The 72,089-nt window shown below is 36.5% G+C and overlaps 2 protein-coding genes across 13 annotated transcripts; one reads left to right on the forward strand and one right to left on the reverse strand.

Moving 5' to 3' along the window:
• Positions 1 to 16,755: 16,755 nt before the first annotated feature.
• On the forward strand, positions 16,756 to 33,252 carry LOC129578040 (mucin-2). Of its 8 annotated transcripts, none has more exons than XR_008689069.1 (19): positions 16,756 to 17,251; positions 20,933 to 21,075; positions 21,166 to 21,342; positions 21,460 to 21,592; positions 21,687 to 21,877; positions 22,024 to 22,216; positions 22,714 to 22,830; positions 22,985 to 23,553; positions 23,705 to 23,878; positions 24,020 to 24,210; positions 24,351 to 24,627; positions 24,739 to 25,317; positions 25,470 to 26,384; positions 26,548 to 28,625; positions 28,760 to 28,858; positions 28,925 to 29,072; positions 29,177 to 30,477; positions 30,620 to 32,228; positions 32,298 to 33,252. XR_008689069.1 is itself a non-coding variant. In XM_055466088.1 (18 exons), the coding sequence occupies exons 1-18, from the start codon at positions 17,221 to 17,223 to the stop codon at positions 31,437 to 31,439; spliced, it is 8,139 nt and encodes a 2,712-aa protein (XP_055322063.1). In that variant the 5' UTR covers positions 16,798 to 17,220; the 3' UTR covers positions 31,440 to 33,252. The 8 variants fall into 8 exon arrangements, 1 of the variants encoding a protein (XP_055322063.1); XR_008689068.1 differs by having other exon boundaries at positions 16,768 to 17,251; positions 22,711 to 22,830; XR_008689067.1 differs by having other exon boundaries at positions 16,798 to 17,251; positions 22,711 to 22,830; positions 32,281 to 33,252.
• Positions 33,253 to 35,054: 1,802 nt separating this feature from the next.
• On the reverse strand, positions 35,055 to 40,223 carry LOC129578043 (endoplasmic reticulum mannosyl-oligosaccharide 1,2-alpha-mannosidase). 5 transcript variants are annotated; one of them, XM_055466104.1, is made up of 10 exons: positions 39,742 to 40,223; positions 39,351 to 39,600; positions 39,101 to 39,248; positions 38,852 to 38,994; positions 37,603 to 38,188; positions 37,341 to 37,489; positions 37,130 to 37,242; positions 36,980 to 37,058; positions 36,696 to 36,883; positions 35,055 to 36,621 (listed from the first exon to the last, which is right to left on the reverse strand). In XM_055466104.1, exons 4-10 carry the CDS (start codon positions 38,933 to 38,935, stop codon positions 35,973 to 35,975), a joined length of 1,848 nt encoding a protein of 615 aa, XP_055322079.1. In that variant the 5' UTR covers positions 38,936 to 38,994; positions 39,101 to 39,248; positions 39,351 to 39,600; positions 39,742 to 40,223; the 3' UTR covers positions 35,055 to 35,972. The 5 variants fall into 5 exon arrangements, with proteins under 5 accessions (XP_055322079.1, XP_055322076.1, XP_055322077.1 ...); XM_055466101.1 differs by having other exon boundaries at positions 39,359 to 39,600; positions 39,742 to 40,191; XM_055466102.1 differs by having other exon boundaries at positions 39,341 to 39,600; positions 39,742 to 40,191.
• Positions 40,224 to 72,089: the final 31,866 nt, after the last annotated feature.

Here is a 72,089-nt window from a genome sequence, read left to right on the forward strand (position 1 = left end):
TGCTCTCCATAAATTTGTGTGTGTGCAGTGTGTAGTGTGCAGACGCGAGCATGTTGCGAGGCGACCAAAATTACTTGGGTAATCACTGAAAGAATTTTGCACTCATTATTTGAATTAGAAAAACGCTTCCTTCTTCACTTTGTTCGCCAGACTTTGGGATCGTGTGGCACTTGCAAAGCGATCGTACACACACCACAGTGAAGTTCTCAACAAAAGCGTCCAAATAACACTTACTGGTGCGGAATCTCGTCCATGCTGTACCATCGTGTAATCATAATGCATGTTTGCTGCTCATTTCCCCTATTGCTATCGACGCCAATCGCCTGTTGCATGTTCTCTTACCCAGTATATATTCTTTATTCAACTCTCTTCACTATCGGTGTGTTTGCTCATTGAACTCGGCTGATTATCATTTTATTATTTTGATATCGTACGACAACAACAAAAATTATGGGAGAAACACGACGAAAACCGCATAAATGAAATGCATCATTGCTAGTTTTGTTGTGGTCATGTTACACGAAAAATAAAAAACAAAAAATAACATCTGAATCCATATCGACGACGAAGCATATGAACTTTAGCTAGTTCGCTGGAAAATCGCGCAGCATATACGAAAATGAAAATGAATTACCGTCATTGTAGCCAGAGCATAAGATCGAACGCGATGAATGACAAAGGGATCATGCTCATATAATAGAGTGAGTGAGAGAGCCACACACATAAACACGACCACAAACACACACAAACATAATATACACAAAATAGCCACAAAGTAAACGAATCGAAATGTTCCTACGTGACCGCTGGGGATATATCTTGTTACCTATAGCGATTGAATCCGTTCGATCCATTTGCTCACTTCACATAATTATTTTCGTTCTTTTCTTGTCGCTGCTGCTTATTCCACCCATAAAGAGTTTTGTCTTGTTTTTTTTTTCGAACTTTTCAGCATCATCTCTTGCTCTGTCCTTTGCTTCAGCGCATTCAAACCGTCCTTTGATCCAATGGCAATGATTCAACTCCATCTGATTTGTTTGCTTTGTTGTCGATTGTCCATATTTGCTTCATTTTCCCACTTTTTCTATCCATGTGTGCGTTGTTCGCAATATAAATTTTTTGCTTACTCTCTCTCTCTCTCTCTCTCTCTCTCTGAACTTCTCGACGACGACTATTTTTTCCCCGGCGAGTTGTATTGTTGATACGTCCTTTGCGCCCATTCAAAGGACAGACTCCATCGAAATCTATTGTGTTTGCATTATCAGCTGCTGTGCTTTAACATTTCTGCGCGTCATACTTGCGTTTAAATTGCTCCTTGATAATTGAATTATTACGGAATTCACGAAGATTTGTTGTTTGTTTACATATACGCTTTCTTTTTGAACACATTTCATTTTTTTTCTCCCTTCTCCTTTATTGGCCGTTATTGTGATCGTAGCTGTTGGTTGGCCGGCCACAGCATCCTCGAGCTCATGCAATTCTTCGTTTTTGCAACCTCTCACTCTCTTCCCAACATAGATAGATATCTATGAATGTTCTATTATTCTGTAGCTTGCTAGCATAAAAAATCATGAATAAAAAAATCGTTAACGTGTAAACAATCCGCAGTTGTACATCCGAGAGGATGGCCGGGTAATCAACAGAACACTGAATAAATGTATTGATGTGTGTGCGAATGCATGTGAGAAAACAAAACGATTCACAATCAAATTGCGACGGTGGCTGCAATTTGGAATGGCTTTCACATAAAAATGCTCACACTTTTGAAGTGTCTTGCATAACAAACACATTACCGATTACCGCAAAATTGTGTGAGTAACTTAACGATCATGAAAAATAAATTGCGATGAATAAATAAAAACGGCGAAAATATTTTGACTGCTGCATATACCACTTGTTTCATTTAACCTCGGTAAAGATCAATATTCAAAACAATGTCTGATCACTCACATAATTGTTAAAAAGAAAACGGAACACGTTTGCTTCTCAGAAGAGCCAATTTTATTTTGGATTAGCTTCATTTTAAGACTTCTCAGACTTCTTTTGTGTTCTCGAACAGTTTTGAATCCTCAATAAAAGATGCTTTTCGATAAAACACTAGTTATCAATGACGGCAAAAAAATCGGAAATATGGATGATCGAATATGTGGCTTTGCTTAGCATTTTAATCTAATATTTGCCTTGTGAAGGAACAAAAAACAAAATTGGACTTCAATTTCAGAGTAATGACAAAAAAAAAAAATGAACATGCTAAATTGAATGTTGCATAGCTTTTTGACATATCACAATATTGTTGTTATGTATGGAATCTCAAATGGGACTGTTCGAATGTTTATTGTTGTTGTGGTTCTTACCCAGAGGCAACCGATATAAATGTGTGTAGGCATTGCCGTATGAATCGCATTGGATCGGTAGCAATAAGATGTTGAGAGAATTGTGATAGTAAGTGAATTCATCTGGTCGATTCAATTCCGAACATCAACCATAAAATATTACCGGTGATTGCGGCCGCAACATAAGCAATAACAGCACGGTTGCACATCACAGTTGTAGTTCATTTCTTCTATCCTTGGCCATAACAATAGCAATAAATCGAAGGATTTGCAATATGTGTTTTTTTTCTTCTTCTTCTTCTTTTTCTTGTTTCTATTCGGCGACCATTGAGGAATAAATTAAAAAGTCAACGGCAAGCATATCTGAAAATTATTCAGGCAATCGCCTCGAAACGGCTCTCGCTCATAAAATCATAGATCGCAAACGCATGCACGAATCAGTCGATTCGCCTATAATACTAATTAGTTGCTTACTAATAGATAATGCATGTTACGATTATCATCATGCCATTCTCTCTCTCTCTCTCTCTCTCTCTCTCTCTCTCTCTCTCTCTGAATATGGTTCATCGCGAACGATGTGCGCGTATTGCGCTGCGCTGCGCCGTTGTATCTGTGTTGCATTTCGACGAGATGCTCTGACTTTGTTTCGGGATAGGGTTTCATGTCTCTTCTGAGCTGCATAGTTTTTTTTTTCATTTTCGTTAAATTTACAGTTGCACCTCGTATTACGAAAAACACCTTTTTCTGTAAAATTGTGTGCGCGCGCGCGTTGCATAATTTTTTTTTCCATTCACTATTCACTTCCTTCTAAATGCTCTCCGTTGCTGATTTTGTGTGTCGCAAAGTGTGTTTTATTTCGCATTCAATACCACCGAACATTTGTAAATTGAACTGGAAAAGATTAACAAAGCGACAAAGTCGCGAGAGTGAAGCAAACTGAAAATGGAGATGGAACATGGGCTACAATAGCTACCGCCGGGGCAAATATCAACTCAAATCGATAGCTTTATATGGCAAAATGACACAACAGCTAATGGTAGATTCATGCTATTGTAAAGTACTGTTTTTGCTACTGATCTCAACTCACCAGCAACCGGCAGCAACAGCAGCGGCGGCAGCAGCAGCCACAGAATGCAAATCGATGTGCATGCGCGTGTGCGCAAGCGCGCGTTTCACTTGGTGTTATCCGCTATATTTTCGATGGTATTTGTACCAAGCGATTCAACGGTTCCAAGATCAGTTCAGCATTACTCTCGCTATTTGCTTTTCTCTCTCATTTCATTTTTTATGTATTCAATTTCACATATATATACAAATATATGCATTTTTTCCCTATATTCATTTCATTTATCGCATTTCGCACGTGTATACCTTGTACGCCATAGATTATGTTCTCTTCAATATGTATATTTTTTTCGGTGTGTGATTCCACTGATTCTAGAAGTACTTTTAAATTCTTAGTTTTTTTTTTCTTCTTCATCCGTTGTTATTATTCCATCAATGCGTTGAGGATTCGCCTTTGTCGCAAAAGATACTGCTTATGTGTGTTTAGTGTTGGCCGTTAAGTTTTTTTTTCGTCGTTGCTTTCTGCTGAACGTTTTTGTGCATTCTCACGGGGCGGCAATTGTTTGCGAAAAGTTTTTTTTTTCCCTCTGATTTCGGTTTTACAAAGCTATATGAACTATCAGTGCTACGTTTTCAGTTCCACAGATATAATAACTCTCAAATTGAAATGATCATCGTCTTGGTTTGTGCTCACAAATACAATCGAAAGTACAGTGTCGTAAACGAAACGGTTCTGCTTTGGCCGAGTGTTTCATCATTAAAAGGGGATTTTGGCCCATTATGTGAAATGTTATCGTTCATATAATAAATTTATGGCATTTTATCGTTGCTTTTTATTATGGGCGATAGCATGTATTTTTCAACAACAGCAACAGTAACAACAGCAGAAGAACAAAAACCGTTGCATAACAATTTGTTTACAACTTCCACTTAACTTGAAATTCCACTTGCTTGAAATCGAAAATGAGATGAATCAAGTGTTCTGTAGCAGGCATATTCAATTTTTATTTGATTAAAATCTTTTCCGCACCGTTTTTTTTTCGCTTCATGTACAATTCAAATCACGTTCAATCATCATATTGATCGGTGTAACATGTTGTGTGTTGATGTGATGGAGTGTGCGTGTACGTGAAAGATTGAATAACATTTTTCCGGCCCAAATCCCGTTGTTCCATCGGCCAGCGTTATCATTATACTTTCAGTTTACAGTAATTGAATTTAGAACACAAACAACAAAATCTAATCAACATGTGTCGATTCCAACGCATTTTCTGACGGCCTTCATTATTTGTATTCGATAACAGTTCGGGTCGGGCCGAGCAACATCACAGCCAATTACATTTGAATAATTCGGATGAAAGTTTAGCATGTTGCTTTTTCGTCAATTCTTAGATATAACGGTGGTTTTGTGTATTTGCTCAAAATTTATCAATGAAGAATATGTCACCAAAAACTTTCGTATTTCGGTTTTTTTTCTTCTTCGCACAAAATTAGCGCAAATATATTGGTCATCTCTTTTGATGATGATATCATCAGAATATAAAAAAAATTCCCCCGTTTTAATCATTCTGTTTTCGGTGAAACCGAACACTTTAGAATACAAAAAGAATAATCTTTCTCCTTCTTGAGCAATAACAATCGAGAGAAGAAGAAAAAAAAATTGGCAACACAAAAATGATTCTAGATACGTTAAGCCATAGAATTTCAAAACAATTTCGGATTGAATAAATTAGATTCTTTAAAAGAAAGTTATTCCTCGTTTGTTCTGGACGGTTTTTCTTTCTCTCTTATTCTTCTCTGGTCTTCAATAGATTTCGAATAAATGAATTAGTCAACTGGTGGACACGAGCAAAATGAAATTTTCATAATTTGCCTGATTCGCGCAACAGCGCACGCACACATTGTTCGATAGAATGAAATTTAAACGAGCCGTAGTAATGTAGTAACTGTAAGATGGTTATCGCTATAACATTGGAATGAATCTTACTTTGGCTTTTATCATAAACAAACGAACAAAATTCGAAATCTTCAAATCGCAAAGAAACAACAAGAATAAAAGATTTAGTAGCACGAATTGGGAGTATGTGTGCGTGTGTGTGTATGTGTATGTGTGAAAAAACACGCGCGTAGAAATTGTGTCGCGCACACTGAACAATATTGATAAATTGATCCGATTCTACAGTTTCATTCTTTATTTGGCATTCTCTTCATTTGACTTTATTAGATTAAAATTATTGTATTCCACAGAGATTAGAGAGCGAGAGAGGGAGAAAAATGTGTACGCTTGCTTTCGCCGACGTGCAATTCGAAATGGATGAGTATTTGGTCACTCGAGTTGGACGGGAGGTTTATGAGTTTCTTTCATATTTGCGCGATTACTCTTTCGTCTCTCGTTTCGATTTGTTTTTGAACATATGTTTTATTGTCTTCTTCACGGTCACTATAAATTAATCATTTTCATCGCATGTTCAGACAGTTCAAGCACACACACACACACACACACACCCAGAGCGAGCGAACGACTGAATCGAAGAACGCATTAAACTTGCCGTACTTTTGGTTAAAATGAATAAACGAAAAAAAAACAATAAACATAATAATCACATTCGTGAATGGGATTTGATATTAACGGATAAACGCATCGGAAATCATCTGTATTGACACAGTTTCGGAGTTTTTCTGTTCTTATTGTTGTTGTTGTTTTTTTTTTCTGCGTTTCGCTGATGCGAAATGATGATGAGAGTGGATGAAGTTTAACGATCATGTGTCTCTTTTTCTTTTTCTCCTACTTCTTCTACATACTTTTTTCGGTTGCCTCTTTCTCCTTCCGAATTCGGAAGAGACTTCTATTGAATTTACGGTTCTAATTATTTGTGCGAGTTTGCCATTCATTTGAGTACAGTAAACATTGTTTTTATTATGATCGTTTTGTTTTCACATTAATGCGCAAAAAAAGTGGAATCTGTACAGTTTTTTTGATTTGATTTTGAACAGTCGAGACGTTTTCGCTAAAGTATCGATTAATTCCTTCCTTTCTTCGTGGTGTATCATGCGTGAGCCAACGAACAAAAAAAAAACAATAATATGGAATATCATTTGAACGAATTGTGGATATTAAGCGCAACGCTTTGAAGAAGACAACATGAATGGGGGAAAAAATGCCAATTCCAATAATGCGATTACAAGCGCTTATGATGAACACTTTTTTAATGTGTTTCAGGTGGTCGAATGAAAAAGAAGACGAAAAAAAATAAATAAATAGAAATGATTCGGTGAGAAGAAACGAGCGGTGCCTGCGTGTGTATATATCGAAAAAATAGACAGATTTTGCTCTTGGTCGATGCGAATTGAATGTGATAAACAGTGTCGACGATTATCCCAGCCACGCATAGTGAAAAAAAAAACAATCTAATACGCATCTTGGGAATAATATGTTGAAAAATTACCATACGAAATGATTCGTATGTGGAAAAACAAAAGAGGCGCCCAAACGAGAAAAAATGTACCGTGGTGAAAATATAATAATATTGACGCCAAATTAAAGAGAAAAAGTTCGCATTCGCAGCGCGGCCGAAAACCAAATTTTCTGCGTTGTAATCGAATCCATTTAAATGTTGTGTTTTTTCGCTTGTCTTCCATTCGATTCTTCTCCCGGTCACTCTCTCTCTCTCTCTCACTCTTTGATGTGCGCTCGAGAGAGTTAAAGTTTCCGAAGAAAATTAGCCACGACAAAATGTGAACTCTCTTTCACTAAAACGGAAAACAAATAGAACCATTATTCAGGCATCAATATAATGATGTTAAGCATCAGCACCAGCTGCGCGAATCCATTATTAGAAACGTGAGACTGAACGCCATCATTTTCGAGATATGGATAGAATAATATATATAATAAACTCATACATTTTCGGTCGGCCATCTCACGCACTCGCAGCCAGACAATCAGGTCTCTCCGGCACAAACACACGAACCAGTCAGATGTAGAGAGATAGAGTACACATTTCATGATGCCACGACATTGGACACCGCAGATTACAGCAATAGAAATGATTTAGAGAAGAAGAAACAAGAAGAATGAAACGGTTTGGCTAAAACAATAGTTCATACGCGCCTAGGGCAATCTCGCACAAATTACACTACAGTTATTAGCAAACAGAACAATTATTAATGTCCAATTAATAAATGTGAACGAACAAAAAACACCAATATTTTCATCACGAAATGTTTCCGTTTTGTCGAATCGAAAACGGGCCAAGTGAGAAGCTGAAGAAAAGCGAACGAACATCGAAATAGCAATCATGGAATCGAATGCCATGCGAACGGGCATTCATGTGTAAGCTAAATTAGCACCGTCCAATCGAATATCTGTCAAATGAAATCAAATTATATGTCCGTTAAGTAGGCCACTGCGCGTTTTGTTTTGAGTATATTTGCATTTTGCTTGCATTAACAAATTTAATTTGCAAATTGTAACATTACAAACATTGAGAACAAGCAGTCGTGATGCATTTTGTCAACATTTCAAGCACATCTCATTTATGGGTTACTTAAAAGATGTACTATTTAGCAAAAGGAAAAAAAACCCAGCTATACAAAGTCGCGACGATGTGTTTTTTTCTCTTCATTTCACATTTTAGCAGAAACTGCAACGGAGCGAAAAAAAAATCGATTTCCACGAATTCAAAAAGTCTAGATTAATGAAGTCATGAGCACGTCAGACGTGATGAGGCATGGATTGTCAACAACTCATTAGTGGTACAAGGCATAAATCAATCAAGAGCCAGCAAACGGCTTTGTTTTGTGTGGTTTGAATTCAAATGAAATAATTATCTACTAGTTTTAATTGTATTTTATTCAAGCTGAAGCGAACCGTCTCCGTGAAGAAAAAAAAGAAGAAGAAGAAGACGACGACGACGACGACGACGACGACGACGACGACGAAAAAAAGTATAAATCATATGGGAACCTGATAGCAATAAAAGTGTGCATACGTGAGCCTCGGGGCCTCAATACAACCGATTCATTCGAATATACAGAAGCAAAGAATCATTAAAAAAATAAAGTGTAATTTGAATAGCATGGAGATTTGTTGAGAAAAAGGATGTAGCTATTTCCGTCATAGGTGTGTGTGTGTGTGTTTGATTTTTTGTAGGGCAAATTAAACAGTTCGAAATTTATGGATACCAAACGGATTTATTGATATTCAATCAGAATGCAGACCATTAAATCTTTACACTTATTAAATTATGGTTTATGCTCTAAATACCTGGACCTAGGTGCGATTCTAATTATGCTATTAATCATTAATAGAAAAGACTCGTGATATGGCATCGCTTTCAGACATAAACGAAACCAAAAGAGAAAAAAACTGAATTTCACAAAAAAAATATCAATAAATTAGCAAATGACAAAATCGGTGTTAAATTAACTCGGAACTGCAGTCTCGATGTATAACAATAAAAATGTTCTCAACATGATTTTTTTCTTCTTCTCATTGATTCACTGTGCGCTTGCTATTCAGACAAATACACACAGCATTTTACAGGTCAAATCTTGATACAGACATTCATGCGGTGCGAATACAATTTGCAAAATGCACATAATTCTCCCAAATAGAGCGAGAGACAAAAAAAAACATATAGCCTTCAGATAAAGAAAATTTATTTCTCTTTTAGCACTCGGCAAACAGTTTGAAATGTTAAACGAATAATAATTTGTATAAGAAGCCGTTGTTTCTTGCGCCCTAAAACTGCCTTGTTCACGTAGCAAAGTTTTAGATATGCGATAAAATGTAATTGTTGAACGCGTTGTCTTATATATATTTTTATTGCACTTATCTCTTCTCTCTCTCTCTCCGAGTATGTCTGTGTGTGAACATTGGATGTAATCCGAATGCATCAGATTCTGTTGTGTAAAATAGCAACAACAAAAAAATCTTTTTCAATTTCACCGTCACTGCTTGACTGTCATTCAAAGGTTGTAAACATACCAATACAATGACATCCATCTGTCAACTTCACCTGGGAGGTGGAATAATTCTTTTCCTAACGTACAGCCGTTCATTACTGATTGAAAACTGGGTAAAATTTAGATTTGATCCGTTTATTCTTCTTATTTTGAGAATGAATGCACAAAAAATCCATCGACGTGAATATTTTAAGTTTTTCTGAGCCAACAATTTAACTCTATTATTTCTTTTGAATGGATTTTGTATGTAGTGTGTAATGAGTTTCATTTTTCTTTGTGCCAAATCAATTTAATGAGCGCTTTTGCATCTGTCATAGATTTCATTAGATAGTTGATAACACTTCTAACGTCACGATTGTGTATGCATGGTTGAATGAAGTCAATAACTAATTTGATACGATCTGGATTCGAAAAAAGGTTGAATATATTTGACCATATCGATGGATGAGATTGAGAGCAGAGTGTGTTTTCCATTAAAGCGGAGTGTTTTTGATGCCGCGACAATAATTGAAGGCATTCAAGCCATTGCCATCAATTTTGACCAGCTTTGACGTCATATGAGAAAATATAACTCTGAAGCAATCGAACGGTTGAAAATATCTGGAATTGATTAGATTTCTACGTAAAATTTCCAATTCAATATGACTAGAATAGCCCAATTTTCAAAGATTCTGCATTGTAGTTATACTTGTTTTGGTTTTTATTTCAGTAGAGTCGATTTTTATATTCTGTTTATCATAATTACAGTCTTCTATACATTTGGGTGGTTTTGAGTTCGCGAATTGCATAAAAGCAGGTTAACTAGGATATAGAAATCTTCAAATTCAAACAAATTATCGGACAATTTTCAAATTTTTTTTACACCGAATAAAAAAAAAAGGGTGAAACACTTCGAACGACATGGTAATTAAGAAGACTCACTTCTATCACAAACACACAGAAAACTATTCGTATTGAATTGAGCATTTATGAAAAATAAGAACGAGAACGGGAAGCACCAGACAAAAAAGATTTCTAATTCGGTGATTTAAATTCTAAGTCACATAAATTGTAATAGTGTTATAATACTATACTTGATGTTACATATTTAAATTCAGCAAATTACTTATTTCGATTCACCTTACCATGATTTGCATAGATTTTTAGAGAATCATAAAATGCCCACTACTGTTCATTTTCAATTTACTACGAAAATACCGAAATGCCTAACTGTTAACTGAAACTCGGGTATTTATTCTAATATTCTATGACAAATTTGGAATGTCAAGTCAAATTAAAAGCTACCTAATAAATGCAGCGAGAATTCCAAAATGTTGTGATAATATACGTTCGTCAGTTTTTCACTATTTTAACGACTTTTTATACGACATGTTGTTTGAAGAATGCGTTGGTTACTCATTAAAAGGTATTTGCATTTGAAGAAATCAATATTTTGCTCAAATTTGATTTAACGCTTTCAAGTTTATGTCCCAATTGAAATACTATAGCCTAAATTTATCCACATTTAATTTGCAAAAATGGATTGCACATATGAACCATTGCGACAAACAAATTCCCTCAGAATATTTTAGTTTCAAAGTGCAACATGAATTTTTTTTATATAGAGTTTACAACAACAACTCAATATGAAAAAAACTTTATGTTGCACTTTAAAACTGAAATATTCTGAGGGAATTTGTTTGTCGCAATGGTTCATATCATCATTGTTATTTAACCTGTACGGATCATTGCACTTGTATTTTATGTGATATTCAGTCAAAACCACAATTATCAGCGGTGTTGGTAGAAAATTGAGAATAATTTCCCTGAACATTAATGCTTTCAACATACAGCATATGTGATGGATCCATGCATGGAATGTGGAATACGTTAAAATTATTTGCAAAGATTGCATTTTGTCTATGGTTGTCAAGCAGCTATGATTGATACAAACATAAATGCTACCCAAGTGGTACTCTCTATTCAAGCCATCAACTGTTTCATTAATCGAATATGTTGCAAACTGTAGTTTAATCGATGCATTCAAAATGCCATTTGTCTTTGCAAATGCATTTCAATTATCATTTGCTCAAATGAATGTTTTTGGCACGTTTAAATCCGAAACGGAACGGAGAATTTCATTTGTTGTGATAGAAGAAGAAAGAAAATGTCATGAGAACCGTTGGCGTTGTTGATTGCGTTGTATGGCGCATAAATAATACGGTGTCTCAATGTTCTAAGTCTCGATTACTTCATCGTTTGCCCTCAAGTAATTTATACCATACGACACGCTTTCTCCCTTATAATTTTCAATTTTCCAATTGGTGTTCAGCACACTGCCAGCTATGTAATATATCTTGTTAGACACCATTGTGATTGATATCGCAGGCATCGTTTGTGGCTTTGCGCTTGGTGTGTGTGTGTGTGTATTCTTGGAAAATATCCAGTTCAAAAATACGTGGCAGATGTATTATTTAATTTTAGCGACCAAATTAATCTGAATCAACTGATTTCCCCATAAATTATGCAAAGTAATAATAGATTCATTCATTTATTCCATGAAATGTTGCATCGTTGCATATTATATGTGCAGCAAATAGAGCAGTTAATATTACATTACCATTTTGCCTGCCTTCTCCTCCCTCCACATTGCCCCGTCTGGAAACGGTTAAAATGCAATTAGTTGGGTTCCATAAATGAAATCAATGTGCGGCCTTTGATTAACTTAATCAATTGCCATTTGACTGAATTCCCCAATTATTGGGTTTCGATCAGATTTCATGTATCTTCCATGCATTCAATTCTCTTGTGTTACGGTTGAATTGTTTTCACCATATGATGGTTGAGTAATGTCTGATTGAGGTTCGGAAATTATTCAAAACGCTACATTATTAAGTCAAATCATATTTTACAATTTTCCATACGGTTTCTATGACACAGCTTGAACGAAAGAGAGAGATAGATAGATAGACAGAGGGCGTTTTTATACCGAATACAACGCAATTCAATGGTAAACGCAGCTGTTTAAACGCACAACCGGACTGTGTAAACACCTCAATAGATTTGATAGTAAAAATGAACTTTTCTCAATGGCTTCATGGCTTCTTTTATTACGTCTCTTTTGTAATCCGGGCGGCTAGTTAAAAGAATAAGCATAATTGGTTGCTGCTGTTGACAAGTTAATGTCGACAAGATTTAACAATATGACTAAACAGTTACACACACGCAAACATACCGCGTGTATCAATAAAATTCAGATTATTTGTTGGGCATTTCTCTTGCCGGTTGACATCGCCCTATGAGCTGAGTCAACAAAACACCCGAATGATTAATGCTCCGAATTAAAATTTGGCGTAATCAAACGTTTGAATGAGAAAAAAGAAAAATTCCTTTCACTGTGTTCTATTCACACTTGTATGCCATAATTGAATCTGATTCGTTCGTTCACTGGTATAACATTTTCCACACTATTAATTATCATATTTGGAATAATTAATGATTTACATAATTTATTATGTGGGTCTTGTTGTTGATTAGCTAATAATCAGTCATTCACTTTTCAGTCGCCGTGCAATTCTGACTCGTTGACAAGCATCCATAATCGGCTAAGAGATCATCTGATTATCTGATCTGTTGGGCTTGGGTTGCTAAAGAACAAGTGAAAGCCCGTGGTTTTTTTTGGGTCTTTCACCAAAATTGAGATTAACGGAAATCACTTTTAACCATGTTTCATGTTCTGCTGAATGCGTCGAAATGGAAATGAACATTTGCAGAGAAGTTAAGAACTAAAATTGTATGGAAAATATATATGATATTGCCAATATAATCGCAAAAGGTTTTTTGAATAAAAAAAAACACAGAAGTATATACCATTTTGAGCGAAAGAAAGAATCACAATTTTGAATAGGAATGTTTGTTTTAACCTGAAAATTTTCAATTTGCTGAAATAAATTCATTTTCTATGCAAAATGGAAGAAATTTGCATAAATTCAGTGGGTTAACAGCTTCTAATGTTCAAAATCGCGATATGTTTTGCCAAAAACACAGCACCTATGTTTGAAAATTGATTTTGCCTAATCTCAGTAAGATTTATTTTTCAAATTAATCGAGACTTTGCATTAGCTTTAAATGACAAATCCGAAAAAAACCATTTATTTCCAACATTGCCTTGACACCAACATAATTTGATGAAATAAGCGATTTGCGATGATTTTAGCTTCCGTCCGATTTCGAATATATAAATTTACGAAGTCAAAAGTCAATGAGCCACACACAGCTTTAGCTGAAGAGTTTACGTTCGCAAAGCGGAATGGCTTTCGTTTGTTTTCATTTTTTTTCCCCTAAAGTTATACCATAAAATTTATCGATCGCTTGGATCACTTGTTTGGTGAGCGTTGTTGTTTGCAGAATATTATATGGATTCGGAATTGTTTGGAATCGGTTGTTCTAATCGGAGTGTTTGCTTTGTTGCGCGCCGACACATTGCATGGAATTCAATATATAGAGTTAGAGAGATGTAATTTTCAGGTATTCGCAATACCAAAAATGAGAATCAGCATTTTGCGACCGATGAGCACCGGTGCATGCAGTGTCATTCACGATCGCACAACCATACGTTATTCTTTTCCTTTAATTCGTTGTCGTTGTAACATTGTGCCGAGATTTTTGGAGTAGTTTTTTTGTGTGTGTGCCATTCTTACCTCCTCTTCCTGGATTTGGATCGTGAATTGCGCGCGGCTTCGTAAAACAACAATAATGGTAATTCTCAGTGCACACATCGGTTGTTGTTGTTATGCGAATGCGACGCGCATCATAGAGTTTTCCTTCTTCGATTTGGGAAGAGCATGTCGATTGATGTTGGAATCTATTGCTCGAATAGGATTCGCATGAATTATCCCTATCGGTTTTTGTTCGCCCAGACACAAAATTGATTAGGATTCTTTTCCTGTGTGTGTGTGTGTGTGTGTGTGTGTGTGATCAATGTTAATTACAAGTGCGCTCAATACAATTTCACTGGAAATACGGTGCCCAGTGCGCGCATTTTCACTCGAAAAACTTTAAAAAAAACGAAAAAAAAAAATAGAAATGGCGATCAACAAAACAAACACACACAGTTCGCACAATTGGAAACTAAACCATTATCGAATAAAAAAGCGACACAATGCAAAGAACATCCGAACCGAAGAAGATATTCAAATGTAAAATTGTACGCTGCTTTGGAGCAGAATGAAGGAAAAATAAATAAAAATTTATAAATAATCTTTAATTGCTTCCATGGTGACCATGTCACCTACCTCGTCTCGTCCTAATAAAATCGTGCAACATTATCGATCAGCAAATACTAATTGGATCACTTTTGATCACGATTCCATACATTTATACAGCATTTTCTCACAATTAAAATAGCACTGGAACGAATGGAAACATTGTACTCGATGTTTTCGTTTCGATTCTCTCGTTCGGTGCCTATTTCTGTGGTGTTTTACTTTATGGATGGCTGTTTTTTCTTCTCATTCTTCTTCTGATGCTAGTGCCTGTTTCGTTTGCCATCTCTATCCTCCTGTCTTTCTCTCTCTCTCTCACTCACTCTTTCTCCCGCCGCTTGTGTGTGTGTGTCCGTGTGCACTGATTTTGTGACTTTTTCTTTTGGATTCTTGGTTTCGTGCAGGAATACAGAAACACACCGAATGGAGCATTGTTCCAAAGCGAAGTGTGTATTTTGTTTTGTCATTTTTGTGATAAAAAAAACTAGAATATGGGCATGCAAGAAGCAAATTCGCCTCATATTCACACAGACCATTCGATTTGATTCGATTCGATTCGATTCGAATGGGTCTTTCTCGTGTGCTTTTCACCTTATTTTCGCGCTGGCCGTGCTCGTCGTTTTCTGCCTCAATCTTTTCTGTTCTTCTATAATTTGGTTTTTTTTTATTTCGATTTGATTGCCTGAGTTTTCTTTTCAATATTCCTCCGTTTTTGATTGAGACAGGCTCGTATGCGACCCAAACTAATACAAATCAAGAGAAGAATAAAAAATCAGAATAAAAGGAGTTCGATGTGATGCCCGTCGCGTTATTTCGCCTTCTATCTCTCTCGCTCTCTATCTCTCTTGCGCTTCGCAGCAACGGTGGCCGGCAAATCCAACTGAATACGCGCGAATGAACCCACAGAAAATGTATCCAATGTTTGCAACAGTTTTATAATAAGCGATTTATTTTGAAATGTGACTACGCGTACGGCGGCGACGGCAAATTATAAAAAAAAATTGATTGCACAGAGGTTATCGCTTGAAATGTATTCGAGAAAAATTGACAGAACAGAGAGAATGTCTTTGGCGAGCCGTTGGTTGCGGGCAGTGTAGCAAGATCTCTGTACATGGTATGTGTATCAGTTGCCAGGCGATTCCTTTATTTTGTTCCATTGCTGTCTATGGTTTTGTTTGTGTCGTGTAGTTCGTTGTGGTTCTCTCTCTCTCTTGCGATCGCTTTCTCAGGCGTTCTGCATAGCAGCATACAAACGTCGTTCGTTTCATTGGAAGTCAGGGAAAATCGGCTTTTCTGGACTGGCGAACGATGTGCGCGCGCGATTTCCTTTTATTCAATGATTGTTTTGTTTTGATTCGACTATTTTCAGCGTTCAAAATTGTTGTGCACTTCTGTGTTTCGGTTTTTGAGAAAGCATGCATGTGTGCAGTATGAGACTTTTTGCACACTCTTTTTTTTCGATGAATCGACTCGCTCGACTTGCCGACTAACGACAATTCTGAAAAATGTAATTCGTGCTTCTTGTTCTTTGGATACGGTTTGCTCTTATTGTTGTTTGTGTGCTGCTCTTCATTGTCCCAATCGATGCATGTCGGTGGCTTCGGTTCCCTTTTTTTTTGGTTTAATTTCAGTCTCTTCGAATCGTGGCAAGGAGTGTATCCTTAGATAGACTTGGTCTTTTTTTCGCTTTTTTTTTTAAACTACAATTCAAATTTAACAACTGACAATAACGAATACGTTTGAGTGCGGTGTTCGTAACGGAATGACTGATTTGGCACGAAAGATCAAAAGTCAATCTCATTGCATTGTACTTTCATTGCTATTTCCTTTTCATGTCCCTTGAAATTCTATTCAAAAAGGTTTAAGAAAAGAAACAGAAAAAATAAAGGAAATAAATACAAGAGCGTACACCACGAAAAAAAACGTTGTAAATGCAACGAAAGCGAATCAATCAAATATCCACTGGTACGAACAGAACAGACCATACAAACTTCTATACACAAGTCGAAAAAATAGAAGAAGAAAAAGTATATCAGAAAACATATTCCACAATATTTACTTAAAATCACGGTATTCGGTGGCCGCGCTACATCCATTCGCATCGGGCAATCCACTTTTTGCTACACACAGTTGCGACAACGGACGATAATGAAAAAAATGACAGCTTTGCTTTCTTAGTCTGCCACAACATCAAGAGCAGTAGAAATTTCTATTTTTCGTAAATAGTTTGATTTTTTATTTTGGTTTGGAAAACCGCTCTAGTTTTCAATTGGTGAATTGTAACATGCAGAACATGAGTGAATTAAAGAGCTAAAACGATTGAATTCAGTTGTTGCTTCTTATTTAAATCCCAAACCAGACAAAATGTGCTTTTAGTAAAGAAAAAAAAAGAATTCATCGTAATGAATAAACACACGCAGTGAGAGATAGAGAGTGACAGAGAGAAAGAGAGAGAGAGAGAGAGAGAGAGAAATAAAATAAGAAAAATCCAAGAAATGAGATTGATCACATCAAAGAAGTGCTGCCTGTAAATTTTGTGATTTGCGTTTGCAAAAATCAGCAATCTCAAATCATTGAAATTTCGGCGGTGAACAATTCACATATAGACGCCAATGAACCGAAGACTTTCTTTGGATAAACAAGGTGATTTTGTCTGCCACCAACCAGCCAACATTTTTATTTTCCCTATGTTTTTGCGTTTGTAGTTGCTTAGAAATGCAAAGGAAGAAAAGTTAAAGAGAAGATTCGCTGGTCCAGTTCGTTTTTTTTAAACAGTCACATCTTGCCAAACACCGTATCTATATTGTATTGTATTTATGTGTTGAATTCTGACAATGCCATCAGTCTGTTTGATGCACGCTTCGGTATTATTAGTTATTATTTTTTGTGTGTGACGCGATTAAAAGGAAAAAAGTATTCCAAATAAAAATGTTCATCATGTGTGCATGATGCGGTCTCAATAGAACGCGAAACAGAGCGAGGGAGAGAGAGAGAGAGAAAAAGTGAAAAAATTGAATGAAATCAAAATGGTTTTATAAAATCAATCGGTGCTAGTTTTTTTTTTTATTTCTCATGAACATGTGTGTGAGTGTACTACTTTCTCACATGTACGCAGTTTTGCCTGACAAAAAAAATAGACTTTATCGGCCTATCGACCGAAAATTGCGCTCAAATTTGTGAACAAAAGAATGCGACACAATGCAAAAGTGCATCAGAAATAGTGTGTGGATGTACATCATTGGTTCAGTTTTTTTTTACCTGTTTCCCATACAACACATCTCGCATTTATCCAATCCCGAGGCGCGATTATGGGATGTTTTCTGCGCTGTTTTTTGTTGTTGTTGTCAACATTGGGTCGGCTGTACGTGATGATACATATAGATATGTGTATGTGTATGTGTAATGGTGATTCGAGTCATGGCAAACACACCAAATTCTATGGAGCTACATGTCCCATCAAAAAAGTTTAGAATATGCGTACGCCGTGCATGCACATTGTTATTATTACATTTTTTGTGGTTGCTCCTACTGCCAAATGGTGCTGCTGCTGCTGCTGCTTACTACCACTACTGCTGCTGCTGCTACTGCTCTTCAATTACACACCTCATTCAATCGAAATGTAATAGTGTTAGTGTTTACGATCTCAACCAATTTCCCATACGTGTGGATGTGTGCGTGTTTGCTTGTCCTTTGCCATCATTCTACGCAAAAATTGTGCACCATTCTCAACAAAAACATCGAAATTAAATGAAAGATTTCGATTTTTTTCACTGCAATTCATGGCGTTATGAAAAAAAGTGATTTTCTGTGAACAATTTCAATGGGAGTGACGAAATCCATTCAATATGTCTGGGCTACTGTTGTGTTCATCAGAAAGATGCAACCTTTGATTGTTATCGCCATCTTGCACACAATAGACAAACTAATACGTAGCAGCGTTTAGATGCCAATGAAATGAAGAGAAGGAGAAAATACACATCAAAGATTCATTATTTATCGACTGTTTATTCGGTTATGTGGAACTTCAAAAGATCAATGGCAATGTGTAGAATGTGTAAAATGTGTCAGGCGAAAGAGAAACAAAAAAAATTCAATGAAAATTTCATTTGAGAACAAACGATATTAAAATGCAATCAAGATTTCATTTGGGGCAAGGACATGCAATGCAAACAGGATATCAACGGAGAAAAAAAAATCCCAAATCAAATTGAATCGTTTTAATATCAATGCAGTTTAAATAATAAATTCGGAAACTTATCAATTGAATGAACGGATGTTCTGTATCAAATCCAACTAAATCGAAGGAGCTATTATGTGTGGGTACTGCACGCACACGTCGTTAAAGTGTGAAATAAATGCGATCAAAACATGTGGAAGAACCATTTCTATATGCATACATAAAAAATGCATAATCAAAATCACGATGAAACAGATTGTAGAGCTAGACATAATTGCGCTTATGCCAAGTATGTCGCGCGCGTGTATTTGCGCGAAACGGAAAACACTTTGTGTAAGAGAGAGCGAGAGCGATCGAGTGCAATTTTCGCGTTTTTCCTCAAACGATGTACGCTTTAAGTACGGAAATCAAAATTTGTAATCACATTAAGTACGCATATCGGGTTACCTTATGTAGATAATGTTTCGTCATTGATAAACTTTGCTTCCAATTAGCTTCAGCGAGTTCATACACACAGCAAGCGTTTCTACCTCCAATACCATTATTATTATTGTTATTTTTCATTTTTCCTCTTCTATGGCCTGCTGATGTTGTTGTTGTTGCTGCTATTTCTTCGATATTATTTCTCTCCGCTCATGGAGAGCCATAAAGACAAATGGAAAGAGGAGAAAGCTCTCTCGGCCACGGAGATAAAGAGAGAGAGAGAGAATGCTGTGTTTGTGTTAGCATTAAATCACATATATCCGAGAACAGAGTGAGCGAGAGCATACACAAACGCGCATTCACACATCAAAACACGAACACATTGATATCCACACAAAAACGTAGCCTAATAAATAAATGCGCAAACACCAAGAGAACAACAAATACAAAACGTGTTCATGTATCATGGCTGTCGCCATTGTATAATTATTGTTCACAGTAATACATTTTCCCTAATATCAAATAGTAAAACACACACGCACGACGACAGCAACAGCAGCAGCAGCAGTACCAAGCAGCAAGCAGCAAGCAGCAGCAGCAGCCAAGGTACAAACGAACACATGAACCTATGCACGCATTCTCAGAGCATCGAAAACAATACCCACCACACTCATATATTCCATCGTATACGGATGCATATTTATGATATATACACACACACGCAGTCCGAGAAAAAAGTGAAGAAAAAAGAGTCGCAGTCGCAAAACATAAATGTCGATTTCTTGAATAAAATGTGTGTGTTCGTTCGACAGAGAGGAAAAAAAATAATATTAGAAGAAGAAAAAAAAACTGAACTGTGTGACTGATTTCGAATAAACGAAAAAACAGGAAATTTATTTATTTTTGTGTGTGCGTGTACTGTGATTTCCTTTTTGTTTATCACGACATTCTGTTTTCATCAAATTCAGCACCAAGATTTCAAAGAAGATGTGAAAATATTGAAGTTTTTTTTTGTTGTGTATTCTGTGTGAACGCTAACAACAACTAGATTAATTTTTTTACCTCACAAACATACCATCCGATCCATGCAATTGTGCATGGCATGTGATACAAATTAAACGGGCATCAGTTTTAGTTTTTTTTTTAATTGCATATACCAAGTATCCGAAAATATAAAACGCATAAATATTTCTCGCGGTTAAAAGCGATTCAGTGAAACACCGTTCAACGAAATAAATCAATTGTGAGTGAAGGAAAATTGTACGGCAACGATTTGTGTGTATGAATGAGTATGTAAAATAAGAATCTGTGTAGAAATGTTTTTCTCTTGGCTTTCTATCCCTTTCCGTTCGATTGAAATGTGAAGAAAACAATTCAAAATATGCGATAAACGATATGATTCTCGTTTCTTTTTCGCGGGCCAACTTATTTTTTTTTTCTTTCATCAATGTTTACACGGAGCAGTCGAAAATTAATTATTCAAAACATTCAACAATTCAATGAATATTCATATTCAGTGGATAAACAAAAACAAATCAGTCCGATGGTCGATGAACGAGACAGTTACTGATATCAACACTGGATAAACAATCAAATCTTTTGCTTTGCATTTATTCTACTTCGCTTGTGTGCCATAATAAAAGAATTCTCATTTTTCTCAATCAACTTGTACATTGACGAATTTCTGTTTTGACGAATGTTTTTTGTTGGTTTGTGTATTTAAGGAATATTATCCCCGACGGGATCATTTTTAACGCCAAGTCCATCACCTTCAATACCAGCTAGCCCAAGACTACAACCATCACCATCACAATCACCGTTTCAGTCAGATGTGATTGTTATAGGAAATAACTCGAACCAAGACAGCGTAAGTGGAAATAGTGAATAATAAATAAAAAAAATTGGAATGAAATTTAAAACTAATTGGAAATGTATTGTTGTGTAATGTTTTTTTTAGGTATCTGCGCCAATCAGGCGACAATCTTTTAATCAAATCAGTAGCCCGAACACTAGCGCTGTGGTTTTCAGGCCGAGTCCTACTCAATCACCGGCTGCTGCCACAACTGTTGTTGGCGTAGTCGGTAATGAATTCAATACAACTTTAGTTGGATCCAACAATATTTCATTGAATAAGGTAAGGTTTTGCCTCTCCCCCTCTGTGTGTATGCCAAAATAGTGTTTCAAGTGATGAAAAAAGTTAGTGTTTAGTGCGAGAGAAATGATTTGATATTTTTTTATCCTAATTTTGCAGAAGGGTAAGCGAACCGCTGTTAATCAGCATGGAAGTGGATCTGTTAATACAGGCAACTCCAAAGCTTCCTCGTCGACGTCGTCGGCGAAAAAAGCAGGACAAACAGCAGCCACCAATATAATAACCAGTACAGGTAACATTCATTTGGTTGCATCCAGTGGATGCCATCCACGCTACATTTTCGACCTCTTACTCAAGCGTCTTCTTACCATTTTTTTTCTCTCCAGATTTATTTGCTAAAAATATTCGAACGCCGCCACCAATGCAATCGGTTACATATTCAAATAGCTCAACTCCGATATCCTATCAACCGGTTCTAGGTGGTGCGGTCATTCAGCAACAAGCAAATCAGGTGCAAATTCCTAATGCTGCAACAGCAGTAAAGCAAAATAAATTACCACCACAAATATTACCCAAGGTACGTCGACGTCCGATTTTTGATCGTAGAGTCTCAAAATAAGACTGACCACATTTACATACTTTTTATCGACTGCGAATTGTCGACACTGATTCCTTTTTATTTAATTTTTTATTGTTTTGTCATTTTGATTTGTTTATCCACAGCCGAACATTTCAAACAGCAGTTCTGTGATCACGCAACCTAAAAACACGATTTCAATGTCGACCGCTCAATGTGAACCTAATCTAACGCAACATCAACAACATCAACCCACTCAGCCACAGTTGAACACACAACAAATGCAATCCAATACACAAACGCCGACACCACAGCCAAACGCACCATTGATCACCACAGGTAACATTCACTCAATCTACTACTCTTTTGTCCGTTTTTTTTTTTGGTTTTTGTTGTTCATTCACTTTGTTACATATCTGATGTTGTTGTTCAAAAATAATTACGATAACTATTGATTTATATACATAAAATTCTTTTGAAAATCAATAAAACCAAATATCCAAATATAACCGAAAAGAAAATCGTTGAATATGCTCAGTAAAACGTAGGAGAAATGTGTGCGAGAAAACATGCATGAAATTTGCTCCAATTAAAATTTCACTTAATTGCATTAAATGGTCTAGTACAACAGAAGGCATTGGTGCGTCTAGTCGAGGCGTTGCTTTTTAAATATCAAGAGAGCGTTGTCAAATCTTTGACCAATTTCCCGAATCATACGGTTGATTAAATATTTTGTTTTCTTCTTTTCGGCTTAACATTAAGAAAACGAAATATGTTACGCGCCAAATAAAAGCAATTTTATTTTAAAACGAACGGTATTTTTTTCGTTTCAGCAGCACAACATCCAGGTCCGCAAGCATCACCTATAATTTTACCGAATTTGAACCAATTGCTGTTGAATCAAATGCTTCAGCAAAATGCCCCAGTGATCCTACAACAGAATGCTCCTCAGGGTATGTCCAATCACTATTTTAGAGAAACAAAAACTATGCCAACAATCATCGATTTGTCATTTTATTACAATATTTCATGCAGAATTCCTCTGGCTACAATATTCATTCATTGATTAATTTGTTTTCGTTTAATTTTCAATTGAAAATTTTCCAGGTGTTCAATTAATTTTAAGGCCGCCAACTCCGCAAATTGCTGTAATTCATAATTCTCGGCCGCAGATTCAGACGCCGCAACAACCACAACAATTGCTTCGGATTGTCAATGCAAATGGGCAAATGCAATTAGCAACTGCGACACCAACATTTATCGTTTCGTCACAGTCCAATTTAATTCAGCAAAATTTGCAAGGGATTAAAGCTCAAACGACCAATCCATTGAATCAATTGCAAGGCCTTACATCGCAAGCGCCACAACAGATAGCCGCCATCAGTGGTGGTCAAATCATTGGCCGGAGCATGGCACAGATCCAATTGAACGGGAATCTTGCACAAATTCAAATGCCAAATGGCTTGAACGGCCAATTTATATCGCAAATACCGGCACAGTTTCAACAAAATGTCACAGGTTTCAATCAATTCAATCAACTAGGTAATACAAATTTTCAACAATTGGCTACCACGGCCACCGGTACATACATCCAATCACCGCCGCCGCAACAATCATCTGATATGGTTGTAACGGGACCGAATATTCAATTCACCACCCAACAAACATCACAGAATGTAAGTCTATTTGCATCAACCTTATTTCATCCATAATTTTAACCCCAAATCGATCCACACACACTTACACACAAAAAACTTCAATGTAATTTTCACATCGCCAATTAATAACTATAATAAAATGCTTTCAATGAATTCCATGCAATTTAAGGTGTCTGTTGCTCAACCAATACCTTCATCGCAAATCATCGCTGTGCCCCCACAACAAACCCAATTAATACCGACAACAATTCCCACACCAGAACCAATTCGAAATCCAACACCCATTCTACCTACTAATGCCGTTATTGTTCCCGATTCACCGAAAAATCAAATCTTTTCACAGGTAAATTTTTATCGATCCGCAATTTTTCAACCAACATAACACTGAATCGAAAAATCAGAACGAAAACAAAAATGGAGAAAGAAAAAATGAATAAGATATAATAAATAATTGATTCCCTTTTTATTCGTTTCAAATAAACAGCAACAGACTACAAGTGAGCTATCAACCCAAGACGTAGCGCCCACAACAAAAAAGCCTGCCAAAAAACCGAAAAAACCCAAACCGAAAAAGGATTCAACAAATCAACAGCCAACAGCACCACTGATACAAACATCACATTCAGTTGCCGTTACATCACAAACACAAAGCCATGCCAAAATTGTACAGTCGAGGTAAATATTTGAACAGCTTTCGATATTTTAAATTTTTACGCATTCGATCAGCAGCCAGTCACCAATGATAATTGCGATTTAACAAAAATTTATAACAATTTTTATTTCGTGTGCTCGTTCGATTCACTTGTCGCCTTTAGTAATCTGCCCGTTGTGAGTCAAGCACCAGTCACAACACAGTCAAGTCAAGCATCACAGTTACCATCGCTAACAACAAGCACTGGAAAATTGGATTTGGCCAATGTTATGAAATTGTGCGGAATCATGGATGATGATGATTTTATGGATACGGACGAAACGCCGCCACCACCAAGTTCCACACCGTATGACATGCCGACAAGCCTAAGCACTACAACACCAAGTGATATAATGGTCACCATACCATACGTACAAAATTCCGATATGTCGCACAATCGAGTGAGTAATGGAGACAATCTTTAAAAAAAACAATCGATACATCCAAATTGCCGAAGTTTGAACAGTTTTTCATTGATTTTCCTCTTTTTCTCCATGTTAACATGAATATAGGCTTTTTCATTTACAATACCATCGGTAGAAGGTGGCAACACGTCGATGACATCGTTTCAGGATGCTTCTGTTAAGTCGACAATGTCGCGGCCAAACGGTGATACAATCATTAGTGCGACAACAATCGGCACCGATGCAAAAATGCCAACCGATCGCCAGTACATGATAAAAATTGACAATAACGACGGCACACCACCGTTTCCACTTTCGATAACATTGCCACACAATCTGGGCCCAACGGATAGCGCTGAAAGCAATAAAATTGTTTCAATGCAACCAGTAACAACATCACAAAGCAATCAAACGCTGCCATTGACCAATTCAATACCAACGCCAACGCTACAAAGCCAAATAAATAAAATTCAAAATCAATTGATTGGCGTGCAGAACAGTTTAGCGCCAACGAATATGTCGAGTACAATGAGTACAATGACTGCTGCCAGCACTACGGCTATTTCAACGACAACGCTAACAACAAGTTCCGCCCAAAAAACAACCAAAAAGAAGCAAACCAACAAACGAAACAATAAAAAAGTTATGGAAACTATTAATGTGCCAAGTCAAATTGGAAACATCCAGGTACGTTGCCTATACTGGAAGAAAAATTTCTCTATTCCTCCCCTCTCCACCCCTTCCTCTTTATGACTTTCTCGTCGCCTTTGACTTATGTGTTGTAATTTATTTGAATCGTTTGCTTTTTTAATTTTTTGCGTTCTTTCTCTCTCGATCAGATATCGCAAGTGGACCGAAACAAATGTACACCGAATCAAAGTGGAAAGGCGATTGAAAATCAAATTCAAATTACACCAATTGTGGACTCAAGTAGATCAGTGACACCGAACACCTCGCAACTATCGAACAATGTGATTGGCATCACATCGTCGCAAACGCAACAGGTCACATCATCCATCAATAGTTTGGGCAACAATCAGGGAATCACAATGAATTTAAATCAGCAGATACTCAACATTCCGAACAATGTGCAGATAATCGCATCGTCTTCTAGCAATAATTTAAGTACTCATGGCAATATCATAACAAATTCGATTTCATCGAATCCGGGATCCAACAGCGGCGGTGTTATTATCAATACATCCCAATCGTATCCGCATATCGGCTTACAACGACCAACCATTCAATCGTCCAGCGTGCAAACCATTACCAGTTCGGGTGCACTGATCAATACAAGTGCTCAATTGTCACAGGCGAACAATGCACCGCGTCAAATCCATATGACAATGCAACCAACACCGAGCATCCAGATGCAAATGTTACCAACCAATCCAATTCAAGCCGAACCACCGCCACCACAACCACCATCACAGATGACCACATTGCCACAGTTAACGGGTAGTTTGACACTATCCTTTTCCGAAGACGGTCGACTGCTTTTGAAGCACAATGCGAACGCTCCACAAGATTCACAATCCCAAATGATCTTGCAAGCCATTCTGAGCGGTGCTCTGTGCAATGTAACGCTCATCAATGAAACCACTGCGACCACACCCCAGCCAAATATTCAACAGACCAATATTATTGACAGCAATAAACCATCAATAATCCTCAAATCAAACGAAGCTGTGCCAAAGCCGATCATTTCAACCAGCAACACGATGGTCACATATGCCAACGACCGACCGCCTATGGTGAGTTATACCATATAATTTTTGTTTACATTCAATGTTTCGAAAGGTTTTTCCAATGACTGGAATTGGGAAGCGTTTTTTTTTCTGCCGATGAATGAAAATGAAAGGGAATTTCTCAATGAATTTATGTGATCTATTTGCTTTATTTCGTGTTTCTTTCCAGATGACATCACAACTACCCACACAGAAACCGCCGAATTTTCCGAATATGATACAAAACATTCAACAGCAACAACAGCCACAACCGGCACAAATCCAATCAATACCGCAACAGCAACAAACATCACAGAATATCACGGCCAATGTAATGGGCAATGTGCTTACCAACAGTTTTCATCAAACACCACCACCCCAACAGCAGCAGCAGCAGCAGCAGCAACAACAACAACAACAACAACAACAACAACAACAACAACAACAACAACAACAACAACAACAACAACAACAACAACAACAACATCAACAACAACAACAACAACAACAACAACAACAGCAGCAGCAACAGCAGACAACGAATCCAGGTGTGATGCCAACGACCACAATTGAATTGCCGAAAATAGCACCAAATCAACAATTATTTTCATTGAATACGATAACAAATCAAATTACACAACTTTCACCCGGTCTCACAACGGCCGCTCTCGGTCCAATGGAACGGCTACTCATTGTACCAGCCGGTGTGAACAAACAACAGCTGGCCAAATGCTTAATACAGGGTCAAATTCATTTTGATAACATTGGACAGGCGACACAAGCATCAAACGAAGCCAAACCAATCATTCAGCAGCAGCAGCAGCAACAACAATCAATGCAGCAAACTACCATTCAGCCCAATCAAAATCAAGCGCCACCGCCCCAAATTCAGACACAAAATCATCTTCAGCAACAGCAACAAAGGCAAAATTTACAAAATTTAAAAGCGTTGGCACCAACAATGGCTGCCGTACAACCGAATGTTGTTACCGCAAAACCCGAACCAAAACCCAAAAAATCACGTTCGAAAAAGCCAAAAGCCGAAACAAATAAGAATTTAGCCAAACCAGATGTAGTTGGAAAAATGGATGAAAATTCAAAGAAAGAGAACGAAGTGTCCAAGAATAATATAATAATATCCACAAATGTTCCGGCCGATGGGAATGTCACGCTAAAATTACCAAATGAAATGCAAACCAAATCAATAAATGTATCGAAAATGGTGAATGCCGCCGGTGGTCAAGCGAATAACAACAACCACATACATCCAATGATGCAAACTTCAAACAACGAACTGATACTCAGTACCGCTTCGAATGCACCGCGTATCATACCACAGCCAAATATAATGTCAACGCAACCAATCATATCGCAGCAACCGCATCAAGTAAATGCTACAAAAATTGGCCATGCAACCGCACAAAGTATACAGCAAAAGAGTTTAACGATCACCGTTAATACATCACAATCGAATTTACCGCCGTTGATCAGTGTGAGTCAGCCACAGATGATGGTCTCGCCGACGCACGTGCCTCGAGTACAAACCATTCAACTAACGCCACAAAAGCAACAATCTCTCAAAACGGTGCAAATGCAAATACAAACTTTGTCTAGTCGTTTGCAAAATAAAAGCCTGTTGGCATCCATTCGACCGGATATGAGCCCATCGAATCCGCTATACAATAAACCATTGCCGGTGCTAACCAACCTCAATTCGATGAACGACATGGACATTTATCAGGCATTGCAACGTTTATTCATTGAACAACAGAAAATATTGGCAACGGGCAAAGTTATATCAACACTACCGGCCGGTCCGAATTTTTCGGCAAATGTTCCAATTTCGACGGCACCAATTATTACCGCAAATCAAGCGACGGTGTCACCGGTGAAAAAGGTCATCGTCGAAAATAAGCCAAACAATGTAATTGTATCGACCGCGCCGCCATTGCCAATTAACAGTAAAATGAAATCGAATTATGCAGCGAGACCGGTACAAAGTATGCAGCCCGTATGCATCGTTTCGCCGCAACAACAACAGAAACCGCCCGCACCAATGGCAAAATGCGAAGTGACTTCAACAGCTGCCACATCAATGCCGATTGTCAGTCCAGTCGTATCGATCGCCAAAGAAGGAACAAAACCAATCTGTTCGCCAAAGCCAGCCGAACCCATTCAAAAAGTACAAACATCGACAGCATCGTGCCAGCCACCGGAACCAATACCCACACAATCAATTCAACCGACACTCGTATCCCGAACTAGTTTGTGAGTTTGTGTTCATTAATATCTCAAAACGTTTCATTATTATGAAATTTGCAACAATTTCGAATTGCATGTCACGGTTGTGATTTTGATTTGATAAATTTAAGCTCTAATACGTTTCGTTTGCTTCAATATAGGTTTGAGAATCAGTTGGCCATTGATCAAGATAGTTGCATTCACCCGGATTACAAGAGCCCGTTTCGAAGCAAAGAAGATGCCGTCAAACGACTGATCAGGTAAAATTCGAATGATTAATTCAAATGTGGGGTGATATCAATGGAAATATGTTTCGTCTCGTTTAGATATCACTGCATATACTCTGAGAATGATCCAGATAATGAGCATCAATCGGAAGACGAGGATCGCTTCGTCAATGCCGCATATGATTTGAGAGAAAGATACAATCTGATGATGAACAAGTATCAGATGCTCCTCATGAAGGAATCAATGGTAAGTTATTTCACATTTAAATGTAATTTAAGAAGAATTTCCTCTTTAGTTTTCTTGTTCATTTGTTATTGTTTTTTGTTTTTGTTTTTCTATCTTATTTGTAGCGCACTGTTCGAACATCCGAACTGATGATGTTAGATCGAATCCTTGTGTCGGATATTCAAGAAGAAATTTCACATATTCAATCTGAATTGAAAAGTCTAAATGAAGAAATGTTCGAGCCGCAAGTTAATAAGTCTCCGGATGCAACATATGGATCCGACAAAGTCAATACCAATGTGTTTACAGTCCAGCGGGATCATGTAAAATCGAGTTGTGGCACCAAAGATAATGATGATGTTGAATGTGATGAGAAGCCATCGATCGATGTGATTAAGAAAAATTCGGAGAAAATCCACGATTCATTCGTTCTGAATAACGCGAATCAAGCGGTCAAGAATGAAATGAAGAACGAACAGGATATGATTCCAACCACTGTGACCGAGTTCAATGCAGCGAATGTGGGTCGACAGACTTCATACAAAAGTAGTATTCATCAACAGCACCATCATCACAACAACAGCATCAATATGAATGCGGGTAATATGACATCGACAAACATTCCGGAAATGGACATTAAACCATCATTTCCGCCGGTGTCCAATAAGGAGAATTCTCTTTCTCAGCTCGATATGAACTTTAGCTACGATTCAAGCCTACTTGGTCCACAGAAACGTAACCAGAGCACATTTGATGTGAAGAAAGAACTTGACAATTTGGATATCGAATCGGAAATCATGCCGAGCTACATCATCAAAAAGTGTGATCAACCGAACCGCGAAATCGTTCATAGCCCATTGAGCTCATCTGATTTCGATTATTTGTGCAGTCCCAGCGACAGCAATACAAATCATGCGACCAGCAATCGTCGAAAAGATGAATTGATCTCCTGTGATAAAGAACACGAGTACGACGAATGGCTTTGCATTCAAAAGGAACTGAATCTAATTTCGGATAAGCGATCGAATGATCACCTAAATATTGATGGTTTCATGGAGTCTACACTACGGAATTTCAGCAATGACGATGAAAGTCCATGTTCCAGTTCAAAACTGAATGTGGACAATCAGTTTTCGGATTTATTCAACCAGCGACCCAACGATGCACACAATCTTGATGATGAAAAGTCCGATATCGACGGTCATTTGCCATTATCGGAACTGTTCAATGATTCAATCGTCAATAATGCGGTGGACAATGTTGATGCAAGCGATAAATCGGTGGAAAATCGTCTCGAGAATATGTTCAATGACAATCCTGACTTTGATAAAACCAACGATTTAGTTGAATCACGGCTGGAGGAACTGTTCCATGGTTCTTCACCACCACATTCATCGGTGAATTCGTCACAAGTTGTGAACAAAATGTAAGTTGAACTCATTTTAGTAGTCAAACAATCTATTTTTAACCCTGTATTTGTAATATGATATGGTTGGAATCTAACGATAAAGTTTAAAAACGAAAAATAAATCATAATGTGATTTTTTTTCTCTCGAACTTCCAAACAGGAATCAATCATTCCATCAGGTGGAAAATCATTCCGAATTCATGATGACGCACCAACAAACAACCGGTTCGAATAAACGGCACTGGCCCAACAATGGTGATGTGCTGCCGCAAATGAATATGAATCAATTGCATCCGGCAAAGCGATCGTGTATGATGAGTTCATTCATGGAGACCACCAATTCCGATGATCATCAATGGATAATGGATTGTCAGCAAGCGACCAGCTATGATTTTCACATCGATGCCGAGGTGAACAAGCGAAATGGCGGTGGCTCATGGAATGGCATTATGAACGGTTTAGCCTGTGATAACGGCATCGAAAATGAGAATGTGGTGATGATGGGCGGCGACATGGATCAAAAGAAACAAACGTGTTTCAATGCGATGTCTGTGAAAACAAATGATCTAATTGAACGTGATCTCCTAGGTTTAAGTGCGCATTCGTCGCCATCAACACTGGACAATGCCAATTCGGTATTGATGCAATTGCAACAGAATCACTTGCACAATGACAACGTTGTCTATCAAACGGGTGCTGATAATGGTGTATCACAGGCAAATGCAGCCAATCCAAATAATATTGCGCCCAGTTTTGATGACGACATGGTGAATCAGCACGTGCAAAATGCAATCGATTCAATTCTCAATTTGCAAAATAGCGAAAATGAATCATTGCATTACTTGGACCCAACGATGGGCTCATTTTTGTCCGACGGCCCATTGACACCGGCCCATATTCATCAGCAGGCATCCACAGCGAACGATTTTCATTTTTCACCGTCTCAAACCACCCATCAAAATTCATCGTTTCTAAGCTGATTGAATAGCGAAGTGGTATTCTAAAATGCATTCAAACTATTGGACACAAACACGAAAACTGCTGATCCGCACATTAAATAGCAATTTCTATGTATATGTATATGTTGTTGGCATTGAAAAGGACAAACAAATTCATTTTTTATTCAAAAGAAAAACTTTTTTTTTGACAAAATGCAATGTTCAGTCTGCAATACGGAAAAAAAATTGTTTTCAACACTTTGGCGCACATACACACACACACACACAAACAGACACGATCTCCTTGTATACAAGCTCGTCGATGATTGTGGTTCAAATGGAGCTTAACAGAAAATGATGAGCGACAACAACACAATTATATGTTTTTGATCATTTGACCATGGAAACGCTTGTATCCAGCTTTTAAAATTATTTAATTTATTTGCATACTTAAAAAAAATTAAAACGAAATCATTTGATGATGAAATTTCCGTGCATTCTTTTATAAATGACACACACACACACACATACATACACAACACTCTCTTAAGCGGCTAATGTCATCGTATTCGTCCTCTGCATCATGTAACATCGTCAAAAGAAGAATTCATTTCTTCTGCCCGTTGTCATTTCAGTGACAATGAAAATTCGATTCGAACACATATCAAACGCAACACTTCTCTATCGAATGCTGGATGGAACGAGTTTTGCTCGAGATTTGATATAGGATTTTGGTTTCGAATATGAGCCCAGATCTATTGCATATAATTTTGAACAATGGACTTTAACATCGACTGTCACAGCAGTCCAACAATATGTTTGCATGAAATGGTATGTCACCACACATTTTTTATTTGAACCATTTACAAAATTGTTAATGAAGACTTTTTATTATTTCAGATCTTGGGAAGGAAAAAAAACATCTCTTGGAGAATCAACCACCGAAGGGATGAAGCTGAACTTCATTTTGATCTTCATTCAAAAACAATTGTTGATTTTATGAACGAGAAAAGAAATTTTGTGTCTAACATGTACTTTAAAATTCGACAACGTGTGTTGTTTTACAGGGTTTAAATTATTTTGTGGTATCCACACACGTTCACAGAGATGTTTTGTTATGACTGTCAATATCTCGTAGCGAAAACAAAAACCGACACGGGAATTATGCATGAGATTCAATGGAGTTTGCGTCATTTGTAAGGGAGCTCACGATGCAAAAACGAAATGTTTGGTTTGGTTGTAATTTTGTTTAGATGAATTTAGTAGAAAAAAAACTAACACATGAGACATAGAGAATTGAAAATGAAATGTAAAAAAGAAAACAAAAATTTTAAAATCGATAAATTGCACAAAAGACTGTACTAAAAAAAAGAAGAAACTAATGACTAGCCTTAGGGTGCTGGAACAAAAGCAAAGCGAAACGTTTTATGTGCGAGCGTTTGTGCGTTTTAATTGTGGCACACAACATGCTGAAATGACCGATACAAGAAAGGAAAAAGAGAGTGACTTACTTGTTGGATAAAAAATTGGTTATTTCTCTGTAGCAAAATTTCATAAATTAAATAACTAAATCAAGCGAACAGGGAGCGAGAAATTGGGCGAGAAAGAAAGACAAAGAAAAAAAATGCTGAACATGAACACACACACACACATGTGTTCAATATTAAAGAAAATTGTTCGATTGCTACCAACTTCGGCATGACCGAAAGAATGAAAAAAAACATAGGTGTGTCTTTATGAAAAATTCTTTAGTTTTATTTATTAATAGCAATTTTTTTTCTTGCGTATCCTTAGCGTGATTTATTGTGAAAAATAAAATATATTTATTTTTAGTTGTACAAATTCGAAGAGTAAACGATGCACGTATTTTTCTTTTCTCTTTTTACCTTTTTTTTGGTTCAGTTGACCTGATATTGAAAGGAAATAAAAAAAAACTCTTCGAGACTCACTACAATACGAATAAGTGAACATTTAAATTATGAAAAAATCTTTAAATTCGGTTCGGTGTGAGACAAAATGGCAAACTGAACAAATGTTAATTTTTAACCCAAACCATCACTATCCACTATCATCACTAACACCATCACCATCACAATCCCCTCCCCCTTTCCCACCGCGAAACGGTAGACAAAATGAATATCACACAAATTTCGCGCGTAATTTATTTTAATTAAATATAAATGTACTTATTATTTGGTTTTCTCTTCATTTATGCTAAAAAATTGCATTACTTGAAAGAAAATTCGTTTGTAAAGAAAAGCGACTGATCTTGCCTAAACAAATTAATCAAAAAATTGATTCTTTTTTTTTTTTTAATAAAAACAAATACACTACATCACAAAACGAATATATGATATATTATTTAATATCAAAATCACATACACACACAATTTTTCGTTTCTTTTTTCTGTTTAAAACACGGGTTCAAAATTACGCCACCGACGACGGTCGCGTGCATATTCAAAATACTTCTTCAATGTTTTAATATCGCGAATTGAAAAGTGAACGAAAAATAAAACCAAATTTAAAAGAAAATGAATATGAAAAATAAACACTTAACACTCGTACAGCAATAAGTTTTAAGGAAAACTGAGCATATGGATGTGAATCGTAATGGGAATGGAAATAAAATATACTATAAAGGACACACACAACACACACAAATCCCTGAACAGATTAAGAAATTTTTTTTTAAATCAATGAATGTGCGCATTTTTGTCATGTAAATTTCAAGGCTATTAGCTATTAGCATAAGGCTATACTAAACTCTTTTTTGTAAATAATTTATAATAGAACACAATTACAATTTAAAACAACAATAATAAAGAACACAAAAACTTCTACATCTTTCATTGTTTGTGAGCAGATAAACACGAAAAATCATTACTTACTTCAAATTAATCTAAATGGCAGCTGTATAAAAATATTAAAATTTAAGAAGTAAAGACAAAAAAATTACGATAAAATCATTGTGACTTTTATTCATCTCATTTTATGTGCTTTTTTTTCCTTTTCTAATCAAACGCTCAATTGCATAAATCGAAAATGATTGAACGTCTATAAAAGGAATATCATTACATTTTTCTTGGAATCGTTAATGCTCGTCAATTCGCTGAAAAACCAAATGCGATGCATCCACTTTTAGCACCAAATCCGCATTGTTTTCACAACGGATTCAAGTATATGGAAGTATGAAATAATTTTCAATGCAAATGAATTGGTACCACCCGATAAATATTTTCAGGCTGTAAGATGATAAGGTGATGACATACTTGCAACGAATCATTTTCGAAGCATCAATTCATAAATCCAATTCGATGTGACATGTCACGAACTGAAGTTGAACGGGATTCATGATTTGACCTTGCACTTCAAGGCTACCATTGAAACTGATATCTTTAAAATACGTCCAACAATGTACCATGAGTTTTATGACTTAGGTGACCAAATAAAATAATGACAAAACCACCTCCATTTACTCTTTTTGTATAGATTTATTTTTATGTTTATAAAGTGTTGTTGTTGTTGTTTTTTTTTTTTAAATAAATATTCGTTTGCACTTGGAAATGACATTTATGTTGAGTGATTTCATCCTAATGTGAAAAGAAGTTTACCATACTTACACTACGATTTAAATTTAATTAATTAATTCTTCAGTTTTGTTTTTCTTTCACTAAAAATTATAGGGTTTTATTTATTTTATTTTATTAAATGCACCCGTTTTGTTTATACATGAATACAGCTTCAAATCGGATACAATTTGGTTCAATACTAATATATCATTCTTTTTTTTCCACCGAAACATTTTTTTTTGTAAAATGTGAAGCGCTTTAAAACAGTGCAAGTGGCTCTATGCTGACGTTTACTTCAGTTAAGTAATGGAATTTTACACGCTAAATGTGTCGGTCATTTGTGCATGACTGCATCTTATTCTCGAATTTACGTATTGACAAAAAAAAACAACAAAAACAAAAACCCAATCGATTCAAATTCGAAATATTATCTTGATGTTTGTTAAACGACTATTTTTTGTTTAATTTCTGGAATATTTGGCATGATTTGTTGCTTTTTTCTTCTATAAATTTGTCTTATCTTATTTGACTGTTGCTATGCTGCATAATAACGTCCCCAAACAGAATAATTTTCATCTCTATTCTTTATTCTTCGTTTTGTTTGTAGATTTTCTTTTATATTTGGATCATTGGCAGTGAATGAGAAAATATCGCTCTTTGATCTGCCTTAAATAAATAATTTTCTTTAATTTACATAAAAAGAGGAAGAGGGAAGGAAAAAACAGAATCCAACAAAAAAAAAAGATGAACAAAACTAAATTATACATATTCTCAACGGAAAATTCGACAGCCCTAAAAAAAATATCAATAAATAACAAACCACACAGATATTATAAGCTCTTATTTTTCTGTTGCTTATTGCCAGATTTTTCGCACTACGACGAAGACGGACATGCGATTTGTATGCGACGACTAAAACTAAATTTTACAAATAAAACATTTTCTACTTCGTGTTTTCTTGCTAGTTGTGTTGCTCTGTTACTGTTGCTGCTATCGATCATAATTAATTGTTGCCAATGGGAAATGCATGCGCTTCGGAATTAAACACAAACTTTTCCAAATCGATTTCTTTACGGTCATCGCTGAACAATAAATAGAAGTATTTCAACATTTCGCCCAGATAGAACGATTCCATCATGTCACGCGGTCGTGTATTTAAAGCATTTTTCACATTACCAATGGATGTGTAGCCATTTTTCACTTTTGTATATTTTTCAAATGCATTGAATATGGTCCAGCCCATGTCTTGGTACGTTGTATTACCGGTCAATGAGTAGAAATAATACAGGCTTTCGATGAATTCAGGCCGCAATAAATTATGTGCATCATTTGATTTGACATAAATGTCCGTCTCACTTTCACCGTTCAAATTGAAGTAGACAATTTCGGGTGCCAAAAATGTTTGTTGCTTTGCATACATTTGATAGCATGTCTCCATTAGATCTTGTGCGAGGTGTAAATGTGACTCAGGCATGCCATTTGTGTAACCGAGTAGTAGTGTTCCAGGTAGGAAGCACGTAAGATGATCCATTTTTGGCTTGAAATCTTTTCCATTAATCAATTCACCGATATACACATATTTTTCGTTCGGTGTTCGACGTACCAAATGCTCGATTACCCCATCGATTGCCGCGATGTAATCCTCTATAAGACTAAAAAATTCAATTAGATTCAATTAGTGTTTTCGGTTTATTAAATTAGCAATTTAGATAATATGTGAACATACAAATCATTAGTCTTTTTGCCCGTTTGTACCCATTGCTTCAGCAGGTATTCATAGTACGAATCACCGCGCGCACCCAAAGATATTGTTGCAAAATTGCGAAACATTCCCGTGTTTGCATTTATGAAAATTGGTACCAGTCCATTTTTCTTCTCCAAATTATGCACTTTCTCGTTTATTTTGTTGATCGCCTGTTAAGAGGAAAGATGTTTTTTTTTTCAATTTGTGATTGAATATTCCAATGAATGGAGGAAAAAAAATGGAAAATAAAAGAAAAATGGCCTTACATTTTCAAATGTTGGATCATTCGTAATCCGGCTCAAATCTCGGAATTCCAACTGAATGGTTGTCACCTCACTTGTAGAACTGTGGGTTAGAACGTGGGTAATAAGAAACTTTTTTTTTTATTAGAATAATAAAAATATTTTAATAGTTACCTATCGGGTGACCATTTCGGAGAATGTGCCACCATTGTGGCTAGGTTAACATCACTGTATGGTATTCCAGACGGAGAGCTGAATGCTGGCATCAATCGATTACCCAATTCAGTCTGTAATTCAATGAAAATTTGTCGTACGTTGCAATTTGATCAATGTTTTCATAATTTGGCGAAAATTCCGTTGAAAAACATAAATGTTGACAACTTACTGCTTTCGTCAAAAACATTTTGTCGCCGGACAAATGGTATGCGCCCAGTAAACCGCCAAGCACGCGAATGGTAACTTCGAATAAATTTATGTCACGGTTAACGTCCAATTTCAAATATAAATCCACCCAATTTCTGGCATCTTCATATTCTGTTGATTATATTTAGAGAAATGACGGTCAAGATTTATGATAATATTCAAAAAATTCTATAAAAAATGTATTTCAATTCCGAAATGATAAAATCGCATAGGGATGCACCTACCTTCTTGCATATTCATGATGTAAAGTGTGTCGAGTGCATCGACAATGGTAAGACCTAAACCGAACCAATCATGTGAACCCATCGAGATTGGTTTTAGATTATCGTGACCCCATGCGAATTTTTTGTATCCGGTCCAAGCGTGTCGCGCGGCCGCAACAACCGCCCGTTGCCGGTCATTGGTGGGCCCTTTAAATTCTTTAAGTTTGGGTACATCAACTGCTGCATCGATTGCATTATTTCGTACATTTTCTACGTTATCAATCACATTATTTGCCATCACATTGTTGCTGTCAACGCTATTCACCGCCTTTCCATTTTCTGCTACATCAACACCTAATATTCCATTGTTCAAATCAATTTCATTATCATCCTCATTTTTATTTCGTTTGCCACCATCGATTGCGGTCAAATCGTTATTCGATTGATCGCGTATCGGTGTTATTTGAATGTGATTTGCTGAATATTCTTTGTCGCCGTAATCATTGTTTCCTTGAATCGAAGGTATCCACAGCAAAAGTATTATGCAGAGTCCTGAGATCACAACTATTATGATATTTCGCTGGAGTCGCGACAATTGGTTCCAGTACTAAAGTAAACAAAATAAAATGAAACAGAATCCCACATTGAAATTGGTATACTTGATTGAAATATATATGTTTCTTGCGTGCATTGTGTATTGTGCATATTTTAAATTAACAAGTGCTTCAAACCGTCATATTTTTGATCGTTTGCCAAAATTAAACCGAAAAAAAACATCAACACAATTAACCCGATTGAAGTATGAACAGTCTAAATAAATTGCAAAATTCACGACTAGATGCTATGCCATATTTATATCTAGTTCATTTGAATATGCATCCTTGTCTGTTCAAACTAGCATGAAGGCGTCTCAAGTACATTTGTCACAGATGAATACACACATCACTGCAAAACCGCAAATTCCCCATGCTATGCTCATTGAATACAGTTTCAATGAGTCATGCAATACTTCCAATAGCAATTTTAAAATTTAATTTTATCAATCGAGACAAAAATAATAAAATAAAATCAAAACCTTATCTTGAAATTTGATCTATATATTAAATTCGTATCATTTGTCACACAAACTCATGCAATAACATTCAGAAATCATCGTACGAATTGATTCATAACGGAAAACGTGCTATTTTTCTTCTTTGAAAATTGAAGTTTCTTATCTTAGTATTTCACGGTTAAACATTTGCGATATCATTTAAATGAATTGACTTACACGTCGACAACTCTTTTTGCCTGGCGCAACATTTGTATCGGTTGAAGCGATTGGCACAAAAATGTGGTCGTTTTTACCATGCATATTTCGTAAAATCTAGGAGGGGGAAGAGGAATTAACAGCTGCAAGCGCGCGATTTTAATCTGAAAATATGAATAAAATCGATTGGGGTTAAATTCGAATGACAAATTGATGACAGTAATTCAAATTGCCAGCACACAAATCGGAAATGCGGTATGTAATATTTACTTATGGACAATCTGTGGATCTGTGTACACACGGAATTTTGAATGAAAAACAAAATACAGATGAACCTGGTTGCACACAGCGAATAGATATTCGCTATATTCAATACTGTGTCGATTGGATATTCATGTTGGACAGCTCATCTCCGAATCTGAAAAATGATTCAACATCAATTTTCGTTTTGTTCAATTAATTCGCAATTTTCTTGGAATCAATCGATTTATATTCTAAGATATGACACACACACACGTACAAACACACCGACTCTCTTTTTTTTAAACAGCAATTACAGCAATCCATTGATTCACTGGCAGTGAATAAAACACATTCAAAATTGTTCATTCATATTGGCATGTAGAGGCGGCAAAATTTCCATTTGAATGGCTATGCATGTTCTTTACTTTTTTTGTCCTCAATTCAATTGATTGCACATCAAGAATTTTGGTTTGTGACACAGAATTGAAAACCAGTGTCACACCACAAGGGACGAATTTTGATGGTAGCTAATAACGAAAAATTAGTCGGTCATTTCACTGTTTTGATCCTTGTTCCTTGTGTTCACAAACAAATTGACCGTGAAATGTTCCGTATTCACAACGATACTAAATGCAAATACACAAAAACTTTTACTATTTAGATTTTACCGTCATTCACCGTTCGTCGTCGTTTTGTTGTTGTTGTTGTTTTTCTTCTTCTTCAATCGTCAATATTTCGATTGAATCCCAATGTTCACTTTGTTGACTGGAGCCCGAACGATGAAAAAAGTTGACTACTCTACAGTGTTCTGTTCTGTGTGGTGATGGCAGACATTTGGCTATGTCAGTCAATATGTCGTATACTTTATCATCGTATGCGTGTATGTAATCGTCCAAAGCGGGAACAAAAATACCCACAATTGTAAATACGTGGAACAATGAATCACATGTATCCCACCGTTTAAATGATCTTCTTTTCAATTGAATGATGTATTTTTTTTTCAACAACCTAAAACTATAGCACAGATTGTTTTGTGAGAGAGAGAGCCGTACACAGTATTTTTGCGACCATCAATTTGAAAGATGTACTTATGTAGGTGGTTTGAAGTTGGTAAATCAAAGTGTTATTGACATCTGTACACAGAAACGTCAACGTTCAGCCAAGAAATACTCTGAAATACTTAATGGTTTCAAGTACGTACTTCACAGTGGTATTGATTTTTCTGCTGTACTCTGTATTACGGCGCCAATTAAATCAAATACAAATGTATATTATTCTACTCTGCTGTATGATGAATTAAAAGTAAACAACAAATTTCAAAATGAAATATGGCTTTACATTAGACAAATTAAATTAGAGCACTTTTTGTGCGTGCCTATGAAATAAGCTCGGCGACGACGTTGGCAGCAAAACAAACTAAAGTTTCAAAGCAATTAAAATTACTGTTCATTCATAAGTTAACATTAAGTGTAATATTTCATTCTGAATCAAACAGAAAAAACTGCATTTTTTCGGCCGGAGTCATACAACTTTGACAGCATACCTGTAGATTGAATTTAAATATGCAAAATCATATACACACAGAGAGAAAAACGCTCGGAAAAACGACATGGAGAAGAAAATAAACACAAAGACACCAAACCGAATCCAACGAATCAGTGAATGAAAAATGAAATTTTCTAGAATTAGCTGCAGGCTTTGTTATTGATTACTATCAAACAAGAATTATAAACATTATTCAACCGTGTATTTGGCACATTTACATAATTTACTAAAGTAAGAACGGAGAGAGAAAGAGAGAAGGCAAGAGAGCAATGACTGAAACCCATCTCCATGAAATGGCCTTTTGTGACGTTGTCTAAAACTTTTTCACCCAACTAAAGACTATTTAAAATTAAATGCTTTGCTTTTATACCGCTCGCGTCATTCAACAATAACAAATACACGGGCGAACTTTGAATTGAAAGCATTTTGCACGAACATGTTTTCATCGTTCGACACCATGCAATGAAAATGAGCGAACACCAGGGAAAAAAGCAACGACGAAAAATTCATCACACTGAAGTGAAACACAGCAAACGAAATAAATAAATGAAAAGAAAAAAAGAAAAAAAAACACATCAACAACGAGAAGAAATAAGAAGAGCAGCCACAAATACAAAAACAGCAACAATAAAAGCATGGAGAATGAAGATGACAAGAAAAACGTTGCACACAGAGAGCGCGTTTACTGGCAGTTTTCTAGTTCTTGTTAATCTTGACTGGATGAAGTATTTGTTTGTTGTTGCTGTTGTTCGGTGCGGATGAGTGCGAAGTTCACAAGTATGCAGTACACGCCAAGCAATGGAACAATAATTTATTTGTTTACCCAGCCAAATGAGACTAATTAAATTCTATGGCTCATTTCAAATGACCCACTGCACTCAAGCTGAATGTAGACAATTTTTCGTTGTTGTTTTTGTTTTTTCTATGTTCACGTGTGACTCTCCCCATTTACCCCATTTAAAATGTTTAAATTGATGCTGATGATTCTTTTTCTTCTTCTCCCGCGGTGCCAATTGAATGCACGAGAATCTCTGGTTTCCGTGTCAGCACCAAAGTAACCAGCTGAAATAGCAACATCAACTACTAAATTTAAACGAATTTATCGTTTCATTGTTCGATGGCCGGAAGAATGAGAGAAGGATAAAATGAACGAGCAAAGAATAAAAAATGAATGGGTCCATCTTCATTCGCTTTGTTGAGATGGTTCGATAAGTGTGGATTTTACGGTGATGTAAAACCATCGAAATATCGCTGAAACGCGACCAAAAACACACATATCCGATTATGCGCACGTATATTGTGAAGTAATGACATCTCTTTGCGATAAGATGATGAAAAACAAATAAATGCCATTTATGTGATGAATTTGCATTTGTTGAGTCAACACACGCGAAAAAGAGTGAACGAGTGAGAAAGGGAAAAAAAAGAGCAAGGGAGCACAGGACGGGTGGTGAGTTATGGGAAGAGATGGTAGATTGGCAAAAAGCACTTCTGGTTTTTGCTCCATTTTTCATCGGTACACCGCACCTAGTTTGCTGGGATTAAATTACACGAAGGAAAATGCCTTTTCAACGTAATTATGAATGGATGCTTTATGGCTTGTTATGCATTCAGTGTTCGATGTTCAGTATTCAGCTGAGAAGCAGCACGATGTAAAAAAGGACTAGACAGCTGTGTGCGATAAATGATAAATCGTATCTCGCGAAGAGAGCGATATTGATAAAACGAGAGCGGGTATACACAGCAATAGCAGCAGTAGCAGAAGCAGGAGCAGAAGCACCAACAACATCAACAACAAACACATCACCACCATCACCAGAAGCAGCTATTTGCAGCCGTTAAATGAAAAACAGGAGGACTTAAGTTGATTATTTGTTTACTTGCGATGTTTGTTTATTCACGTCGCTTCAATCGAACTATTTGTCTTCTGCCGAAAACCTCACATACACTCGAAAAGAGATTGCAGAGTGGTGTGTGAGAGAACGAACGGAAGAAATGGTGATGACGAGAGGGTAGAGTGGGGCGAAAGTGTAAGTGGCCAAGCATTCAACGCTCACTAATTATTATTGATAGTAAAATGTCCAGCACCCAAATTAGAATATGACACGGATACGAAGCGGACACTGTACAATGTGCACACATTCCAATCCATAAGCCATTGATTAAACATTACATAATCTTATTAGGCTTCGTAGAGGCTTCGATGCTAGCCGCATCATATCTCTCTCTCTCTCTCACTCTCTCTCACCCGCATACACACCGAGCCGATGTGATTAAATACTTCAAACCACTTTAAATCAATGGACCGTTCTCAATCATGAAAACCGATGAAATTGGATGTAAACAATATCAACTCCAAACACATGGGCGCATCATAATTATTCACACGTTTTTCTTACAGCTTCTTCCATTTTTACCCAGTTTTCCTTTGTCTCTCCATTCTTCCGCACACTTTGGAAATTGTTTGCCGAATTCAAAACACACTCTCTTCCGTCTTCTGCACTCCCCTCTTCTTGCGTCATCATTCCATCGTCGTCATCATCATCATCATAGCCAACGGTTGTTTGATAGATGGTAAGGAACCATCGTTTGGTTGCCAGAAATGTGCTTCAAGCAAAACACTGAAGGTCACTGGGATATTTAATTCGATTAGACATGAACGTTTCATTGCTGCTGTTGCTGCTGAAAGCCAAGAAAAGTTCAAATTAAAAAGGCTGATTCTTATCTCTTATTGGTGAAAGCGAGTCTTTTGGCACCGCCAACCATTTATGTCGTCATTCAACAGTTGTCGATTATCGTTTTCATACACATTGTACGCGAGCCAAGAATGCGACAAAAAAGCGCAAACACACACACACATATACACATCTCAAGTGAAAAATGTGTGAGAGAGAAATAGAAGGAATTCGACGACATCCAAAAAACCATGCAAAATTGTATTATTTTTCGTGTATGTGTGTCTCCATTGCGCGCATTTTAACTTTGCACTCCGTTCCGAATTGTTCGAATCAAGTCCAAGAAGTTTAATGTACTTCGTAAGAGACATTATAGCGTAAGTTCGTGTCGCGGAGACAAAAGTTAAATCATGTCGAACAAATAAGAAAGTTATCGAACAAAATACAGAACTGCGGCGTTTCATTCAACGACTTTTTCGATTTGCAGAAGGTTTTTCGCCCTGTCGAAAATTGGAGCGCATCGGCACCTTTTGTGCCCTCGAGAAAAATCAATGTTTGGCCGTTTTCTCTCATTCTTCATCTCAATCTCCACCTCCTTCGTCGCTTTTGTTTTATGTCCTTTTGTTTAAAGAAGGATTTAAATATTATTAGAATGCTAATGTATTTGGAATAACCAACAGCCCAAATGAAAAATTAAAACGGAACTAGGCTCATTACGTTGGCACAGTCGACAGATTTTAATGTAATTTAAACCGTACTTTCGATCGATTTCGATATTTAAGAAAATCACCGTGTCGTGGACTTTTGCATTAGTTTTAAGTTTTTTTTGTTAATTTCAATTTCATATTTGTTTCATTAATTTCTTCCAATTTGCTCATTTAGTTTGCTCATGCATTGTTCGGTCAAATCACCGAACGCTGAACGCACTCACATTTGCTTTCGTTTCAAATGCGTTCTGCGACTTGACTGACATTTCGTTGTGTGTTTGTGTGAGTAACATTCGGGCAAAATACCAATACAAGGGTAAGCGTTGTGATACAGTGACAATTCAGAGAGAGAATCAAAATGAAATCAGTTCTTCGTGAGTCTCAGCACAGGACAGTTCCTTATTGAATTGGCAGTACAAGTTGTGCGCAATTTAATCTGAGTTCGCATTGATACTCGATACACGGAAAGTTTCCATAGTTATCAGCACAAGTTGTGCACCTTTTGTTTAAGAAATCTCTCTGAATTGGCCAGCGCTACAGTTAGACAGCTAATTTAGTAGGTTTTTTGAATGAAATAAAAGTGAAACATCGCGAAACTCGAATTGGCTAGCTCTAAAGTTTAGACGGCTGATTTGAGTGTTTGTCTAAACGTAAGTTGAATCGCACGTAAATTCAAGTTGAATTATTGCGTCGAGAAGTTCTCGTTGGCCGATTAAAACTTCATGTTTGACAAACATTCGCCTGTTTCAATACCTTTCTCTCGATTCCATCACGCAAAATTTCACGCTTCCACACTCAAACACACAATCGAAGGAACATTCATACATCAAATCACCACAAGCATTCAAAAGAACAACATTTGAATAAATATACCAAAAACAAATCGACGCATTTTATTTTCTTCATTTTGAATCGACTTTGGCAGCAATAAAAAGGCATATTGCTCCACACACCGAACAAACAACGCTTCCGGTGCGAATTTTGTAATGGGAATAGTATCTAATTAACTTGAATTTTGAAAAGCTTCCGCCACTCAAAGTTCGTCCAGCATCAGGCACCATGTCCGGACATTAGCCGAATTGCCGCACAACGCCGTATCGCCCAGTTAAATTAATGCCTACAAGTAATTTCGGATTTGCCAAATGGATCATTTTGACAGAGAGAGAGAGAGAGAGAGAGAGAGAGAGAGAGAGAGAGAGAGAGAGAGAGTTAGAGAGAGCGAATGAGACAGGAAAAGCGACCGAATATTGAAATTAGGAAGAAGAAAAAAATGGTCCAACCACCAATATCCCTTTGCAACTGTGTGTCTTTCTCTCTTTCTCTCTATCCTTTGCACTCGCCTACTGACAATGTTACACGACATTATAACGAATATAATTCAAGTTTGACGACGTTCGACTAGATTGAAGTACCATACTTTGGTAACATGGCTTTGACGGTGGGCAAGGTCAAATTGAATTTGTTCTTTTGCTTTCCAAACTTATTCATATTTTGTGAATTTTCACAATGCAATTTAGCGGTCAAACCTGGAAATTTTGACCGTTCCTCTGGTGTTCGTGCGTTAGAGATGTGATTTACATTGAAATTCCCAATGTTTGCTTTTTGCTCCTTCATTTTTTATTCATTTCTAATTAGCGTCTGGAATCTTTTGCCATGAATTACTCATGTTTGTTTGTGGAGGTAATTTGGTCGCTTTAAACATTCGTGCAGTGATTTATTACCATAAACTTCAATACTCTCTCTTTCTTTCTCTCTCTCTTTCTCTCTCTCTCTAGACATTACTTTTCCTCCATATATTACGCCAAATCAAAATCTTTTACGTTTATTTTCTTCTTCTTCTTCATTTTAAATTCGGCTTTTAAATATTTTTTCATTTCACAAATTAATATGGATTAAATATTCAAATAGGTTTCGAGATAAAACTTTGTTCATCGTATAACCGCACCATCAGCAATACAAGATATATATCGCTCAAAATACAATTTATTAAAAGCAGACAAAATTGATTATCCAAGTAGAATGTTGTTGTTGCTTTCATTTTCTCTTGTCCGATGAATATGTTGTTCCGGCAGACGCAATGAACTCGGTGAAATGTACTTACGCTAATGGCAAAGTTTGCTATTGAGAGAGCTTAGATTGTTTTCGCCCAGTGCGTCGGCTCAAAAATACCAATATGGGTCGAAATTTATGAACAGTAATATGAAAATTTATTAAATCATCGATTATGTCGTATACAAATATTCAACCATTTTCACCTGGAATTATCGGCCGAAAAAAAAACTGATTGACCGCAAAAAAATCAGTTTCAAATGGTAATGCAAATTCCAATCAAACGTGATAGTATGGCTTGGTGCAAATATTTTTGTGCAAATTACACATTGCTAGTAATTTGAGCTGCAGGCGAAATTCCGCTTATAATCTAGTCGGTTTTTCGTCTGAAACTCAATTTACTAGGCAAAATATAAGACTGGGCGCCTCTACCAGTCGAAAATCCGCCTAAGTGTGGACTTTTATTTTTCACTGTGCATGTTTTATTGGCCATTTCAATTATCGCAATACTACAGTTCTATGTACTTGAGCTCCCGAAAAAAAAATGCTACATTCCGGCACGGAAAATTCCAAACCCTATTGATACTGTGCAACAAACTGTTGGTGCATTGTACACAATTGAACAATGTAAAAATCCATTCGATTTGATTATTGATTACCCTTTTCTCTTCTATTCTCGTATCTCGTTCGGAGCGTAACGCTTTACATGACCACCACAACAATGGTCGTTAATAATGGCTGATTCACTTATATTTTTCATGCTTTTTCCAACTTTTTCTTCGTACGATGTTCTTTTTTTTTCTTGTGCAACAGTACTTAATATTTCTCCTAGTGCTCTAGATAACAGTAGCATTTCTGCTAGATTTATCCATTATAGTCGTTTATAAATGAAAGCAGAACAACAACAACAACAACACCGACGTGAAATCTCTGTTAAATATTGCAGAGCATACAAAAATATTAGTTTGTAACACGGTTGTTCACTAAAGAAAACACATCGCATCTGAATGCATTGACGGTGCAGCAGAAGAAGGGAAAAGCGTTGTTTCTAGAACTATCGTTTACAGCAGTTGTTAATTAGAATACAGTTTCGTCAGCTAAGTTGCGGCAATATTTAAAATTACATGAATAATAAACATTTTAATGGAACATAATCAACATGGAAATGGTGAGAGAAAAGTATGCGAAAATTCAATGATGAATTTTAGATAGGAATGCATGATCCACCACTAACATCCCTTTTTACCTATTTAAGGCTACTTTTTGTTTCACTTTCTCACATTTTTTAAATTTTATTTCGAAATTCTTCATCACTGTAAGCTTTTAACATGTTTTTTTCTTCTCGCATCTGTCTGTTGATGTGCTGAAACGTAGCTAAAATGGTCTGTAGCATTTGATATATACTATATAGGGGATTTACTTTCGTGTTTCCGTTTATTGTCGATGAAAAATGCCATGAATTTGTAACTTTCGATTGAACTTGTTTGGATTAAAATCAGGGCCTGTCCGAACAGCGGCTGCAAATATTCGAAATGCATCCTTTGATAAATTGATAAATTTTACACAATTTTTCTTTGTATTAAATGTTGAAATTTATTTTGGTCGGTAGCATTTTCGATGTGTACCTGAAGGAATGAGACTTTTAAAGATGTTTTTTTCTAGAACTCACATTGAATCTTGACTCAAAAGAAAGATAATATGAATTTTGGCATCCATTCACTTCAATACTTAACACAGATTGATCTTCTGGCTCATAACTAAAGCAAAAGGGCTCACATAAATGGGAGAATAATGTAAAATTGATCTGTTTTATATTCATTCAAATTTCCGAATATGAGTTGAAACAAATTAAACATATCTTCGCAAATAATAGAAATTTGCTGTACTAGTAGTAGTTTTCGTTAAGGTCGAGCTCAAGGTTGTTCATCAAGCATACGCAATAAGCATGCCTGTACTATTGCTATACACCCATTGTTTGTTTTTGGTAAGCAAAAGTTTTTACACCCAACTCACATCAACATACTGTTTAAAAACAATATCTCATTTATTATTTGAAATGGAGCGTTGTAAATTTTCATCAAATTCCAGCAAATTGAGAAATAAAAACCGATAATTTCAACTGAAATTCAAAACTATTCCATCAACAGTAACTTGCTCATCTATTTTCATGTGATACCATCCGGTATATCGATTCCTTATTCATTTGAATTTGAAGCGGACTGATTGTAGATGAAATCGATACGATTTTTAATCAAAGAGTCGCTCATGTTATAGTTGATCGAAATGAAAATGAAAAAAAAAAATGGACGAGAGAAAAAATTCGAAATCACTCATTCAATTCATTTGTGGTGAAAATTTTGTTTTTCAAACTGAAAATTTGCAGAGCCATTTTTTCCGTTGTTCGAGTGATAAATATTCAATATTCCGGATAAGTATTGAATGTTGGACGAGTGTCGAAATTCAATCATGTACATATCATATTTATTTGCTCAAAAAGAATATATTTTTATGAAAATATGTGTGTACACATGAAAAGAATGTTAATTTAGCTGGGACAATAAAAAAAAGGTATTTATTCAATACCGCTTCCTCGTTTTTCTTTTCGTATTCGACACACAGAACAACAACAATAACAAAGCAATGAATTAAAATATGCAAAATATTTAAAAGACTGAAAGCCATAATTTGAGTTAACTATTTTGCCTAGCTGGCTCATTCATACAATATACATACCTATATATGTATTTATTTCACCAGATTTTATATAAAAATTAATCACGGTGTCATCATTTTAACGATTATATTCAGAGTTATTTAATCCAATGCCAGTGCAAACAATTAACCCTGGTTACAAAAAAGTGGAGAGAGAGAGAGAGAAAGAGGGAGAGAGAGAGAGAGAGAGAAAGAGTGGGTGTAGCTTCCGGCTCAACGAAATGTGCCGATAGTATATGATGATGGCTTAGACGTTATTAAACACGCCGCTCATTATGAATAGAGATCCCATGCGAAAAATAGTTGATTTGAAAAATCCAATTTCCAAACCGGTTCAAGTGGGTGTGTGTGTGTGTGTGTGTGAATGAGCGTGTGCTGCTGATGATTTTTATGTGGACTCATTCAGAAATGGCTCTGAAGATAAAATGCTGAAAAAATCAACAATTCTCATAGCGGGATTGCAGCATTTTCAACTTGAGCCTACGTATGTATGTCCCATGAAAAATGCAAATGATTTAACTTTTGGAATTGCAAATCAGATTGAAAGGGTACCCATTTCCAAACAAAGTGAATGAGGACAAAAAATGGATGCGAAAAATAGATAGGCGAATACAGGGCAGAACAACCAGAAGTAGAAGAAGAAGAAGAAAAAGAAAAGGAAAATGACGAAGACGAGCAAAAAATGTGTGGAGGAAAGGAGCAAAGAACTTTTTCACTATCGAATTAAAACTAAGCGTTCACGCTTCAAGTATAGTCCTCAAGTGCAATCGGGTGGGAAAAACAAAGACACATATTGACGAAACTTGGAAGTGTATTTTATTATAGAACATCATCGATATTAAATATTAAAAACTTTATTTTATAGGCGAAGTGGGACAATGATGTAGTGCGTAGAAGCGAAATGAGATAATGCCATTTGAAATTTTCTTGGCTCACAGCTCATTCCAATCAACCGAATATCAAATGGCATGTGCAACAACAGGTTCTTTTCTATTTCGCTGTGTGGGGCCTGTGGAAAAAAAAAGATCAAGAAAGAGTGGGAGAGAGTGTGAGAATAAAACGGTTCGAGACCGCATTGAGGACGAACGAAGGCGCACCGGAGGGAGAGAGAGAGAAAGAGAGAGAACGAGATGAACAAAGATGCATAATGCCAAGCAGCGATATGATAACGTAGCGACAACAGCGAGGCAATAACAAAGAGTGTAATAAGCAATCGGAAAAAGGAATGGAAAATTGCTTTATCTTCGTACTTTACCTGAAGTACAAGAAAACGAATAAAACTGAAGGATATAATATCTAAATTGGTGTAAATAGCAGAAGAAAGCATAAAGCACACAGTAGGATAAGCATTAAAAATGCCATATAGCGCGCGTTTGCCATATCTTTGTGTGTATGTGTTTGTTGTGTGTCTCGTGGTGAAACAGCTCGCTGGGGAAACCTTAAACAAATTGCAAATGGATTTGGCTATTGACTACTGATACGTATACGTATCCAGCTTTCAAATAATAACACTTATTTTCCTCCGTATTCTTCGGTTGTCGGCACTTTATCATTTTGCTTAGACAATATTTTGGCTGCTGCACAACGAATTTCTTGTCCCATCACACCCAAATGTACTCTCCGACGCAAAACGATTAATGTACATATGAAATGTTTGCTGGGTTGATAGTGCTGCCCTCCGCTCTCACACTACCGCCATTCTTTTGCTCTAGATCTGTCCCTTTCTATCTCTGCCCAACGAATATCGATAGATAAAATTGGGAAAGGGACCAGGCACCAGCGGCTCATTTAATGAACGGACAGAGCAACGATTTTTTTTTGGTTCGTGTTTATTTATCGTACGATTGTCCCAGCATGATTTGTTACGTTATCCATAAACAACTCCATATAACTCTATTCGCATTTATTGTCGGCATATACGTTCCGAGAACGTGCCACATGATTCGTGGCAAAAAAAAAAATTTGGGCATACAATTTAATACAGAGAAAATCAGCTGATTCATAAAACGCGTTTATATGCAACGATCTATTTTCATGCTGAAAATCTATTTCAAATGAAAATGATTTAATTCATCTCGCTTGATCAGCAATAAAATTACTCCAGTTAAAGTTTCGAAGTTTATCAGAAGAAACTTGGTCGACTGTAGTTGAAATCTTTGCAGCGACGCAACCAATCGTTTCATAACACATACACAGGAATACATTGCGAAGTAAAGCATTTGCCGCTTATTTCGAGAATAACATTGGCTTAACCATAACCATATCTTCGTCTATGAGAACTACTACTAGATTCAACTGCTGCTTTGACAGATCAAATACCAAGCGCTATGGCAAACGGGATACTTTTTCCGAGCGCTTGCACTACAAAAAGCCTTTTGATGAACACACACACAGAAAGAGAAATAGGAGGATAGAGAGAGAGAGAGAGTGGGAGTGAGAGTGAGAGTGAGAAGGAGTGAAAAAAACTCATATTGACTTCTGTGTGTGGATCAAATAAATGAGATAGTAAATACCACATAATCCTATATCTGTGCTGAGAATCCGCACTGGTATTTCCTCGAAAATATCAAACACTATGCATGAAAGAGACACACAGGGCTGCTCTGAAAGTTATAAAAAAAACCAGGAAACATATTGGATTTAAGTAAAATTGATATAGCTCAAAGTCAAAAAGAATGGGACCATTCGTTGTTATTTGGTTTTTCCTGAATTATCCGCTTAGAATATGAAGGAGTGGATGTACGATTTAACCATACCAAATACGAAATGGTGAATGAACTATATATATGCTCGATACGATACGATGCTAAGCGTTTGCAAGCACACTAAAGCCTACCGGGGGACTTAGTATAGAATGGCCTAGATAGTTTTGAATATGTTAATCCTTCCATTTTTTTCCCCTTCCTCCTTGGTATTCTTCTTTCATTCAATATATATTCAGGATATATGCGTCCTAGTCGAAATCACTTCTGGTCCAAAAACGATGCAATTCAAGATGGAATAAAACCATCCAACCGATGTTATTCATATATTTAAGGTTCAAGTTCATTCTATGTCTCGACTTTGTGGCATTAAACCGAACTATTTTTATTACAACAATAAAACGCAACGTTCGTTTTCAAGTGCAATAAAATCGCAACACATCTGGATTTTACAATCACAGGTTAAGCTTGGGAAAATTAGTTGCAAATCATTCCTTTTTAGCACTACATAAAATATAGAACTACTAATCTGCTCTTTTTTTTGTCTTAATACTTTTTGACTACTGAAACAAATTATGGTGAATTTGAATTTGATGCTCATATTTTTTATTCGATTTAAACCAGAGGCGGTGTCTTTCAAAAAAAGAAATTAAACCAAGATCTTGAAAAAAGTTTTCATTGAAATTTTGGTTAAACATTGAGCGGGAGGTAAACTAAATTGATGCGGAGCGTAAAAGTTTGGATTACGTATGTATGTAATTCGTTTTATTTTTAATTAAAAAGATGCTTGTATCATTTACATTTCATTTCATTTCTATTACTTTTCCACACGACCACATCGTGTAAGTAAAATATTGCGATCACCCCGGATTTTTTGATCCATTAAAAATCAGTTTTTTTTTTCGATTTTTGAACGCCGAAAATCGCGAAATCTTGAGTTATTTATGGGACGTAGGATCGTGTAGAAAAGATTACCTTACGGAAGTAAGACACCTTGTCTCTATTTTTATTTTGATATAAATAAAAACAAACAAATAATCATTAGCCCAGAATATTACAAAATCAATGTATCAACACAAATACAATGTCACGTTCAATCGATACGCGTTTGTTCATAGAAATATTATAAAAATATGACGTTTTAGATTTATCCATTATAAAATATAAGTAATACATATATTGTTAAATTCAATTATATAATAATAATAATATTATTATTAATAACAATATAGCTAAAAAAATTATTTTACTATGACTGGAATTCGGAACAAGTTGACGAGTTAAAGGAGTTTTTTCTTCTTTTTTTTTCATGACATTTGTTCGCCATCTTTGATTCGACTCGTAGTGATTTGAATTGATTATTTTGAATGAACATTTTGGATTTTAGTTTCAATTCACAATAAAATATTCAAAGAATTTTGTATGGAAGAACGTTCCCCCATAGAAAAACGTTCTCCCATGAAGAATGTTCGTATTTAAATATGTGGAAACAGTGGTGCATTCACCGAAATCGAAGTTTTCAACGAGATTCAAACTCAAAATGACGTTCACTGCTCTTGGTGACACTCCATTTATATTCGTTTCACGCGGCATCCCCACTACTAACCTTACTGAGGTGCGAATGTCTCGCAATAAGTGCGAGTAGTTTTACAACATTTGATCTCTTTTTCATTTCTCTAAATACTCTATAAAATTTCTACTTAGTGCTTACATACTCGAATTTTTCAATCATAGAAATATTATTATTTGCATCCATCAATTGTTCATATTTGGTCATCCATGATTGTATTCGTACATTCGCAATTCTTCACATTTGTAAAGCACACGTATTCGCATATCCATTTGCAGGCAATGGATCGCAAATAAAAATGAAATGTCTTCGTCAAAAAGCATGTTCATCATCTTTTGTTTTTTATTTTCAATTTTCAACATAAATATAAAAGCTTTTAAAAAATGAATCTAAGAAAAAAAGGAAAGAATTGCTTCTAAGCGATTTAAGTAAACGCTGAGCGATACAGAAAAGTTGCGCGGAAAAATTTTAAATGAAAAGAGATAGCTATATAGTTCACTATAGTTCACTATAGTTTACTATATAACTATCCCTTTTTCGCTCATTCATCATTGACATTTTTCCGCGCAACTTTTCTGTATTACATTTTCGCTCCAAACTACTCAAACGTCAGTGAGCAGCATTTTTTACAGTAAAAGTATTGAGATTCTTTCGATTTACCTGGTTGGTTTCATTGAGTTTGAGTGTTCAGCCCAATAACAATTGGGTCATTCTACCACTATAAACGTCAGTGATCAACATCAACAGAGACACTATAGCACATAGCGTTAAAAGCTCTATTGCTTCACTCTTTGTACACACTTTGACATTACTTATGCTTCGGCACGCGTCATACGTTTTTCAAACGTTCATATTTGATTCAAGTATTCCACCGAATTCTTTTACTCATCAATTATTCATTCTTACTTGAAAGTTTTTTTTATTACAATTATGTTTTAAAATATATTTTATCGAGAAGTTTTTCTTTCAATTTCCAAAATTAAATGAAGTTAAAACCAGAGATTACTATGAGATATTTTTATTCATATGGGATAGAAATATCGCATAAAAATATCAGATATTTTTCATGCGTTGCGTTGTTGTAACGCATCTGCAGTACAAAATTCATATTCCTTTCTGCTTCCCAAGTCGAATTTGAGACTGATCCGAGCCGAATTCAGCAAAATTGACTTGGGAAGCAGAAAGGAATATGAATTTTGTACTGCAGATGCGTTACAACAACGCAACCCAAGCGCGACTCCACATTTAGCTTCTAAGTGTGACACCGTAGTAAGTGTGAGCATACGTTTTGCGAATAAGCGACAAAGAGAATGGAAACAAGTGCGCGTGTATTAGTCGCTACATTGAGAAGCATCGTATCAGGCTACTCACTACCACACACGCACTTGTTTCCATTCTCTTTGTCGCTTATTCGCAAAACGTATGCCCACACTTACTACGGTGTCACATTTAGAAGCTAAGTGTGGAGTCACGCTTGGAAACGCATGAAAAATATCTGATATTTTTATGCGATATTTCTATCCCATATGAATAAAAATATCTTATAGTAATCTCTGGTTAAAACACATAGCATGAAACGTATTCATAGTAGAAATGCAAGTGTATTAGTGTGTGCTTACTGGTTATAATGTATTTAGATAGGATGTTAGCGGGCCCTGGGGTCATTTTCTTTGAATCTTTTTAAAAAAATATTCTCTTCGTATGTTCAACCACTTGCGCGGCAAAAGTAAGAAAACTGAGCAGCTAAATCGTTCAATTACGAGCAGAAATTTCGATTTACCTGGTTGATTTCGCCCACTTTGTGTACTACACCCAAGAACACGGACGCGGACGTGGAACGGAACGAAATTTGTGGGACCAATGACAGTCGCCCGCAAAAGCTTGATTAAATTAAACAGAAACTTGAAGTTTTTTCCATTGATCTTATTCAGAAGTACAAACGAATGGCAAAGCAACTAACTTTGGCCTGATTCAATTTTCACGCACTTGTCTCATTGAAATAGAGATGTAGTGAAATAGGAGCGAAAAGTAGAGAAAGAGAGAGAGTGCGAAAATGGAGGGATGTGTTCACATCATTGAAGTGTGTCTTTAAAACAAATAACACAAATGTATATACACATAGTTGCCTTTGATTCTATTCAAGTTTACATGCTGTAATACTCTGGGGTATTTATTTGGTATCAGCCAAATATATGAATTAACCCTTGAAATCAGAAACAGTAGTTTAGTTCAATAATTTTTATCACGAATGACATTTTAACTGAACACGCTGTAGTTTAGTTATATACCGCACACCGTTTCAATGACAATTTTTCCTACTTCCTCCCTCTATCGCGCTCCCCAATACACATATTTGCTCACATTTGAGCATATACTCACAAAAAAGCGATCCAAGTTTTGATTAAACATTAAATGTGTGAAAATCGCATTATGCCACAAACGCATTGTGGCAAAAATGCCATTGAACACATGTGAACTGACGGGCGGTGGGGCTTTTTGTATTATATTTCAACGTATTCATGTTTTGGTACGTGTGTAAAATGGCGCTCTTTATCTATTGCTTTTTGTCGATTATTTTATGTGTTGAATCTTATTCAAGCAAACCAACTAAGTAGAAAACACGAGAGACAAGAAATGAAAACTAACTTGACTTAAATAACATTACTTATGGAAAAACGCGTGACCTTTGTATATTTGGTATCATTGCTTTGGACAACCGTGCGGAAAAGTTTGTTTTGCGGACATAAGTTAATTTATTTTCTTGTATTATTCAATTTCTTTTGCGTACATTCGAAATGAACGTAAAAGTATTGGTATTGGTGACCATTCCAAAGTAAAGTTCACGGAAGCTCGTTCGATTCATATAATAATTCACTGTTTTACATCCACTCATAGATCGAACAGAGTGTGGTTAGTTTGTTCCACATTTTACGCAAATTTTGCAGCAGTATCGCATGAGGAGTCGAAGAATTCAATCAAAAAAATGAGAAGAAAGCACTTAAATGTGCGAGTTATATGTTGATATGTGTGTGGGTTTATGTGCGATGTATGAATCGACTTAGAGTGGAAAATTGTTAACCAAATAGAATTTTGAACGAGAATTGCCGGGGCATTGGGATAATGTCGCGTTGAATATACCGTTTAAATGGACGCAAATATTTAGTGTTATCTGTCATTTAATTTTCTCTTCGTTGCCATTCTTTTGTATCCGCATCGTCGGTCGCCGACAATGGTGAATGCTGAAGAATTTAATGAACATTCGGATTGAAGTGTCTGCTGCTTTTAAATTGAACTGTCCGAGCGTAAACCGTTTGACAATCTTTTACTTGCATGAATGGAGGAGTTCGTTTTTCTCTCTCTCATTTGAACGGAGTTAGAAATTCAAACAAAATCGAAAAAGAGAAGAAAGAGGAGAAGAAAAAGAAGAAGAAGAAGAAGAAGACGACGTATAAGTAACACCACCACCACCACCAGCACCATCTGAAATACAAATCTAAACAAAAGCAAGAATGCTTTATGCGCTAACGTTCTTCTCTTCAAAATCTTCAAAATCAAAGAAAATATGTTCGACGTGGGTACAAGTATTTTGTTTGCTCTTCCGCACTTCATTCGATCACGGCATGGACTCGGTCCTCGGTGTGAACTGAGTGGAGCGTGGCGAGAAACCAATGTCGAATATGTTTTGTGTGGAGTGTACCAAACTTAAAATCTTCGTACTTGATATTTTGTCGACATTCCACTCGAAAACCATTTTGTTCTTCTTTCTGTGTGCTTTTGTTGCTTTTCGTTGAATGGTTTTCATTCTGTGATTTTGCACGAATGGTTTTGATACATTTTTTCTCAGTCAGTCGGTTCTTTGGTTTTTGGTGTGGTGTTTTATTGTATTGTGTTGTATTGTGGTGTGAATTGAAAACGTTTCCCCATTTATCTAATTGGCAGAGAGTGGGAGAGGAAGAGAGTAGAGAGTGTGTATGTGCTCTGTGCTGTTATTACGATGGAAGAAAATGTTGTGAATCGGCAATTTCCAGATTAATTGCAGATCATCGTTCGGCCAAATGTTCGGAATCCATCAGTCCATTCGTTGTTATTCGCTAGCCCTTTTGCTTAGAGATCCTATCACTTAATCTATTCTATCACAATGCGCTTTTATCTCAATTGCACACGTTGATTGTTGCTGTTTTTCGCGAGTGAGCCATACCGAATTACCGAACGAACGAGCGAGCGAGTAAAAGAGATACCAAACAAAATATATAATTACATAGAAAATGTGACGATATGTTTTTTCCCTTGTGTCATTGTTGTATAATTTTTTAATTTCATTTGCTGGCCATTAGACAAGCATATACACCATAGGCACACAGTTGCCAAACGCGCAGCGAACATTTACACCGCAATGCGTTGTGTGAATTAGAAAAAAAAAATTGAAAGAACGCTATTATGGTTCTGGCTCTGGCTCTGGCTCTGGCTCTGGCTCTGGCTCTGGCTCTGGCCCCGGTTGTGGTTGAGCTACGCAATTTTTTTTATATGAAATAAATATATAGGGTTCTATAACAACAACTATATTAAATACCGTTTCATTTCATGCTGATGATACTGCAATATTTAAAGTTTCGTTCACCTTTTTGATACAATCTAGCCCGGTAACCATCGCATTTAAAATACGCACCAAATTTATGCACAAGCCCTAAATCCGAATCACCGCATACGCACCGAATTCAATGAAATGGATTTGGCGCCGACAGCGGAAGAGAAAGAACGAAAGCAAGAGCAAAAAGGGAAGAGATTGCGACGGTTACATGCCACGCTGCCAATGGAAATGCTGATGCGTCATCTTACTATTCAATACCAGTACAGTGTGTTCTCGATTCAAATCGCTCGGGTCCAGTCTTCTGTGTTGTCGAATTTGTGTGTGTTTTTGAGTGAATGAATGAACGATTCTGGAATATCGCCGCCAATCGCCTGACATTATGCTTTGCGTTAAACCAAAAACAACAATCATTATGAATTGGTGCAATACCCTCACCTCCCCCCCCCCCCCTTCGCCATTCCCTCATTTCGAAAAATGTATAGATTTGTACATTTTGTTCCATTTTTCTTACTTCAGTGGCATGTTTGAGGCAAATGGGCGACCTCTTGTTACATAAGTATCCATACAAAGCCAAACAAAAATAATAATAAATTATGACCTGTTTTCTATTTAGTTAATGTATCTCAGGCTCTTGCTCTTGCTATCGCTCACACAGAAAGACGCACACACATAGAAGCATCGACACAACCAAAGACAATGAAATAGAAATAATAATACGAGTAATAAATAAATACGACAATGGCAAAACAGGAAGAAAAACAAGCAAACAAATACACACACACACACAACCAACAGCACCAGCACCAGCACCAGAACCAGCACCATGCAAAAAAACAAATGGATGCCTCAAAAGAAACGATGACGGAAAATGAGACACAAAGCGGATAATGAAATTGTGATTGATTATCTTAAGTCCATGAAAATGGAAAATCATCCCAACTTTAATTTTCTATTTGTTAGCGTAAAACTTAATCACTCTTTTTGCTCATCACTTGGTAGCGAATGAGCGAGCGAGCGCATCCGCACCCGCTCACTTGTTCCCTCTATTCACCGCACAATGCCATGGCATCACGTTCCAAACCCGTCTTTTCAAGTGGAATATCGTATGCAATTCCATGCCATCATCTAACCAATTATTCCTTATTTAATTCCATCATTCAGCCATTTCGACGAAATGAATCCAGACGTATTTCATATTTGCGGGCCGCGACGAAAGCGAAGATATAAGGAACGAATCAGCGATGAGAAGCATAATGGGGAAAAAAAAGAACATTCACGCTTCGACGAAAGAACAAATAATTAACATAAAAGAGCTGAACACAAATAAAAAGTACAAGTTGCGAGCATAGCGCAGAATATGGAGCAAAGAGACTATGTGACAAATAACTCATGCCCAACACCACTTAAGGTGGAAATGTTTGCCACAAATGTTTGTTGTGTTGTTGTTGTTTTTATTGTTGCCACTAGCATTATTCTGGTTTTATTTTGTTGATACCGCTGCTGCTGCTGCTGCTGTTGTTGCCGATACTGATGCTAATGTTGAACGATTCTCCGACTCCTCCGGATTCGCTATTACCATTGCCTGGTTATTACGCGTATATTTTTCACCATACATTTTCAATCCGATGTAAAATCTCGATTTTATTAATAACATTCGGTCTTTTATTGCGTTTTGGTTAGTGTTTTGTTGTATTTGGTTTGCATTTTCAAACGTTTATCGAGGTAACCCGCGACACACAACACACATACGCACAATATTCCATGCTCAAAATCCATGTCCCATAATAGTTATTATGATTATGAATTTGGATAATGGCATTAGCAGAGTTGGACTGAAAGTTTTCCGCTTGTGCTGTCGTGAGATACGGAGCAAGCATATAGCATAAAACGAGAGAAAGAAAGTGTTCGTTCATTTGTTGGTATCGTTCGTTGACGGATCCAGCTCGATAGCTCCATGCATTTGGAGTGCACGCTCTAACAATTTCACATGACAACGGGATGACAATGACACACATAAATAACGGTTGTGCTCTGTTGAAATTGTGCTTCACATCCTATCGTGGGAAGAAAGAGGGAGATAGAGAAAGAGAGAGAGAGAGAGGTAGGGATGCATTGGGAGACACGAATCGAAACTTCTGGCACTTTTGATGAGAATCAAACGTGACAGTAAACGAGCACCGAACTGTTCAACGAACGAATTTAATGAAAAAAATATCGAATCCCATCACCACCAGCACAAGTATAGAACAAATTTTATTATTAGCATCCCACCGGCATCCACTGGCGTGAACAAAGGCAAAGTGAAAACTTTTTCCAAGTGTACGTGTGTATGTGTGTGTGTGTTTCTATGTGAGCGCGCAAGACTGGGTATGCCTTTCCCTCGGATGCGTATGCTTCGCACTACACACTATATGCTATGAGTCGACTTTCGCGCGCGCACTACAACAAAATACAATACAATGAAACATGTGTATCTAGAAGCTTAATATTGCTACAACATATATATTTATAAGCAATAATCCCATTACGCGAACGTCAAACTGCATGAATGTGTTATTATTTTAGAGCACAATTAAAAGTAACGCTGAACTAAGTTCGGTTTATTAGGACGCAAATATAAGTGAATAAATAGCATTACAAGAAGAGCATGAACGCAAACAGTACAGCCACACACAAAGAACGAGAGAGAGAGAGAGAGAGAGAGAGCGATATACCGGATCTCGGAAATAAATTACAGTGCATGTCATTTTCTAGCGCTTAACGAAAAAGAGAATGAGAATCCCATACTCGACAAAACTCGACTCGGCTCAACTCAACTTAGCTCGTCCCATCCCATAAGCAATAGCATATATCGAGAGAGTGTGTGTCAAAAACAGGGCCAAGTTGAATGATATTTACGTTCAGCCGTTCGCCCTGGAAGGTTGAAAGGTAACAAAAGCTGTCGCCCTCGTACGCCCAGACAGATGAAAAATTGTTGATATTTAAATTAATGTTTTTGTTTTGATTCAAGAACCAAATTCAAACAAGGACAACCTAATTTGCTGATACGCATTTGCCAAAAGGTGCAACTAGAAGTAGTATCATCATGTTATCAATGTGTATATATTTTCCGAATAGATTACACAAAATATGTTTGTAAAAATATCTATTCTCCAGAATCAAATTACCAAAATAATCTGTGACTTGAAATTTAGTGGCTTTTTTCTGTGATTTGGTACAACATACTTTGAGCGATTACACACACACACACACACACACACCGTTTGACTTGCGAATTGAATCGATTCGACAGTTCAAAAACTAAAATGCGCAAACTTTGTCTCCGCATTCGCACACACAGAAATTGAGACACAGATAGCAGAGGTACCGAGTGATAGCGACTGATTTGGATCGTTCGAACCAGCATTCCACTGTCAGTGCCCTGTTGAAGTTTTTTTTGGCATCGAAAGAAGTCCTTTCCACCATTGCTTTGTACCATTATATCGCTGTATTGATTAAATGTGTATGCAATCACGGTAAGCTTTGCTACACCTAATGAGATAATGTAACGCGATAAGCTGATTAAAGGCTACAAGACATTAATTTACTACGTATGGACGCGCTACATCTATAAATGCAATGTCTTGATGAATTGCTCGCACTCACTTACTCACTCTCTATCTCCATCTCTCTGTAACTCTCCTTTCAGAAAGGAAGAGTATACGCTCCATTTCGTTGCCATTTTCACACAGACGCTTTCATTTACGACGTTTTGCCTGAATGAAAATTACTACAAAATAGACAGATCGAGATAGGACCTTGGGGGCATTTAACTCAGCAAATGAATCTAAATTCGATGTGAATATATCAATAACATTCAACATAGAAAAAAAAGTAAGAGCTATTCTGTATCCGCCATTTCTTCTGGTGTGTGTGCGTGTGTCTTTTTCCTTTGCTCCGCTTGCTTTTGAAATATGGATCAATACGCATAAATAACCGCAAACGAGATGGATAAGAAGCGAAGCTCTCGCGAACAGAAAGATTCAAATGTGTATGGAAAAATGCTTGTTAAAGCTTACTACTCACAGTTCATTTGATCCGTTTGTGACTATACAAAGCAACGTAAATTACCGTCTGCGCTCATAAACGTCGTGTACACTGTGCACTGAATGAATCGTGTATTGCCGAAGATCTCATTTTTTTCGCTTTCATCTCTGAACATTTTCCACTTCTTTTTTTTCTTTTCATCCGCTTTCAACGATTACTATGGAATAATCCTAGCCTAAGTGCGATTCATTCTCTCTCTCTCTCTTTCTGTATTTGTCCCCTTGGTGGTTTTTTTTCTGCGCAAATGTTTGCAAATATTTCAAATATTGTCAAATAATTGCAAATGAAACAAATGAACCGTAAACAAATGAGAATCGGCCAAAAGCCTGTAGCACAATGTGCCAGTTGCTAACACCACACGCTCATTCATTGTGATCTAAGCCAAACAAAAGCAACATGTCTCTAGACACTCAGACACAAACACAAACATACACTGAAAATGCACATTAGTAGAAGCTTGTAACTCTAATTCCTTTTCAGGAAATTACCGATAATTGTTGCTTAGGTGTTTGCCTTATTAATTAATGTGTCATTTGAAAAGCTCATGAAAACAATTATACAAACAAAAGAGTGAGTGAGCGACAGAGACTTCGATACAAATGTTGTTAGCGACCGGGCGCTTACACACAATGTGTACACATTGATGTCTAATCGTTGTAGTCGCACACACGTTGCCAACCACAAATCAGACGTAATATCGGCTAAAAGTACTCCGTCGGCTAGGCCGTGGCAGGCAAGCAGAACGAGCAAACGATATTCGGTTGCGATTAGTTTCATATCATTCATGCATATTTTGTTGTTGATTTGTGTCCTACAATTATTTCCAATAAAAATGGATTAGAATTGTGACGAAGTATTTTTCTTCTCCTTTTTCTGAGTACGACAGCTGAAAAGGAGCAAGACATAATTAAGGCGACGAAAAACAGGAATTGGTGTTTTCACAAAAACATGAACACAAATTATACGGACAATTTCGAAATCAGCTTTGTTCTCTATTTGGTTTTACTCCACACGCTTTCTCCCCCCCCCCCTTTTTTTCAGAGATTCATTTCAGCATAGATATTCAATTTTTTGATGAGATCTCAGTAACTGAATGCAGTGACTGCGAACGTCGCTGTGAGTAAATGAGCGCTCTACATTCAAGCGCCGACATTCATATACATTGGTTTACACATAATCAGAGTGAGTGTGCGTACGAAAGAAGAGAAGAGAGACGAACGAAATGTGTTGCATCGAGCGATACAAATGAATGTCCACTTGACACAGTGTCAGTGTGGCGAATACTTACTATTTGTTTCTTGGAATTGTTGTTCCTTCTTCTTTTTTTCTTCCAACCAATTGGTTGGCAGCCCAAACACAAGCAAAAAAAATCAAATTGAAAAAAATAAACAAAACAATATTTGATTATTTTTTTGTTGTGTTTAGTTAAAGAATTTTATTTTTTTTACTTGTGTTTGTGCTGCCAACCAATTTGTTAGAAGAAAAAAAAGAAGGAACAACAATTCCATGAAACAAAGAGAGTTCACTCTCATCGTTCAATGCGACATATTTCGTTCGTCTCTCCTCTCTTCTCTTCTTTCGCACGCACACTCACTCCGATTGTGTGTAATCCAATGTATATGCATGTCCGCGCTTGAATGTAGAACGCTCGTTTACTCACAGCGACGTTCGCAGTCACTGCATTTAGTTGCTGAGATTTCATCAGAAAATTGAATATCTATGCTGAAATGATTCTCTGCTTTTTTTCCATTTTGCTTATGTTGGATTCTTAGTTATGGCACGGTTTCAACGATAATAGTTTCAGTTTGAGATTAAATGGATTGTTGTACCGCGAAAAAAGCAACAAAGTGTAAAATAAAAAAAAAAACTTAAAAGAATTTCGTTGGTGTAAACATTAAACAATGACACTAATAATTTGGTTTATAATTAGATTTTATGTGTTGTCGGATTTGACGCTACGTTGCACATGAGTTGAAATATCCAACACAACATATTGCTGTATCTAATGCGAACCGCAATGTTATCCAATTCCGATCCAAGCGTCGGATGCGGACGGTTACATGGTGATGAAAGGACAATTCTGAACTAGCTTTACATTCATTTATACCAAAACGTGGTGGTTGAATCACTGAGAATGAATTTATGCCATGACATACTTGTGTATATTGAATGAAATTGTGAGCAAAAAGTACATTGAATAAAAATGACTAAATGACATTGGTTAACACATTTTTGTCGGTTGAAGTTGCAACTCGTTCAAAGACTCCATGTGCAGGTCGGAAAAAATGGATATTCACACACAAAAACTAAATAAATAAAAAAAAATTTATATGAATTTTATAATTGAATTGATTCAAAACATTGTGAAAATGACTCATCTCATGAACATATATGCATTTTTGTGAAATGTTAGAGAAATTATCTCACACATATCACATGCACGCATTTCACGGCCGAATAGATACTGGTATGTTTGTTTGTGTGTGTGTGTGCCCTGTGCCTGTATAGTGAGAACGACATGCGTGCAATGAAAATGTATAATTCCATTTCACCAAGGAAAGCCACAAATAACAATACACACTGCAGTTTGTGGTGAATATAAATCATAGCCATTCAACGGCCTGCAGTTTTTTTTTCTCTTTCTCCTTTACACTCGGTGCTTATGCAGTTTTGATCAGCGAACCACAAAAATGCTCTATCTCTCTCACATCAAATCGCAATAAATAAATTATTTAACCCGAGTTGCCCGGTTGTTTCTCTGTTTTGCTTCGTTCCGCCCCCACAATATATATATTTTTTTGTCATATACGATATGATTGCTGATTTGAAAACAATTTTTTTTTTCGATTTGAATTTGTTTTTTTTTGGTTTATTCATTGACTTAGTTGATTTTCCATAAGCGGTTGTGATGTTCACTTTTGTTCAACTCCCTTTCTTCTACTGAGAACAATCAAATGCCGGTATTGTGTTTCATCGGTGAATACTTACGATAGAATTTACATAATAGCTTTGACGGCACAGTGTGCCGGGCACACTAAAGAGCTTTATAGCGATTAAGAAGATTGCATTTTGAGAAGTTGCCCATTCAGCTTCATTATTAAAATGGGTTTTGCGAACAATTGGTTTAAATGTGATGTTACGTGTACTTGTGTATAGTGGTGGGAGTTGTATGAATTAACCAAATTAAATTGATGCGTGGGCAGCAAATAGCCCATTGAAAATCACTAAATATCAATTTTAAATACAATTTATAGGAAGCCATCCATGAAAAATCCTCATTAATTTTGGTGAAGAGTACAATACGGTTTGCGTTTCCTTTTTTTTGCGCGTGCGATCATGTTTGCCATAATGGTCGTTCGATAAAAACGCCAGTTTCTATATTGGCCCATTAAGTGGACAACACAAAGGACAACCTAGCGCATGCATAACATATATAAATACACTTACGGTGTGTGTAAAAATGTCGGTTTTTGTTGTTGTCATCGATGCTGTTATTGAGAGGAAGGTTCACAATAACAGTCAATTTCAATATGTGTGTATGTGTTTGTTTGTGAGTGCGCGCGCTCATTGGCTTATATTTGATAGCGACTTATACAGTATGTGATTGATGTGTGTGGCGACCGCTTTTGTTAAAATGTCAAATGTGCTTTCGTTTGACAGATTTTAGTGGTTGTTTATTATCCACATTGGATGTGAACGTTTGCTTTTAAGCATTTTTCATTGTCAGAAAATTATTCGGCGCGTGATATTGCGTTGCGGTTGAATTTCATTTGAAGATTCAATCATTTCGCACATTGACGGAAATCACTTCATTCCGATTTGAAATTGAATCAGGCGCCATTGACAAGGAATCGATGGTATAATTGATATTTCCGATCTCTCTTTCTCTTTCCCTTCCTCTTCCTCGATATCCCTCCAAGATTTTCGTCGAATGAACAATGTGCTGAACGTTGTGCAGTTGTGCGCTCATCGCACAAAATTTGTCACATAGACGCATTGGCGCTGTGTTCCAGATATTTGTTTCAAAGACTTCCTTCGATTTGATTTAATTTGAAACATGAGGCGAATTTCAACATTTCCAATCAACTCCAATCGACTGATTTTTGTATCGCATAAATAAATACACTCAATTTAAATTGATATCAGATCAATTTGAGTTGAGGTTTTCTCCTCCATAATGTCACCATCGCCACCAACACTGACGACGATGATGGCCGGGTGCTCGTTTCGTCAAGTGAATTACAGTCAAATGTATTGAAGACCAAAACAGCATATATGCAGCTATTGGAAGTGATCAGCAGATGGGAGCGAGAGAGAGAGGGGGGGAGAGAGAGAGAGAATGAGAGTGTATTTCATTGAGCGGAGATTGTTTAATCGGTGTGTGTCGTTCTTGTTAAATGACAAAATAATTATTCGGCAGCGCTCACGTATTTCAGTACCAATTTACATAAATTTCTGCATGCTTCGCTTCCTCAATGTGCAGCCAATTTTCGAAAAGTTTCCAGAGTAAGAGAGGGAGAACAAAAGACCGAGTGAGTGAATGCAAGAGAGAAAGAGAGCGAATTTCGTTTGTACGCAATACGGTAATGTTATTGCCAAGCGAGAAACAACTTACACCGTGCCTGATGTGTACTGTGTGCGCACGTAGATGCACTGATTAGGTACCATGTTTAGGTTTAGAGTGTGCTCGTAAACTTTTTGGCTAAAGGTAAATCACATATACTTGAAATGGAGCTTGCAATCTGGCGTATTTCAAAAGCATCAGGAACAATTCATACGATGTATTTGAAAAAAAAAATATCGACAGAACATCGCCTCACAATGTTCATACACCAGTTATACACCATTGATCAGCTTATTAACGTCAATCTAAATAAAATTAAATGACAATATGAAATTGCATCAAGCACAAAGACCGACCTAGACAGAAGCACAACGCACACGTTTGCTGCCGTTGCCATCGTCAACTGCGGTAAGAGAAATGATTATATTTATGAAATTAAACGGCAATTGAATGACAGAAGAAAAAAAAAGAGCACAAGTAATGACTACTTGAGTCAAATGAAACAGTACGAAATGAGAAGCAGTCATTGCCCATACCTCCCGCCTCAAATCCACTCTTCATTTCAAATGCACTGTTGAAATAAACATTTCATATGTCAAATCAAATGAAAAAATCAAGAATTCTATTGTTCAAATGTCTTCTTCGTCTTGTGCGTGCGCTCCAAATTGTCATCCAGCACGTAAAAGCCATACACAGCGGTGCAGGCGAAGCAATTGTGCAAAGATAACGGTACAACAAAAACGCGGAGGAAAATGAAGATTAAAAGCATTTAAACGGAATTGTGAAGTGAATCGAATTAAAATACAACAATTTTTCACTGTTTTTGATTGAGCAACAATGTTCTCGCTTTGACTCCACATCCACAAATCCGTTTATCTTCATTCTCAATGTCATTTGATGCTCCTTCGCTCTCCTCCACTCATTCGCTTTGCATCGCACATTCCATATTATCTGGCAAGCATCTACTTGAAAATGAAGACGGCATAGAGATTTGCAATCCATTTCTTCCTTGCTCGCTCTTTTTCGCTTTCAATATTTTCATCTTCTATCTGTCGCATGTGCATGTGACTGTGCATCACTGTCATGTTTTGTACTAAGCCAAGTGTTAGCCAAGTAAAGTCGATAGAAAAGAGCGAGAGAGAGGAGGAGAAAACAAGACCGTAGAGCTTCGCTTCGCTTCGCTCTGCGTTCTTGAGTTTTTAGTTACTTAATCTATTTTGTTGTTTCACAACAAACTATTCTTTGGCGCACTACATGAAATGTATTTCATCAAAGTAACTTTGAAGTAATATATTTATTTGCCAAATGAATTACAAGATCTTGATTTTATTTATTTTTTGAAATACACTGCCTTTGGTTTAAGTTAAATAAATAATATGAGCATTGAATCTAAAATCACTTTAATTCTGTTCAAGACTCAGAAAATATTATACAAAAAATTAATGTAATTTTTAAACAACATTTGATAATAAAAATTTGATTGGCGCTTTGAGATGTTGTGCACTTATTTGTCGTTAGTGCACCTGTTTTAAATTAAATAAAAAATATGAGCATAAAATTCAAATTCACCATGATTCGTTTCATCACTCAAAAAGTATTAAGAAAAGAAAAAAAAAGCAGATTAGTAGCTCTACATTTCATGTAGTGCTAAAAAACACGAAGTAGAAAAAAGAAATATGTGAAAACATACAAAATCGTTTTGTGGAAAGGACCAAACAGCGGAAAAAAATAGAGAATAAGACGATGAAATGAAATTAGGAGGAAACTTCTCTCAGTGAAGGCAGACAGGAATGGAAGGAAAAATGAAGTCTTTTCAACTTCCAACCAGATATTATGCAGATTGCATTTATGGACAAAGGAAAAACGACGAGAAAAAAAAACACATCACATTCATGAGGAAAACTAAAACTACTCGAAACTGACACATACAACTTTTCTGTGCATCCAAATTCGGAATGGTTTGCATGGTGCATGGTGCATGGTGCATGGTGCGTGTTGTACTATGTGTTTATGCGCGTGGTTGGTCTTTCATACCGAAAGGCGTTCACTGCAGAAAATTGACGACTCCCTTTCTACTGTATTTCGTTTTTAATCTATCTTAAGACCAAGATCTGCACACAGATACACACACACACTATCATTTCGTGATTCCTTATCTATAGTCGGGAAAATAAAAAGGATTTAAGGCCACGCAGGAAAACACTTTACAGTTTATCACACAGAAATGCGAAGGAGCAGTTTATTTCCCATGTGCATGTGCACTTACAATAATTCAATTTCATTTATTATCTCTTTCTCTCGTCGTCATCGTTTTTTGCTGTTGTTGTCACTGTTGATTTCGTTTCTTCTATCATTCTCACTTGATTTTGCATCTCTCGTCTTCCCTCCCACATCGAATGAATTAAAAGTTTTCCAATGATGCGCACAATAACAAGGCATTCGTTGCCCCAAGTTGGTGAATATTTAAAACAAATAGAAATGGAAATTCAAATTCATATAAAAATAAAGTTTGAAGTTATCAGTTTGTGTCGGCATTGTGAATTTGAGTGTAAATGTGTGTATGTGTATGTGTTTGTGTGATTAATCGTGTGTAATGATTGATAGTGAACAATTTTATGTCGAATCAAGCTGGTATTCGAATATATGAATGAAAGAGATGCAGCAAGAGCGGGAGGAACCAAGAAAACCGAACGCGAGAGAGTGAAAAGCGGAAAGAATTGAAGGCAATTCAGTGAAAAAGTGCAGTGGCTTTTCGGGCATTTCCGTGTCAACCACTTTTGCTCGACGAAATGAAATATTACAGCGGAGTTTCTCCCATTCTCTCTGTCTTTTCGACAGGTATTCCAAGATATACCCCAGCAAGTCTGGCCATATAGTTTTATGTGCTGTCGAATGGATTGCATTTTTCCCATTTTTCATTAAAATTTGTGACGATTTGAGTGTGACCTTTAATTTCGCGTATATATATAGATATGGAAAAACGGAAACTTCCAAAGAAATTTTCTTTTCTCTGCTCCCCGACTTTATTGAAATTCAGGTGCACTTAATTTTTCGACTCTTCCACCTCTTGATGAAAATTGATTGTTACACGGATAAGCCAGTTGTGTTAAGCGCACCAGAAATATTGGAGCCATTACAATTTCATATCCTTTTTCGTTGGCTGTGCATTTTTCTCTATTTTCCAATTTCACCTTGATATCTTTCGTTTGGTTTGCTTGTACTTGTTATTTCTTTCTCTTTCGCTGGCCATTCTACAAACAACTCAAAACTTATCGAAAGCAATCTTAGCATTTCACTTATCGAAACTTCTATTAAAGAAAGCAAAAATAAGCGTTATACGGTGCACATAAACAACAAAATGGTCAGTGGAAAAATTGCATTTCATTTTGATGGCTTACAATAATAAATATTTTCACTATTTGGTGTTGAAAAAATAATCCACTACGTGAAATAAATCGAGAGAGATTCCCCACACAATTCGACCTTTTATTCATTTTTTTTTCTGTTTCTGTTCGTTTTTTTTTCAGCTTGTTCTAGCGACAACGTCGACCGAACGGGAAAATGTTGACTATTGCATATCTATTTGTGCAATCATATTTCTTTCCACACGCTTTTTTCCATGCTGTCGTTCATGTTTTGTTCTTGATGTGTCACCCTTGCCGAGTAAATGAGCATCATATTTCGACTGTACAGTATTGAAACTGCAACATGATCATTAATTCAACTCAATCTTGCGAAATTGAGTGTGCTCATACGTCTTTATTAGCTGTGGAAGAATATATACATATAAGTGCAATTTTATTTGACTGGATCGTCTTTTTTTCTCTCTCTTTTTATTCCATCTTCGATTTGGTGTGTGTGTTTTTTTTCGCGTTCGCCTTCTGTCGAATTGGCTAGATAACGAAGTATTCACTGAAACGCTGAAATTGTTGAATGTATGGTTCGAAGAAGTTGCATATGACGATATGTACTCGCGGTACTGAATTCAACGCATAAGTAATAGCAGCTCGTAAATGGTATGCAAATCTCTCAATGCTTACCATATTGGAAAAATATTGAACGAACAAAAGTTACTATGCGATGAAAATGTCAGCATGAATATTTTCAGCAAATATTTCTATGCATTCACCTTTCGATTCGCCATATTCTTTGTATGAGTGTTAAAGAGATCAGTAGGGGCCAACATTCCAAACACTATTTTATTTGTTCGCTCTTTTACTCCCATACCAAGAATAAGGCAAACCAAAATACTATCGCATACAAATATTTGGTACAAATATTCATGCCGATATTTTCATAGCAGAGTAACCTCTGTGAACGACATAAAACGATGTGCGCAAAATTTGAAACGCACACAATTCTGACACTTCAATAATTTTTTTTTATCTCTATCTCTCTTTTCCCATTGATTTTCATTGGCTGCTTCTGCCAATATCTTTCTATCTCGTTCTCTTCATATTCTCATTTTCCATGGTTGCTTCACTAGCACCTTTCGAATGAAGAAACTGCAGCATGTTCGTTTTTTTTCCATCGTTTCTCTTAATACATTCACATGACTTGCAAATTGTGCAAGCGTATAAATTGAAACCCACCGATTATTGTCTAAAATAAATTTGTATTGCAATGAATGCAAATCCAAATATCAAATTTATAAAAAAATTGCAGTGTTCTCACACACACTGAGCCAATTGGAATTGTATGTATGTGAGATGAGGTTCCGTTGATCGTTGTCGCAAAACGTTCAAATTGAATTGAAATTGTTGCGTTTTTCAAATGTTTCCAAGCGCTAAGAAGAAGAATTGTGCTTCACAATCCGAATATAAATATCTCATTGAAAACCATAAGGAAATCGACTTATGCATTTTAATATTTTACTATTATGGAAAATTTAATATGATTGCTGAATGGAAAATTAAAGGTCATAAACCATTTCTGCTTCGATTGAATGCGTAACGGAATTGAAATTTCCGTCCGCATAATTTATTCAGTGTGACATTAATTCCATGATGCACACTGTGCACATGCATCACATTGGAAACGGAGAGATTTCTGAGTAGTAATTTCAACATTCTCGTTTCGTAGTTCATCAAATTTGGAACACACAAAAATATACGAAACCGAAAATTTATTCATAATGATAGATTCGCATAATTCACAAGCTAAAGGATTATTTAGGCAAAATACACTAAATACAAAGAGAGCGATAGAGTGAGAGAGTATGGTCATTGATCACTGCACTGACCTCTTGTATCCCATTGATTGACCCCGATTTCACTCCGTATTAAGAACGATAAACTGTTACCGGTCGCATCAAAGACATTCCAAATATTTGCACTTTACCAAGTGAATAAAGACATTTTCTATTGATTTTCCGAAGATGAAGCATATCTCACGCTCGTGCTCGCTCATGCTCGCTCTCTCACTTCCTCTCTCCACTGTATAATAATATGTACAATATAGATATCCGAATTTTTCACGTAGCACGTGTATAATTTGATTAGCAAAATTTATGTTTGCACCGCAATGCCAAGGCGTGTGATACGGTGCAATGATATATGTGTGTGTATGGTGCATATGTTGGAATCTAGGTTGGAATAGTTGCCGAAAATTCCTTTGCTTTAAATACAAGGACAAGGAGCTTAGATTCTCGAAACATGTCTTTTATACGACGGAATTATTATAAGCTTACGATAATGAAACATGGAGCATTTGCGTTTAAAGCGCTGAAAAATGACAAAATACTGATTAAACCGAGCACATGAATTGATAGAGATATAACATATTTTGTGTGCAAATTTTGCGTACGCTTACACATAGC

This window comes from Sitodiplosis mosellana, unplaced genomic scaffold, assembly GCF_009176505.1.
Source record: "Sitodiplosis mosellana isolate CC-2019 unplaced genomic scaffold, AAFC_SMos_1.0 Smas_scaffold_6226, whole genome shotgun sequence".
Classification (NCBI taxonomy): domain Eukaryota; kingdom Metazoa; phylum Arthropoda; class Insecta; order Diptera; family Cecidomyiidae; genus Sitodiplosis; species Sitodiplosis mosellana.

Coding starts and splice junctions, on each gene's coding strand:
- LOC129578040 (XM_055466088.1), top strand. CDS start 17,221: ATGAACCGAAGACTTTCTTTGGATAAACAAG. Junction 21,593..21,686: donor CAATATAATAACCAGTACAG/GTAACATTCATT, acceptor TTTTCTCTCCAG/ATTTATTTGCTAAAAATATT. Junction 22,217..22,710: donor CGCACCATTGATCACCACAG/GTAACATTCACT, acceptor TTTTCGTTTCAG/CAGCACAACATCCAGGTCCG.
- LOC129578043 (XM_055466103.1), bottom strand. CDS start 38,935: ATGCATGGTAAAAACGACCACATTTTTGTGCCAATCGCTTCAACCGAT. Junction 38,189..38,851: donor GCAAAAAGAGTTGTCGACGT/GTAAGTCAATTC, acceptor TGTTTACTTTAG/TACTGGAACCAATTGTCGCG. Junction 37,490..37,602: donor CATCATGAATATGCAAGAAG/GTAGGTGCATCC, acceptor TATAATCAACAG/AATATGAAGATGCCAGAAAT.